The 72089-nt window shown below is 33.6% G+C and overlaps 4 protein-coding genes, 2 long non-coding RNA genes and 2 pseudogenes across 12 annotated transcripts; 5 read left to right on the top strand and 3 right to left on the bottom strand.

Annotated features, from left to right (window-relative positions):
* The first annotated feature begins 2640 nt into the window (after window positions 1–2640).
* On the top strand, window positions 2641–3882 carry LOC148193860 (uncharacterized; annotated as a pseudogene).
* A 4543-nt stretch (window positions 3883–8425) lies between these two features.
* On the bottom strand, window positions 8426–12919 carry LOC124837224 (vacuolar cation/proton exchanger 3-like). The gene is made up of 12 exons (XM_047312534.2): window positions 12554–12919; window positions 11490–11557; window positions 11327–11355; window positions 10836–11032; window positions 10086–10298; window positions 9865–9993; window positions 9512–9628; window positions 9294–9347; window positions 9092–9208; window positions 8921–9011; window positions 8767–8831; window positions 8426–8675 (listed from the first exon to the last, which is right to left on the bottom strand). Exons 1-11 carry the CDS (start codon window positions 12809–12811, stop codon window positions 8770–8772), a joined length of 1335 nt encoding a protein of 444 aa, XP_047168490.1. The 5' UTR covers window positions 12812–12919; the 3' UTR covers window positions 8426–8675; window positions 8767–8769.
* Window positions 12920–17411: 4492 nt separating this feature from the next.
* On the top strand, window positions 17412–17996 carry LOC148193859 (uncharacterized). Its single transcript, XM_088099522.1, has one exon. It carries the CDS (start codon window positions 17412–17414, stop codon window positions 17994–17996), a length of 585 nt encoding a protein of 194 aa, XP_087955648.1.
* A 14202-nt stretch (window positions 17997–32198) lies between these two features.
* On the bottom strand, window positions 32199–33056 carry LOC148193858 (uncharacterized; annotated as a pseudogene).
* A 7490-nt stretch (window positions 33057–40546) lies between these two features.
* On the top strand, window positions 40547–42653 carry LOC148193857 (uncharacterized). 2 transcript variants are annotated; one of them, XR_015782064.1, is made up of 3 exons: window positions 40547–41118; window positions 41685–41868; window positions 42218–42653. It is a non-coding gene; the product is annotated as an uncharacterized LOC148193857 (long non-coding RNA). The 2 variants fall into 2 exon arrangements; XR_015782063.1 differs by having other exon boundaries at window positions 40547–41868.
* Window positions 42654–46000: 3347 nt separating this feature from the next.
* LOC124837215 (uncharacterized) lies at window positions 46001–58470 on the bottom strand. 5 transcript variants are annotated; one of them, XR_015782161.1, is made up of 7 exons: window positions 58353–58470; window positions 58147–58213; window positions 57431–57503; window positions 57043–57346; window positions 46741–48400; window positions 46468–46580; window positions 46360–46385 (listed from the first exon to the last, which is right to left on the bottom strand). It is a non-coding gene; the product is annotated as an uncharacterized LOC124837215 (long non-coding RNA). The 5 variants fall into 5 exon arrangements; XR_015782163.1 differs by having other exon boundaries at window positions 58147–58259; window positions 58353–58464; XR_015782165.1 differs by having other exon boundaries at window positions 58147–58221; window positions 58353–58431.
* On the top strand, window positions 51955–53050 carry LOC148193856 (uncharacterized). Its single transcript, XM_088098763.1, has 3 exons — window positions 51955–52715; window positions 52789–52879; window positions 52945–53050. The coding sequence occupies exons 1-3, from the start codon at window positions 52054–52056 to the stop codon at window positions 53047–53049; spliced, it is 858 nt and encodes a 285-aa protein (XP_087954889.1). The 5' UTR covers window positions 51955–52053; the 3' UTR covers window position 53050.
* Window positions 58471–58795: 325 nt separating the features above from the next.
* Window positions 58796–65160, top strand: LOC124848519 (uncharacterized). Of its 2 annotated transcripts, none has more exons than XM_047326206.2 (7): window positions 58796–58926; window positions 59010–59146; window positions 59260–59345; window positions 61981–62148; window positions 63891–64001; window positions 64351–64417; window positions 64587–65160. In XM_047326206.2, the coding sequence occupies exons 2-7, from the start codon at window positions 59017–59019 to the stop codon at window positions 64865–64867; spliced, it is 843 nt and encodes a 280-aa protein (XP_047182162.1). In that variant the 5' UTR covers window positions 58796–58926; window positions 59010–59016; the 3' UTR covers window positions 64868–65160. The 2 variants fall into 2 exon arrangements, with proteins under 2 accessions (XP_047182162.1, XP_047182163.1); XM_047326207.2 differs by having other exon boundaries at window positions 58814–58915.
* The last annotated feature ends 6929 nt before the right edge of the window (window positions 65161–72089 follow it).

Here is a 72089-nt window from a genome sequence, read left to right as displayed (position 1 = left end):
AACAAAAACGTACCGAAACCTCCATCAGGAATTTGGAGATTCAAGTTGGCCAACTTATCAAGAATCTAGAAGAAAAGTCTGAGAAGAGTTTTGGAGCAAATACGGAGGCTAATCCAAAGGAGGAATGTAATGTAATATTCACTAGAAGTGGAGAAGAGGTTGGAAGAAAAGAAGAAGAAAAGGAAAAGCCAAAAGAAGAAGAGAAGGAAAATAATGAAGAGGAGGATCAAGAAGCAAAAGAAGTAGAAGAAGAGATTGTTGGAGGAGAAGAAGGAAATAAGAAGTAAGAAAAAGAGAAAAATCAAAAAGAAAAAGAGATTGTGAAACACCCTCCTTATCCCAAAATCCCCTCTAAAAAAGAGAAGGAGAAACAATTGGCTCGGTTCAAGCAAATTTTCAACCAACTTGAGACCACCATGCACTGCAGCAAATTCCCACTTATGCAAAATAAATTAAACAATTCCTCAGCAAGAAGAAGAAGTATTTAGATGAGGAAACAATTGAAGTGCAGGGAAATTGCAGTGTCATCATGCAGAAGACTTTTCCTAAAAAATTTAAAGATCCGGAAAGTTTCACCATTCCTTGCACCATTGGAAACCATGATATAGGGAAGACTCTTATTGATTTAGGGGCTAACATCAACCTGATGCCTCTCTCTATGCTTAAAAATATTGGTGGTCTTGAAGCCAAACCAACAAGAATGATGCTTCAGTTGGCGGATAGATCTATCAAATATCTATTTGGTGTAGTTGAAGATGTGATAATAAAAATTGATAAGCTCCAATTCCCGATGGACTTTGTAGTGATGAACATGAAGGAAGATGCGGAGATACCACTCATCCTTGGAAGACCTTTCATGAAGACAACTAAGGTTGTCATTCATATGGAGGAGGGAATACTGAAATTAAAAGACCAAGATAGAGAGGTAACATTTAACGTCTTCAAAGCTGAGCAACAAATTCGAGAAAAATAGGCTAGTCTTAAAGCCATAGATGAACTTTTATCAGTGACTAGTCTAACAGGGCAAGCTGCCAAGTTGGTCCAGAAGAGCCTTAAGTGTCTCTCCCCAAAAGTGAAGGAAGAGAAAGAAGATAATGAAGATGAATTAGTTCACCAAGGCTCTATTATGGAAAATGATGAACCCAAACTTGGCAAACCAGTTAAGCTCAAGAGCAGGGTCTGGGTTATCAAGGCTATCAAAGCAAATGAAGTTCTCGAAATCGAGGCTCCATATTCAAGAAGAGTCAAGTTGGTGACAAGAAAGCTGCTTAGAACATGTTGGCGTCATGAAAGGAAGAAGCACACCAACATCAAAAACCAAACTTAAACGCTTCATTTGTCAAGCTAATGACGTTAAACAAGCGCTTACTGGGAGGCAACCCAGCTTTCTAACCCTTCCTTTGTGTTATTTTGTTGTTTGAGTATGATTTGAGCATCTTGATTTTGCTTTCGAATGTGTTAGTAATTTGGTTATTTTGAAGCATGTTAGTGTGTTTTGTAGCCTATGTGAGTTTAATAGTGTGATAGTGTAATGTTGAGTGTTGTGGTAACTTGTTTTGGAGAACTGTGAAAGCTTTGGAAGTATGCACTTAAATTTTCATTTTTTGAATTAAAAGTCACTTATTGGGGATTTGAGCAAGTTTGTATAGTGAAAACAAAGTGTTTTGGGCTGGTTTGAGAGCTAAGAAGTGTCAAATTCAGAAAATCATAGAGTGAGTTGTCAAATTCTGCACTTTGCTCAAATCTGTAGAACTCAAGCCCATCCCCCTCCGACTAGGGGCGCCCAACGCGAGTTATGCTGATATTATGCTGGGTCGCGCCCGGCGCCCTCCACCAAGGGGCGCCCAGCGCTAACTCTACAAGCCCAAATCTGACTTAGGCCAAGTGCACAGTAGTGGTCCATTTTTTCTCCTTTTCTAACCCTAATCCAACGCCCCAGCGCGTCTCTCTCTCCCGTCGTCGTTCCTCTCGCCGCCACCGTGCCTCTCAATCTCAACTCCTCTCACCGTCGCTGCACACCCCACAACCTTTGCTATCTCGATCTCTATCTCACCCACTCTACCTCTTGGCACCGCCACTCAACCTAGCCACTAAACCCTAGTTTTCATCTCTCACGGTCACCCATTCTCACCCACTAAATCAACTCTCTCACGACACTCATCACTCACGGCCACACTCTCAAACCACAAAAGAACCCCCAATCGTGTAAACCAACTTTGCTTCTCCAAATCAAGTAGGTTTCAATTTCTGTTTTTATTGCATTTTAGTTCTGATTTGTTGTTTGAAATAGAGTTAGGATTGTTTAATTGAACTGTTCTTGAGTGATTGTGAAACCGTTGCAGCAAGGAAACAAGCCACTGCATCAAAATCTGTGTTCTGCAGAACTCGTGCCCGGCGCCCTCTGCTGAGGGGTGCCCGGGCGCGACCAGTTCGGCCAATGAGTGGCCTGCAACATTATTTTCATTCTGTTTTTTAATTTCTCTGATTCGTACATGCTTTTCTTGTTTTTCTTTTTGTTCCACTTTGTTGTGTGCCTTATTAAGCCCTAACTGACCACCCTTTTGCATAGGTGTTGCAATTCAATATCCATTGTTGTTTTCTTACACCTAACAACCTTTGTTAACTCTCTTTTGTGTAGAAATGGCCTCTGCTTCTGGATCCAAGAGGATTAAAACAACAGCTGCAAATACTACAAAGGGGCAGGCGAGAAAGCAAAAGCTGCCACCAGCCACTTTTCTTTCCAAGAAACACCAGAAGAATTTTGATGCGGCTCAAAACCGTAGGCTACTTATGAAAAGGGTGGTTGATCAATTACCTCTGGAGGCACCAGAGTTTGCAGAAGAGGTATGGCGTCGGCATTGGAGCATACTTACCACCTTTCCCGCTCCGGCTAACATTGTAGTAGTCAGGGAATTCTACGCCAATGCTCGAATTTATTCTGATGAGGAAGAGTCGTTCATGAGTTACGTTAGGGGGAGGCAGGTCCCTTTTGATGCAGATACTATCAACTCTTTCCTCAACACCCAGTGGCCAGGGGGCGATATATCATGTCAGTATTCTGAAGCCCTAAAGACTGAATTTGAGGGAATTGATTTCCAGGAGGTTGAGCGTACTTTATGTCTTCCAAGGGGCCAATTTCAGAGAAACAGACAAGGACAACCACTTCATATTAAGCGGTCTTTTCTCACCCCTCTCTCCAAATACTGGGTGGCATTCATACATGCCAACATATCTCCGTGCTCCCATGTTTCTAACCTCACCTTTAGCAGGGCCATCCTTCTTTTCTTTATCCTCTAAGGGCAGCCGATTAATGTAGGTCAGATCATCGGCCATGAAATCAACGATTGTGCTCAGTCTATAATTTCCAAAGCTCCTCTCGGGCACCCGTCATTGATTTCTCATCTTTGTGAGCTTGCTGGGGTTGACATTTCCAATCCACCATTTGAGAGGCTGCGGAAAACAATTGACAGGTTATATTACTTGCAATATTGCCTAATCGATGAGGAGGGTCAACCCATTCCTGCCCCCCAATAGCCGCGTAACCATTCTGACCATCCTATTCAACCTGATCAACCTGGCCCACATGACCCTTACCACATGTTTGATATGATGATGGCCTTGATTGATGCTAAGTTGGATGCTGTCAACCGGATTGGTCAAGCTCACGCTGACATGATGAGGCATGTATATGCCTCCTCCCACCCAGGCTTCATGACTCCAGAAGATTATGCTGCTAGAGTAGCTTAGCCTGGGGACCAAGCCCACTCCAGTGGAGGCGGTGGCACATCTTCCGGAGCACAGGCAATGGAGGAGGACCAATCTGATGATGGAGAAGAAGAGGAGGAATCTGATGATGAGGAGACAAAAGATAGTGATTCTTGAGGCTGAAGGATCAGACATTACAAACTGTGGAAACTATTTAAAATTCTGTTATGCTTTAATTTCAGTTTTTAATTTCTAGTTAACTCTGTTTTTTTAATTTTGAACTTGGCTGAATGAATAATCTGATGAAAATGTTTTGATATCGAGATTGCATGTGATGTTAGAAATCTTTTATGCTTGCTCTTTCTTTGTGATATATTGAGAGAATAGGATTGAGATGTGAATTTAGATTGTGGTTGCTCTCGATTAGGTGAAATTATGCTTGGCTTTTCTTGTGACCAATATGCATGGCATTGTGTTTATTTGAGCCATTTCACTCTTTTTGCTTGAGGACAAGCAAAGTTTCAAGTTTGAGGTTGTGATAACGATATTTTTTACCATTATTTGTGATTCAATTTTCTTACCAAATCGACTCTTTTGAAGCTTGAAACATGTTTAATCCTCTCTTTTAGCTAAGTTTGTGAATAAGTTTAGCTTAGGCTTCACATAGAAGTTTTTTATCACTAATTCCTCAATTTGTAGGCAATTTGCGTGCTTTGGAGGAGTATTTTAACTACCAAGAGTGGGAGCCGAGGAAACGCTAAAAAAGCAAGTGTTTTGAAGGAGCATGGAAAGTACCTCGCGCCTGGGCGCCCTAGAAAAGGGGGGGTTGGGCGCAACTTTCTACGAACACTTCACGCCCGGGCGCCCCACAAGGGGGGCTGGGCGCAACTTTCTGCAAAGACCTCGCGCCCGGGCGCCCCTCAAAGGGGGGCTGGGCGCCACTTTTTGCGCAGGTCTCGCGCCCGGGCGCCCAAGACAGGGCGCTGGGCGCCAGTCCCCAGCACAGACTTCGCGCCTAGGCGCCCTAGAGAAAGGGGGCTGGGCGCGACTTTTGCTGACTTGGAACCCTAGACCTATTTAAGGCTTCTGTGAACAGAGGGTGGTATCTTCTTGGCGGCTGAAGCTAGAACGACCATTCTTGGACCTCTGGGAGCTGGTTTTGGGCAGCGAGAACTCTCCATTCTTCCTCCTTGGGTCTCCATCTCTTCCATTTTGCTCCATTGTAATCTCAAGCTCTCCATGACTATGGAGAGCTAAATTCATTTTGTTGGGGAATGATGTAACTACGAAACTTTCATGTAAATGCACTTGTGTTCAATGAATTTAAGCTTCTTTCATTTATTGTGAGTGTTTATTTCCTTCTCTTAAAGCTTGCTATGACTTGATCAACCATAGCATGAATCTTAGGGTTGCTTGATATTGGGAAGTATTATGTGAACCTTGAATTGGATTAAACACCTAAAGGAAATTGTGTCTAGGGATAGAGCTTGGCCCTTTAGTTGTCTTAAACCACTATTCTTAATGTATATGAACTTTCTAGGTTACCAAGGAATTGGAACTTAACAAGTGAGTCTAGGCTCTCTCTACCAAGGGATTGGGTTTGAGTATTGTAGGCAGGTTGACATGAGCAATTAAATGAAGAAGTAGTAATGTGCATTTGCATGGGAGTGTAGTAATTACAATCATTCTCCAACATCTCCATTCCATATTGTATCATCCTTCATTAATCAACTTTCAAGTGTTTTGTCTCCAAGAAGTTCAATTTATCACGTATATATTAAGTTAAATTTCATTACACTAAAACCATAAAGGGAATAATATTCTTTAGTCTAAATTAGTTAGATAAGTATACGATTGTAGAGTGTCATACGAGTTCCTTGGGATACGATATCCGGTCTTACCAGTTTATTACTTAGAACGATTTGGTACACTTGCCAAAGAGTTAACACCCTCTCTACTTGAGAATGAGTGACCATTAGAATGTCAGGATGAACTCCAAGACCGAGCTTCCTATATTCATTCTTACAATACTCGAAACCACCACTAAGAAGTTCCTCCTTGGAACTATTTTCCATACCTTTGAAACCAATGAGACCACTTCACATTCACATTGAATCACAAGATATATCATCTTTAATCATACATAACTTTAAGAATACACCATCATTGAATACTATAGATATTTTTACACCATCCTCAAAGTCAAAACATAGCTTAAAGTTATCGAAAAACAAAGATATTCAAAACATGATTTTGACTAGTCGCTCAACAGACACCAGCTCACTGTGCGAAAACAAAAACAGTGGGTTCTGCTCACTCACATCGAGCTCAGCGGGGAGTTCACAAAGCTAGAAGTGTTCTGCTTGCTCAGTTGAGAGTTCACTCAGTAAGACTACACAATTCTACAGCATTAAATCTGCAGAATTTGCACCCCTCAACTCCTCATGACCTATCCTATGCATTTTTTTCCAACTTCTAACACCCCTATATTGTATTCCAGACTCAAATATACCTAAATAAATGTTTCTAAACCAACCTAAGCACATTTAAAACTCATTTAACACAAGATTTCAAACTACAATTTATCAAAACCTCACTTTTGAGACCCAAATTGAATTCAAACAATTATGGTTTATTTTCAAACAACTTAGGAACTGCAACAAGTCCCAAATGACTTACTAACACCCTCCAAAATGACCATTTAAACACAGAACCCACAATTCAAATTCTTACTACTCCAACCCTCAAAAGAAGTGACAAATCATCTCATAACAGACCTCAACTTCCTCAAACCACTTTATCATCCTTCTTTCACCATTTCACTACCTTAGACCTCCTTTTTCCTTCAAAACACTACTAAACTTCAACTATAAACTTCATTTTCACTATAGCTCAGATTTCAATCCCCAATATACATCCAACAATATAACCTAGACGAACCTACAAAACACCAAATTGAAAACGAACAGAGTCCTTAGAACTGTAGATGAATCACGTGTAAGAGAGGCATGATTACACATGCAACAATATTAAATTTCTCTAAAACAGATTTAGGAACGAAAGAGGAAAAAGAAGTCGAAACTTACTTGCTCTATTGAAGAAACTGATAGAGTAAACGTAGACCTCGTTGTTGTGGTCCATTAGGTACCTCTTGATCAAAGAGATGACTCAAGAGTTAGAACTCTTAGAGAGAATGTAGATAACTCTAGAAAAGTGGTTTCTAGACATATGGTACATTTTAAAATTCTCATTTATAACAAATTATTTATAATAAAACCGTTTAATATTAAAATAATCGAGTCCCACTATTTTTAGACTACCACCATTTCTAAAAATACCCTTTTTTGAGGTTTTATAATATAATAATATTAAATCTGATTTAATATATTTAAATATATTAAATTATATTAAAATATTAAATTAAATTAAATAATTATTAAAATTTTAGTAAAAAAATTTAAAAATATTTTATTAATCGGTCCGATCATCAATTTTTTTTTGAAATTTTGTTTTCTATTTAGAATTTAATAATAATTTAAATTAATTTAATATTTTAAAATAATTTAATATATTTATCTAATTTTAAATTTTTATTTTTATTTTTATTTTTTTTCACTTTTATTGTTATCACTCTTATTTTATTTATTTTAATTTTAATTTTTTAATAAAATTATTATAAAAATATAAATTATATTTTAGAAATTATTAATATATAAAATACTATAAATAATATTAAAATTTTAAATTAAATTAAATAATTATTAAATTTCAAATGGAAAACAAAATTTTAAAAATTTTGTTTATGAGATATCTGTTAACATATTTTTATATCCGATAATTAAATTTTTTTAATTAAATATAATTAAATCAAATTTTATTTTAATTATCTTATTTCTTTTAATATAACTCTTATTATAGTATGAATTATATTTTATTTATTATGAAAATATAAAAATATATTAAATAATATTAAAATTTGAATTAAACAAAATAAAAATGAAATTTGAAATAAAAAAATATTTTAAAAGGTTATTTATCGGATATCGCAATTCTTTAATATGTATTACCGATTTTGGATATGAGATAAACAAATTCTTTTAAAACTTTCTTTTTATTTAATATTTAATAATTATTTAATTTATTTTAATATATAATATAGTTTAATATATTTAAATATATTAAATCAGATTTTATAGGTTTATTTTTTATTTTCTATTTTCATTATTATTACTTTTATTTTAATTATTTTTAATATAACTATTATAATAATAGAAATTATATTTTAATAATTTTTAAGATATAAATTTATATTAAATAATAAAAAAAATTAAATTAAATTAGATTATCATTAAATTTTAAATCTAAAAATGAAATTTAAAAGAATTTATAAATTGAACTTCGAAATGCATATGTGTAAACTGATTTAAATAATTAAGAAAGAGAAAAAATTAAAAAAGTTATTAAGATTAAAAGTGAATTTTTTTAAAAGTTGGAGGTGCATTGAAATCTTGGAGGTGCAAGGTGAAACACCCATTGCATAAATGTAATATGAACCCAATCCAAATAAAAATTAACATGCATCACTTTTAATAGAAAACCTTCAGACATTACATTAATAAATATTTTTTCTTATATAACATTTAACTTTATTATTTCTACCTAATTTAAGATTTAAATTCACATTTAAATTATTTACAACACCTTCTTATGCGACCGCATATTCCAAATAACAATTCTCATTTTATTTCATTATGATGTCACAATTATGCAATGGAAATCTAGAAAAAGAAAATCCTTTGAAGAGAACTATATACAGAAACAACCAAAGAGATTGAAAGATACTGCATGCAGAACTTGTTCATCTCTTTGGTTTGGAATGACAAATGAACAAATAACAAATGCATTGAATCTTGTTGAAAGTTTGGATGCTCCAACTCTTTATCTCAGACACCAAAAACACCCACAAATGCCTGCAATCAAATGCTCATAGCTAATTTCATAGACTCTTTGAATGCACCCAAAAAGATTATATCTGGATGTATATAGACAACATGGATTTACCATTTAAACGCTGAAAACTGCTTCCCTTGTTGATTTGAGCATTATGCTGGAAGCATTATTTTTGTCTGGGAAAACGAGTGACAAAACTTTATACATGAATTATAATTTCAGACAGTACATAAATACATAGATTGAAAATATTTCTTAAGCTTACCGGAAGGTGTTCTTTGTACGAAAAAGCATGTCCCAATGATAATGTAGCACAGAAATAGCACAAGGCCTTTCATGTAGTGAGAAGTTCCATCCTTCAATGGAAGATATGTTTAATCAATGATTCTGCTGTACCAACATAAATGATGATACATAATTTATGTAATTAGTATACCTGTAATGTGAAGGCTGTGGTTATTATTGCCAAAGCAAGTGAACCTGTTTCTAAGAGGTTGAAGCTGAGGTCCATTTCAATTCCCAGAATCCAAGCAACAATCACACAAAGGGGAACCTACATTGTAGTAATAACATTTGTTTAGTGACATTTTTTATTTATCCAACTAAATATTCATTGTTTTCAAGGCGTATATGCTTACCACAAACATGCTAATTTGAGTTGCAGAACCCAGACAAACACCCAAAGAAATGTCCTGCAGTAAAATCATTATGTTAGTCTCAGGAAATTAAACTAGATTTTAAATTATAAAACAATATCCATTTAAACACATAAGAATGTGGACAAATGATTAGAATCATAGTTTCAAGCAATTTATGTAATAAATGAAAAGTATCAAAATTTCATAAAACTTTATACCAGTTTGTTCTTGAAAGCAAATATGATTGCTCCAGCATGTTCTGCTGCATTACCAACTATTGGAAGCAAGATTATGCTGAGGAAGCTAACAGACAAACCCCATGAATTAGATGCATCCTGTTCAATTTCACATATTTTTCATCACTACCAGCTGATATTATAACAGATTATGATACTCAGACACCAAAACAGTAATAAGAAAACACATTCACATTAATCGCAGGTTGAATTTGTTATATTAATTTTCATAACAAAATGTGTGAATTTACAATTTGTAAAATAAACTGATGTATTGTTATCAAAATATTATAACTTATTTTCATCTCTCAGAAAAGCAAAAAAAAGTCAATTACCTCAATTGTTTCCACCACATATTCAGAAAGCACTGCAATGATCACAGTGATCCCAACCAGCCAAACACACCCACTCCAGAATCCTATCACTGCTGCATCTGAATCAGTGTCACCCTCTTCTTCATTTTGCTGCAAGATGCATGATGACAATTACTATTTACATATTGGCATGAAGAAAAATCAACATTAGCTTCATCATTTCAAAATGAAAGAAAGCTTACATCGTGGTTTTGAAATAGTTGTCTGTGAGTCCAAAGCTGGAACACAAGGTAGGCAAAATAGGCTATCACCATAATAATGCTAGCAGCTCTTGACAACTGCAGAGATGATTCTGCAGTGACACCTTCTGAGACAGCAGCATAATGGAACAGCATTGGCAACAAGTGACAATGCAATGCCACAAACATCATAAGCAAGTTCATATCTGCTTGTCTCTGCAAGAAACATTGCAAAACAATCAACTCTCTCGTCATTGTTTAATCTCAAAAGAAGATAGGCAATTCATGTATACAAGTTTGGCTTAATTTCTGGTCCTTTTATTAAATATCATCCCTCAATTATTTTTATTCCTCAATTCAGTTTCCATTGTATTTAGGTTTCATTCATTAAATTGGTATGGACACTGTTTGGAATATGACAACTATAGACTTCTCCAAATCTTTATTCTCTTTGTTTCTGTTTACCCCATCCGGCTGTCTTTGAAAAGAATGTTAAGTAGTTTATTCTCTTTGTTTCTATTCACCTCATCAGACTGTCTTCCAACAGAGTAGAAACAGTTGTTGTAAATAGAAAATTAAACTTACTCATTCATATTTTAAACAGTATTAATATCAATTTAATGGAATGAATTCCACTAACTCTTATTAAATAAAATAAAAATTAAATTAAGAAAAAAAAATTGAGGAATCTTCAAATATTAGAAAAAAAAAACTATTAAACCTAAAATTTTTGAATAGATTGAAAAGTCTTACTCTATCATATTTCTGCTCCTCTCTAAGGTTTACAAGACCTCCACAGAATAGAGAGGTTCCAAGAACCAGAAGAAGATTAGAAATTACAGAACCCAGAAGAGAATATTTGACCAAAGCAATGTTATTATGGCTAAGGGCAAAAATTGCTATAATGAGCTCTGTACTATTCCCACATGTTGCATTCATAAGTCCTCCCACTGTACAAAAAAGAACATAAAAGTAAGACTTAAATATCATGACGATCAATTATATACTCTTACATTTTATAAAAGTTTTTTTTATTGAGAAAATATTGGCTAGAAAAGATCAATAATTTATGGAAAAAAAAAAAGAATGATAGACTATTGTAATTTTGTTTTTTTTATGATTATAAAGTGACATTCATATTTAGTCCAAATTAAAGAAAACATGATAGTACACTGACACTGAAAAACCTTAAAAGAAAGAACATGTTCTTGTAGAACATACAGTTATGGATATTCCCCACTTACCTGTGGGACCAGTGTAGCAAGCAATTTGTCTGCAAATTTTGAAGTACCCAATACCAAGGTAGTGAATGAAAGGAGTATCAGTAAACAAACGTTAAAAGGGTAAAGAAAAATTTACAGAATAATAAAAAAATATTAATGTAGAATCATGTTATGGTTTTCTTACTCTGTCAAGAAACTGAGTCTTTCAGCAAGTGGGGTAAGCCCCAATAAACTCAATGCAAAAACCCAAGGCTGTAGACAACAAAAGAAAGTGATTATTATTGATAATGCAATCTCTGAATAGGACACTTTTCTATAAAAGAAACAAAAATTATGCGTTTGTCTATATTATCACCACATAGATACTTCAATTATTTTTCTCCTTCAAACAAAAAAGTACTCTAAATCATGAACACATTGGGATCTTTGACGTACATACAAAACTAATTATTAAAAGTAGTAAAAAAAAACTTTTAATGAATATCTATCTATATATATATAAATAAATAAGTATTAAAGGATTACCTTCGTTAAAATCTTTCAAATAATAATATAAATTATTTTTAAAGTAGTATATAAGGAGAGCGGTCATTATCCTTACAAGGATGATTTGAGTGAATATAATCATAGGCTAAAAAAGTATATACGTAAAATAATTTTATTAAAAAGGACATGTAGCACAAGTGAAGGAAGATGAGTGATAAAAATACATTTGATTGAAATTAAAAAAAAAAATTGACTTTCAATCCATGTGTGGTTTTAAGCTTTGAACTCCTGTACCTTTCCTGTACCTTTCCTGTACCTTTTGTACCGACGAGACAAGAATTACATATCTGGAGAGTCAATTCATGAAACTTGAATTATCTTTAACCCTTTTAATTTATAAAAAGGAATAATTCATAAAACTTAACTAAATCTATTGAAATGTAATGATGTAATTAATAATTCAAGAATATACACTGATTTATTCACATTCTACATTAAAAAAATGGAGTTGAAATAATCAGTGTTCATGTCCATTCATGCATTGCTTTTGTTTCTTTTCAACCATACATGAGACAGAAGAAGCATTTGTTGTTCAAGAGAGATTAAGGAGTGTTGGAACATCATGCTAATTTCATAGGAAACATATGTTTAAATTTTATAATTTATAAAACATACAATGTTGTTCACTTACACAGATGATAATAATTCAGACTCATCAGGTGAAAAATGGTGTGTGTACAGAAAAACCAGAAGAGAACTCACTCTTCCAAATCCATAACTTTGAGCAACAATGGCAATTGGAACAGCTGGTAAGAGAATAGAGAGTTTGGTTCCCAAAACAACCTCTTGAATGTTCACCAACATGTCTTTTAGAGGACCAAAATTAACCTTAGACACAAGAGTTAGGTCAGATTTTTTGCGCAGTGAAGAAGACGACATGTTATGTGCTGTTCTTCCATGTCTCATCTCCTTGTTCAACAACCCCTTCATGTTTGCACCACCATTCTCCATCACCTCCATTTTCAATACCTGAAAACTTTGTACTTCTAAATAACAAGAAAATTAAAAGTTGAATGAATGAAAAATATTTTATGTGAAGACAAGGTGGCACCTAACCGAGTGAGTGAATGAGAGTATGTGATGATAGTTAGCCACAACAGAAGAGAAATATTATAAATAAGCATGTCGGGTTGTCAGCACAGCAGGTTGGTGCACTTTCCACGAAGCTTCCTAATTTTTTTTTATTATATTTATTTAAGGAAAGAAAAAAATGTAATAACTAAATTCTTAATCTTTTAATATTGGAATAAATATATCATTTACTATATGTGCTTATTAATTGGTTAACAAAGTTTCCCTATATTAATCCCTATTGGTTTTTAGACATTGGATTGAATTTGATGTTGTTAAATTTTAGCATGTAGTAAATAGTGAGACCTTTCTTATGACTTTAGTATTATTTTTATTCTATATGGATATATATTTTATTTTTATTTATCTTTAAAAGTAATTTTTAATATTTTTTATTTATTTTAGTTTATATATCTAAATTCATTTTTTTTAAATTTATAATTTTAATCTCTATCATTTCATTATAAAAATAAGTAATATATATATATATATATATATATATATATTATTTATATATAATTAATTCTCTTTTTACAAACATTAATGATTTAATCTATTGAAAACAAATGCCCTTAGGTACAAATAGTGCACTTTGCACGTTAGTCTATTTTAAAAAAATCTTATATATTATTATAAAAAGTACTGTGCACAAAATGCGTCAAAATTTTAGAAAAATATATCCTATTTGTTACGTAGACATCAAAATTTATGTAAAAATTTGCAATTATGATATGACCAATGTAATACATGGAAAAAGTGAACCATAATTGTAAAAAGGGCTTGATATAAAACTATTTAGGGCATATGTAAAAATAGATACATATGTAGCCTTTATTTCTTAAAAATAATAGCAGTATGCTTATGTATTGGAAAATAGATTTTTTTTTCTAATCAAGACATAAAATGATTGTTTGAATAGCCTAGTTGGCAACCACATGTTCACTTAAGGTATACATAGGAAATACGTAAAATACAACAGTAAAGTAAAATAATAAATGGATAAAACTAATTCAATAAATTATTATTTTTATAAAAAAAATTATTTGTATGTATGCGTAGTCTTTTCATATTATAGGCATCTTCTAACCTCAGTATCAATTACGCACACCTCTAACTGAAAGCACAAAAATGTAGTACTTCTGACTGGCAGGTTTAAGGTATACCCACATGTTTTATAATGAAAAAATCTAAATGAATATGTTAATGCATTATTGAATAAATAAAGAAAAAGTAAATAAGAAAAAAAGTATAAGAAAGACAGTAAAACTAAAAATTATTTAACTAAACTTTAAAATTTGTTTTTAATATTATTTTATTTAAATTATTATTATTATTAAATTTAAGATTTCAAAAGAAAAATAAATAATCAAAGCTTCACAATAAGAGTTACATGTTTAAAAATACAGAAAATTGTGTTTTAGAATTAATAGTATGTTTAAAAATGTTAGAAAAGTAGCTTTTAACAAATTATGTTATGTTATGCTTCTGTTTTTGTGTAATTTGTCATGTTTTTCTTTCTGTTTTAACAAATTATCTCATGTGTGTAATCGATTATTTGAACTCTTATGCCTATAATTGCTACTTCTAACAGTCTTAACAAATTAGGCTATTTGTGTAATGGATTAGATTATTCTTTTTGTTTTAATCGATTATTAAACTTATGTAATCGATTATATTAACATTTAGCCATATTATTCATCCATTAGTCATCCTTAATAGAATGTGCTATTTATATAACAAATTATGGCTTCCTCTCAGTTTTAATTGATTATGTAACTTATATAATCGACTATAAGAAAGTGATTTGTCCTTGTTTAGCTTTCTAAGTGTTCTAATAAAATCTAACAGATTATTACACTTATGTAATCAATTATGTTGATAGGGGGAGCAATGTGATAGCTGAACTCAATCTCTGTTATGTTGTTTTTTATGGTGACTGTTAAGACTCTAGCAAGTGTACCAAATCGTATCAAGTAATATAAAATGGTAAGACCAAGTACGTATCCCAAAGGACTCACGGCCTAAACAGTTATGTGATTTCTTGATTAAATAGAACTTGAAAACAAACTCTTTTAGGTTTAGAATGCAAATACCGAAAAGTAAATATGCATGCAATTTGATCAATTGGACAAAAGTGCAAAGATGAACGGGTTTGATATTATGGAATGAATATGTTGTTGGGGTTAGATTTCACCTTGTTTACTCTTATATATATGCGAATTCTACTTCTTTATTAATGTCAATGTCACTCTCTGAAATACTTAAAACCTGATTCCTCGGCGAAGAAAGTTTATCCTTAACTATTAGTTCATACGATTCTTAGCATTCCTAATAATTAATTATGAAGAACAGGAGCTTAAAACAACCAAAACTCATACCCCCATTCCTGAGCAATACTACTTCTGGGAATAATTCTCCATATCATGAATTGTAATCTACCTTCCGGTACTCATGCAAATCATACATCATGCTAAAGAATGAGTTAAATGAAGCAAGCATTACGCAAAGAAGAATTATCCTAACAATTAATTAAAGAAGCATATAATATCAAGAATCAATTCAATACATGAGAGTTCACAAAGGTTACATCATCCCCAACAACAAATAGAGTTTAGTTCACCATTGACATGGAAAACTAGATGAACAAAGGAAAAAGAATGAAAGATAGCTACAAATTGAAGATAAAAGCTTATGCATCCAAATCCTCCTTCAAGGGAGTGAAAAGTGTGTTTCTGAGCCTATTCCGTCCAAAGATACAAACCCTAGGACGTGCCAGTTCTTAAATAGAACATAAAAATAACAGAAAACGGGTCCAAGCCCACAAGACTGGCGCTCAACGCCCCCCTTATGGCGCTCAGCGGTGTGTGGGTCAAAAGTTGCGCTCAAGGTCAACTTAGAAGGGCGCCCAGGCGTGGTGCGGGAAGAAAACTGGCGCTCAGCGCCCTTTTTCTACGCTCAACGCCCTTTTTCTGCATTCTAGTTGACTTGTTTGCACTCTGGTTGACTTTTCTACACTATGGTTGAGTTTTCTGCATTCTTGTTGACGTTTCTGCATTCCAACTATTTGGTACTTTAACTCTTCTTTCAAATCATTCCAATAGCCTACAAAATCAAGGGAATTTAGTGATAAAATCATCAAGTATAACCTCAACTCTCTTATTCACAAAACTAAAGCAAAAACATGAGTTAAAACAAGTTTCTAAGTCAAAAAGGGTGCTTTTAGTATCAAAATTAAGTAGCAAATAACGGTAAATTCAACCGTTATCAGTGACAACACATTAATAGCAACAACACATGAACGTTATCATGTCACAACAGAAAATTGTTTCTATCTTGTGTTAAACAATGTGGAATATGTACATGCTTATTGTGATAAATGCATATATGTGGAATATGTGGACATATTGTGTTGGTTATGCATACTATTGTGATTATATCTGTATGCACATTGTATGTTTCTGTGTAATGAAAACCACAAGCACAAAAGTATATCTGCATGACATAATCGATTATAATGTTGTGGTAATCAATTAAGGTCATCAGAGAGTTTATGTTTTTAATTGTGGCAAAACAACTAGTTTGAATCGATTATATTAGTTGTTAAATCGATTAAAACTTGTGTGTTTGCATATATCTTTTTCAAATGTGCTGTGATGAGTTTTTGAGAAGAAATGTTTTCAAAATCTGTTTAAGTGTTAAGCTTAATCAATTACATATGTTGTGTATTCAATTAAGTCTGTTATGTTTTGAAAACTGATTTCATGCTAGTCATAACTACTTCAACGGTCATATTTTTAAATATGTTTTACTAACATTTATGGCAAATCAATTACATTAATTGAGCATTCTATTAAGAGTTGAGTTTTTTGTAATGTCGTTACATTTGTTTTAATGTAATCGATTACATAAGTAACGTAATCAATTGTTTTGCGTCTGAACTGATAAAAACTATATATTGACGCACTGCTGGCAATACTGTAACTTTTGATCAATTGTAAATTGTCATATATGATATTCTCGTGAGAAAAGTTTTTACAGGTTGCACATATGCTCCAAGAATCAAGAACGTGAAGAATTTAAAGAATTTTGAGGCATTTTCGTGGACTACATTGGCTGATCACATTAACACTACTATAGGTGTATCTGTTTTGATCATAAGAAGTCTCTGCAATCTTCATTTTGTGGTTGATTGGAAGGGTGGGTGGATGTAGGCATTGAGGCCGAATCAGGATAAAAACTGTGTTTGTTTTTCTCTCCTTATCTATTTACATTTTCATTGCATACATACATTGCATACCTCATAATTTCTAACAATTGGCACCAGATCTGGTTTTTAAAAGTTATTTGAAAAAGAAATTGATTACCCTTTTTGTATAATTGATTATTCGATCCTAAAATGGCTTTTGTTTCTCAAACTTTTGCTGAAGGTGCATCTACAAACCGACCACCTCTATTTGCGGGTGAAAATAACCCTTTTTGAAAAATTAGAATGAGGATCTTTCTTGAGTCAGTGGACAAAGGTGTATGGGATTTTGTTCTTAATAGTCCCTTTGAACCCACCAAATTGATTGATGGAAAACCTATTTTGAAAATTTTTTCTGAGTGGAGTCAAGAGGAAAATAGAAGAGCACAGTATGATATTAAGGCTAGAAATGTTATATCCTTTACTCTTACTATTGATGATTTTTTCAAGGTATCTACTTGCAAGAGTGTCAAAGAGATGTGGGAAGTACTTGAAGTAACACGTGAATGTACGGATGAAGTAAAGAGAGCAAGAAAGAATTCCTTAGTGCAAGAATACGGGATGTTCCGAATGAAAACAGGAGAGACAATCTACGATGTGCATAAGAGGTTCACACATATTGTAAATCACTTGATAGCTCTCGGTAAGGTCTTTGAGAAGGAGGAGATCAATATCAAGATTTTAAAGAGTCTCAATAGGAGTTGGCAACCAAAGGTAACAACCATTTCTAAGTCCAGAGATTTAACTACTATGAATATGGCTACACTTTTTGGTAAGCTTAGGGAACACGAGCTGGAGCTAGGGAGATTGAAGGAAGAAGAGGAGACTTAGAAGAAACAGTCTATTGCCCTCAAAGCTACTAGCAAGAAGACCTCTAGAAGGATTGAGTCAGATGAAGACTCTGAAGCAGACATTTCTAAAAAGGAAGTTATGAACATGATGGTAAAGAAATTTACTAAGCTTATGAAAAATAGAAATGCTGCAACTAACTTTGTAGGAAACTCAAAAGGAGGAAGAAGAAATGAAAAGATCACTACTGTCACTTGCTATGAGTGTGGGAAGGAAGGACACATCAAGCTGGATTGTCCAGACTTGAAGATCAACCAAAAGGCTGATGTAAAATACGTTCAAGATAAGAGGAGGAGCAAACAGAGAAAAGCTTATATTGTCTGTGAAAATAATGACAAGGACTCATGCATTGATGATGATCAGAGTCTAGAGGAAGAGACAAATTTGTGTCTCATGGCTGGTTTTGTATGTTCTGAAAGCAGCAACAATAATTTCGAGAATGAGTCAATCGAGGTCAAATATGATCTTCTGCTAGACGCATTTTAGGAGTTGCATGGAGAGGCAATGAAACTGCAGTACAAGGATAATCAATTAAACTCTGAAAGAAAAGACTTTGAATATCAAATCAATAACCTTGTGGATGATAATGATAAGCTTAAAAATGAACTTGATCTTGTTTTGCAATATGCTAATAATGTTAAAACTGAAATTAAGATTGTAGAAAAAGATTGTGAAAATTGCAATACTCATGCTGAAAAAATAGAATACCTGACCAACACATTAGCTAAATTTACTCTTGGTAGAGATAATTTAGAAGTTGTGTTGAGGTCAGAGGGTAGAGCTATAAATAGGCAAGGAAGTTTAAATTCCCCTCCAAAATTAAATTTGTTGTATTTTAAGCCCCAATCTAAGAAATTTGTCACTCTTACTTTCTCTACAACTCTGAAATCTTACTCTCTTAATACACTTTGCAACCCGTCTATACAAAGTACTAGAATATGGCATCCTGATCTTCACAAAAGAAAAGAGTCAGGACCTTGGCAAGAAGAACATGTTTCGATGTGCAAATCTTGATGGTTGGATTAGTGATGATAGTGCGCAAGTCAATTTTGTCGACAACTGGAAAATGAGGAAAATAATTCCTCAGAAATACACAAAGCTGAATTTCTTGAGAAGAGAAGGATTTAATTTTCAAAGCTCGCTTAGTAGGCAAGGGCTGAAAAAATTTGTAGAAAGGGTAGATCCTTGGTATCCAGAGTTTGTCAAAGTATTCTACTCAAATCTAAAGATTAGTGATGGAGCACTTTGTTCCAGAGTAAAAGGAATAGACATAAAGTTGACAAATATAGTTTGGACAGAAATTGTCGATTTTTGACTAAGAGGTGAGTAATGCCATTTGGGCATGGAAGGTTTCAACAAGTTCATTGTATATCAAGATTGTTTAAGGAATCCAGATGAGGTAAGGAATTACTCCTACTACAGAACAGGCGGAATGAAGAAAGATGATCGTCTGTGTGCCTTCATCATCTCTTGGATTCTGATGCTAAGGGGAAGCAATCATGCACAGGCAACAACTGAGGACTTGTTCCTTCTATATGCTCTCAAAGAAAATATCTAAACAGATTGGGCAGCTATTGTGTTTGAAAACATCTTAAAAGTCACAAAGCTTGAGTTTGCAAGCTTGCCTTAATGTGTATTCATCTCCAAAGTGCTGATACATTTTGGTGTGGAGTGTGTGAACAAATCATGTGAATCATACGGGAAAAGTAATATGATTGAAAAATCTGCACTACACCATATGGGACTCCAGCATGGTCTAGATGGGTGGCTGTTTAAGGACGAGCATGCTGGGGAAGAAGAAGAAGCTGCAAATGCATCATCAGCACCATATAGACCTCGCTCTGAATTCGAAAAGCACATGGTGAGGCAGATGCACTCTTTATCCGTCCTATGTCAAACCATTTGTCAAGATGTCAATGATATAAAAGAAAACTTGTAGATGAATGCATCGAATGATGAAGATGAAGAGGATGAAGAGTGTGAAGAAGAGAGTGAGGCAGATAAAAGTAATGATGACATGTTGATCTATAAGATGAAGAAAAAATAAACATAAGAAAAGAGTGTAGAAGTAGATAAATTTGAATTAAAATCTTTTGTGTTCTATTTTTGTTTGTTTTCTTTGTTTTCTATTTTATTTTGTAATCAGTGGCTCTTAAGTCATCTTTTGATTTCTGGTTATACCCATCTTTTGAATATTAATGAAATTATCTTTTGGTATGAAATATGTGAATGGTGATTGATTGAATGAATTGGCTGAGTTAATTAAATCTGATTATATCACTTGTATGATTGCAATTGAACATTTCAATGTTACATCATTACATTGCATATTCATACTTAATTTATGATAATGGTTATTTCACATTTATACTACATGAGGACTAATGCTCAGTTTAGTTGAGATGAAAAGATTATGTAGGAGTGCTGATTGATAACTACGATGAAAGGGATATTTCAAAATGCACTACGGAACCAAATCGATTAAGGGAGATTCATAATCGATTAAATTTCGTCAACTGGTTTGAAATTTCTAAACTGCTGAAACATTTACTTTAAACCATGACTTCTGATTTCATGTGTGTTTACTCATCATAAATCTCATTGTTTGAAATCCGTTGTGAATCTGGTATGAGTTTATGGATGATAACACCAAGATGTTTTGTATCAAGCTCTATCTAAAATGCTCTGATATTTGTAATATACTTTTGATACACTGATTGAAGATGTTTGAATGATACATACTCTATTATATCCCTATCATGCAACTCTGATACTGAAATTTGATATGCATATCGATAGGGGGAGTATTGTATTTTGTTACATGTTTTGATCACATGTTAAAAAGGGGAAGAAACTAAAATCATGTGAATATTGCTGACAGGGGGAGCATCATATTTTTCTGATAATATGTGTTGATGCATCTCTATGTAAATCAATATCTCTATGTTTCAATTACATTTTGCTATAAATCCTTTTTTTGTTAATGCCCAAAGGGGGAGAAATAATTGAATATTGAATGAGATAGTTGCATGTGTATGACATATATGTGTCAATATGTCTATGTTTGAAACCGTGTGAAACAATTTTTTGAATGTGTATTCTACCTCTTGGTTGTTTTATTATTCATAGTTGTGCATCATTAAAAAAAGGAGGAGATTGTTGATAGGGGGAGCAATGTGATAGCTGGACCAAATCCATGTTATGTTGTTTTTTATGATGACAACACATTAATAGCAACACATGAATGTTATCATGTCACAACAAAAAGTGTTTCTGTGTTGTGTTAAACATATGTGGAATATGTACATGCTTACTGTGATAAATGCATATAATGTGTCAATTGCATATGTTGGACATACTGTGTTGGTTATGCATATTATTGTGATTATGATGTGATTATATTTGTATGCACACTATATGATTCTGTGTAATGAAAACCATAAGCACAAAAGTATATCTACATGACATAATCGATTACAATGTTGTGGTAATCAATTAAGGTCATCAGACAACTTATGTTTTTAACCGTGGCAAATAGCTAGTTTGAATCGATTACATTAGTTGTTAAATCAATTAAAACTCGTGTGTTTGCATATATCTTTTTCAAATGTGTTGTGATGAGTTTTTGAGAAAAAAAGGTTTCAAAATCTGTTTAAAGTGTTAAGCTTAATAGATTACCTATGTTGTGTAATCAATTAAGTCTATTATGTTTTGAAAACTGATTTCATGATAGTCATAACTACTTTAACGGTCATATTTTTAAATATGTTTGACTAACATTTATTGCAAATCGATTACATTAATTGAACATTCAATTAAGAGTTGAGTTTGTTGGAATGTTGTTACATCTATTTTAATGTAACCGATTGCATAAGTAACATAATCGATTGTTTTGCGTCTTAACTGATAAAAACTATGTATTGACGCACTGTTGGCAATACTGTAACTTTTGATCAATTGTAAACTTTCATATATGATATTCTCGTGAGAAGAGATTTTACAGGTTGCACATACGCTCCAAGAATCAAGAACTTGAAGAATTTGAAGAATCTTGAGGCATTCTTGAGAGGCATTTTTGTGGACTACATTGGCTGATCACATTAGCACTACTACAGGTGTATCTGTTTTGATCAGAAGAAGTATCTGCAATCTTTGATTTTTTGTTTCCCTGGACGTGCGCGTAAGGAAGAAGAGTGAGAAGCTCTTGGACTTTGAGAGGGGATTCTCAAAGGGTTTCATCAACAAGGACAAGCGGTTCTCTGTGTGTAGGTGTATTTTGTTTCTATATCTGATTGAGAGTTTGGAAGGTCTTTGCATTTGAGAGAGCTTTGAAAAACCTTTGTTGTAATACTCTGATCAATATAGTGAAATACTCTTCAATCCGTGGTTGATTGGAAGGGTAACTAGATGTAGGCATTGAGGCCGAACCAGCATAAAAACGGTGTTTGTTGTTCTCTCCTTATCTCTTTACATTTTCATTGCATACATACTTTGCTTACCGCGCAAGAAAGATTTCAAGATCATTCTATTTCTGCAAAAAGATTTTGGAAGTGAACGATTTTATAAAGATGTAAAGAAGTTAAGCTCCCATATGAACAATCTCCCCCTTTTTTTATGATGACCAACAAAAAACTATGTTTTTCATTTACTCTCCCCCTTTGGACATTACCAAAAAATGACAGAACAATCAATTATAATGGAATTCACATGTGTTAAACATCCAAATAACTTACAAACCAATGAAGTATGTGATGCTCCCCTTATCGAAAGGAGTTAAAGCACTATAGAATAGTGTGAGCAATTTTATGAAGTATGCCAGGATAAGGAATAACTCAAAATTATTATTCCAACTTGATGTATCAGAGTAATTTTACATGTATCAAATTAGAATTTTCTTAAGACACATGATATAGCAATGTTATCAAATACATTTTTCAATACTCGTATCTAGTATAAAATGTAGATTTATGCATGGAGTATATAATAGCATAAAAATCATCTGTTATGCACTAGAAAATATGATCCATGGCAGCAGATATATGTAGCAAAATGTATATGCTTAAGTTGGATCAATATGATGCGTATAACTTCTATATATGATGGATTTCAATGTTAATGTGTACTAGATCCAACATATAATGTGTATTGAATTCAAAACAGATATTTAATGACAACTTAAATTTGTGCAGCAGACCAAAAATATAGTTAGATGCTCATAAAAACAGAATTTGTCACCTAACCGATTACATTATGGGTTTAATAGATTAAAATATGTAGAAATGGTCTTTTAACCGATTATACCATCTGTTTAATTTGTTAAAAATGTGCATTTTGGTCTGAACAAAGCATAATGATGTCTGAGTCTATTTCACTCAAGTTTTGACCTGCAGAAACATCTTTCATTATATTAAACAATGTTAGTAGCTCAAGAACAAGTATGTACAGGAGTTTATGCTACTATGCATGAACATTAAATAACAGTGAACATTGAGTCATATCACTAAGTGCTAAATAACAGATTTACCATTCTATAACAGAACAAACTTAATAGTTGAATATATTTAAGCAAGCACCAATAAGTTCATTCAATCATACATGATAGTCAGTATCAATAGAACTTTTAAGCATTAAACATATATCCATATTATTCACCAATAGAATTAAAAATTTAAGACATTGTTCAAAACAGAGTATTTCTGATAAAAGACATATCCTAAACAAAAGTGTTTAAGCTGAAAGCCTTATGGCTTGAGTTACAAAAATAGCAAACAAAACAAATTATTAAAGAGACTATATAGTTAGATTAGTTGTCATTTTCTTCGTCTTCATCTCCTTCTTCACCATCTTCTTCTCCATCATCTTCTTCCATTTCCTATCCTTCTTGATCCTTATTTTCATTCTCTTCTTCTTCATCTTCACTCTCATTATCCTCATTATGAGCCTCATCACCTTCATCATAATCATTATTGTCCAGATTTTTCATACCCAATTTTCATTGTATAACTCCAATCTCCTTATCAATCTTGTCAAACCTTGATTGATATATTGCATGATGGTTTGTTAAAGAGTGAATCTGCCTAACCATATATTTTCAAATTCATTCTTGGGTCTAAATGGATCAACAGCAGGGGTTGCAATGTTAACATCTTTTGCTTCTTTTTGGCTTTCATCTTTAAACACCTAACCATTTTCACTATTTCTTAAACCCATATAATGGAGTGTTGTCTTGTTAACCATGTTCTTTTTGTCATAGCACAGGGATGCTTCATCAGTTAAGTCAACATTGAAGTGCACAGGGACATTGGAAATGAATATTGCATACGATAAACTAGAAACATCTAGCCTAGTTACCTTTATCATGTTATCTGAAATTAAAGTTGTCCAATCAGTTTGCATATTCTTTTTCAACGCGTGAATGAGACATATGTCTTCAGTGGTTAAATGCACACAGTCTATCATCACGTTTCATGCCCCCAGTCCTATACAGTGAATAATCTCTAGGTTGTCTAGGATTTCTTAGACAGGCTTGATAGATAGAAAATTTATGTAAACCTTCAATTCCTAGGTGTGTCTTTTCACCCCCTAGGCAAACTCCTGCTATGGAGGTCCAGACATCTTCACTTAGTTTTATATTCACCCCCTTTAACCCTAGAACAAAGGGTACCTTCACTTATTTTTCAGATTTGCATAGAAAACTCTTACCAGATTAGGGTACCAGGTTCTTGTAAGCTCAACAAAGGGTACCGGTCTTGAAAAATAAACCTTTATCTACATAAGAAGTTGAGGTTGAGATATTTGTGAGGAATGATCTTCCTTAATCTCCAGTAATTGATGAAATTTGTTTATGCCTCTTCATTGTTAATCCATCCATCTAGAGATGCAGGGCGAGTCTTGCGAGCAACCCTTTTTATTCTCTTAGGCTTAGAAGAAGAAGCCATGGGTGTTTACAAAATAAGGGATGAATTGATATATGTAGAAGAGAGTGGAGGATTGAAAAGGAAATGACTGGACAGATAGAGAGAATCACGAGTTTGAGCAATAGAGAAAGAGAAGAAAATTTTAACAGATTAAGGTTTCTTCCTAATTGATTAAGAGAATAAGGAAGCCAATTTCAAATTAAAAAATAAACAACTCTCTGAAGCTGATTTAACCGATTATTTTTTAACGTAATTGATTGTATCAGTTCTAGAGCACAATTACAGCAAAATAGAGAAAATAGCCTAATCGAATAGACTACTTATATGACTGATTAAAATGCGCATAAACTATTATTTTGCATATTTTCATTCAATCTTTTCATGTCAAGCAACAAACACCCATCACACACATCAAAATGTCTATGCAAAATGGGAATTATGCATGTTTTACCAATACCAAGGCTTGTTACCAAGTTTGATGGCCTCAAGGTGTTATAAGCACTTGAATTGTGTGTTATATTTCAGCTTTGTGCTTTTCCTTGAGCAAATCCATTTCCAAATCATCTGAGTTACCTACAAAATAGTTAAATAATTTGGGTGCAGGTACCCAAATGAATTTTGGGCCTTTAATGTTAGTTGGTTGTGGTGATTCCTTAGGAATCCACCTCAATTTTCCATTAGGCACTCCAACATTCTTGTAATAGCAAGATTTTGATGTATGACCAATATGATTGCAATAGAAACAAGCAATAGACGAAGGTTTACTAATGTTAGTGAATTTTCTAGCATTCATTTTACTGATCTTACCTGTATAACCTATTCTTTGCTTATTAAGTACACTCCTTTATGATCCTAACAAGGCTTCAAGATTAGAAATACCTAAAGTGAATTTTGACAGTGTGTTCATTATGTACTTAATTCTTTCTAACTCTATTGGACAGTTCTCACACTGTTGAACACTTACTTTACTTTCTTTTGTGCTCTACCTAGATGCATTTTTCAAGCTTTTTAGTTCAGATTTTAGGCTTTCATTTTCTTTGTGCAGATTTTCTATTCTATCTTCTAGGCATCTCTTTTCACTCTTAAACCTATTAATTTCGTATTGTATTTTCATAGCCTCTTCATGTAATTCCTGAAAGGCAACAAGTAATTGATAATACTTGTCCTTTATGCTCTCATCTTCAAAACTACTAGCACTTCTTTTTTAACATATTAAGCCTACCATCAAGCACATATTGGTTTCCTTTTCAATGCTCTCATCTAAATCACTTGAGGAGAAACTCGAAGCACTGCTTTCCCAAGCTATATAGGGCTTTTTCTTCCCGTTATTTCTTCCATCTTGACTGCTTTTATCTTCCAGCTTTTGTTTCATTTTGGTTACTGGATATTCAGGCTTGATGCATCCAACTTTACCACATTCATAATAAGTTGGTGCAGCAGTTGATTTTCCTTTCCTTTTATTGGTCATTATATTTCCTGCAAGGTCAAAATTAGTTTTGTTTTTGAACTTCCTGAATTTAGAGAACCTTTTTACCATAAGATTCATTGCTTTAAAATCAGAATTTTTAGCTTCAAAATCATGTTCTGCATCATGTCTCCTTAAGCTTGCCTTGCTCGCTGTTTTTGCAACTGTCTCGAAAGAAATTGTGTTCTTTTGCTCTCCTTCTTCTTCTTCTTCTTTCAATCTTCATAATTCAAGCTCATGTTCTCTTAATTTTCTAAATAAGGTGGCCATATTCATGGTGATCAAATCTCTGGATTCAGATATTGCATAGAGCTTTGGTTGCCAACTCCTATTCAAACTATTTAGAATCTTGAAGTTTAGTTCTTCCTTATCAAAGGTTTTTTCCAGAGCAAGAAGATAGTTTACAATGTGAGTGAATCTCTTTTGTACATCATATATTGTCTCACCACTCTTCATCGTAAACATTTCATATTCTTCGATTAAAGAATTCTTCCTAACTTTCTTCACCTCATATGTACCTTCATGTGTTACCTCTAACACATCTCATATCTCTTTTGCAGTTGTACACATAGATATTCTTTAAACCTCATCAATAGTAAGTGCATAAGAGATAATGTTTTTGGCTCTAACATCATAAGGAGCTATTCTATTTTAATCAGGAGTCTATTCAAAAAAAATCCTTAATCATGGTTTTTCCATTCTAGACTTTGATTGGTTCAAAGGGTCTATTTATCATGGCATCCCATACTCCTTTGTCTACTGATTCCAAGAAGATTTTCATTCTGATTTTCTAAAAGGGATAATTCTCTCTCGCAAATAAAGGTGGCCTATTTGTGGAAGCCCCTTCTCTGAAAGTTTGAGATATAGTGTTTACCAGGATCTGTTTAATCGATTAAAATTCGATAACCTTGCTCTAGTGCAAATTGTTAGAAATGAGAGGCCTAATATCTCAATCTAAGAGGGGGGTGAATTCAATTTTACCCTTTTTAAAATCTTTTTCAAATCTTTATGAGTTCTTGGATCTTCAAATCAATAATCAAATAATTATGACTTGACTAAGTAAAGAAGGAAAAGAGAAAGATCAAGACACAACAATCTATACTGGTTCAGCTATCACAAGTCTACATCCAGTCCTCCTTCAACAACCTTAGTAGAAGGGAATCTACTATACTGATTAAGTTTACAAGAATACAATGACAACCCTCAAATGCACTCCTGACACCACTCAAACCAAAATAGTAAACACAAGAGATGAACAGACTCAATCTCTTGCAAATCACAAGAGCAATCCCAACTCTCAAATTTGGCTATCCTCACACAGGTATTCAATACACATATTGATGATGAAGCTGATCTTCAACACACTCTTCAAACTGCAGATGGAATCAAATTCAATGAAGTCCAATGTCTTGAAGTAAACCTTAATCTGTTAACATGCACCTTCATATATTAATTAGATGGATATCAACCATCTTTCGGTGAGCAGTTTGTCAAGTGTTCTTTTTAGAAATCTTCCTTAACTATTTGCTTGTGAGATGATAGGGTTCAGTAAAGCTCTTCCTTAATTGTTTATGTCCATCGAGGGGGTTCGGGTAGAAGTCTTTCTTGACTGATGCAATAAAGGGTACAGTAAGGGATTCGTTTAACTATCTTTTGATAAGCGGTTTGACAAGGGTTCTTTTTAGTTTTTTTCTTAATCCTTCGCTTATGAGACAATAAGGGTTTGCTAGAACTCTTTTTTAACTGTTAGTGTCCATTGACAATGGTTTGGGTACAACTCTACCTTGACCGATGGGGAAAAGGACACACTAGCGATTCACTTAGGTGAACTTTTCCTTAAATTGTGTGTTTAGTGCGATAGGGGTTCATTTGGGCGAACTCTTCCTTAATTGACGTTAGGATCTTCACAAGATAAGAAAAGGATACAAAGTTGACTTTAAATTCCTCATTTTATTCATAATCAATATGTTTGAAAATTACATTCGCCTCGACTAAAATAAAACTTAAGGTTGGATATGTTCTAAGTGTTTAGTACAACTTTGATGCTCAGATATTCGAGCTGATAGGCATCATTCTTCTTATCTTTAGTAATCTTGAACAGTCTATCCTAGTTTAGTGCAAGTTCCCCTGTGAATAATTCTTCACTGCATCATTTTTCTTTCTGCATACCAAGTGTCCCTTATCGAAGCTCATCGGATTGACCTATGCATGACCATCCGTTTGCAAGCTTCATTTCACATAAATGCCTTCTCCCTTTGCTCAGATACAGTGTCTAGTTCGATTCTAATGTGGTTGGAATTAACGTCCAAGCCCTAAAACTACCTCCTTAGAAAGGGCTCTCCTACTTCGACCGACAACATGGCCTTTGTACCGTACGTTAGCTTGAACGGGTCTCACTCATGGATCCATGCGGTGTGCACCGATAGACCCATAAGACTTGTATAAGCTCTTCCACCCAAGCTCCCTTAGCTTCCCCTACTCTATAAGACTCAAGAAAAATAATTCTCTAGAAAGGTGGTGGGCGTGAGTATCGTGAAGTAAAATAATAAAAGATAAGTATTAATGAAGTGAAATATAGCATAGATGATTAGAGCTTCTTGTTATGTGGTCGATGGTCATTAGATTGATTCTTGTTGTGTGTAGAATATATGTTTATTTTTTTATGGGTTAAATATGTTTTTAGTCCCTAAACTATTGGTCGTTTCTGGTTTTCGTCCCTCTTTCAAAGTAAGGTACAATTTGGTCCTCATTCTTTTCGAAACGTTCGTTTTAGTCCTCGGAATTTTGGTTTTAGTCCTCATTTGTTGCTAAATGAGGACCAAAATTTTAAACAGTGTTTAGTTTTCGAGGACTAAAACGAACGTTTCGAAAAGAACGAGGACCAAATTGTACCTTACTTTGAAACAGGGACGAAAACCAGAAACGACCAATAGTTTAGGGACTAAAAACATATTTAACCCTTTTTTTATTATTTGTTTTATGTGCAAGTGTGGTGTGTATTAATATTTATAATTATTATTATCAATGTGTTTGGTAAAAATTAATTAAATTTAGGAGAGTGAAATTAACATGTTAATTAAAGTAATTTAGGAAAAATTAAAATAAAGTATATTATGTAGCGACTTATGAGAATCAATTAGAATAAAGATATTAAAATATAATACATTATTTAGGAACTTATAAGAATCAATTAAGATAAAGATAATTTTATTTTAGTTTTCTAAAAGATAATGGTTATTTTACAAATTACTCTATTTTTAACCGATGAAAACCTCTTTCTGAAATTTTTTTATTATAACACAATATATAGCATTTTAAAAAAAACGTTATCTATTCATTTATTTCAAACTATAAATTAAAAATTAATATTAATTATTTATAGATAAGGTTTCTTTAAAAAAGAACTATCTATTATAGTATAGATAGGATTTTTTTAGATTAGCGTTATCTATTGTTGTGCACATTTATAAATATTACTTATTTAAAAAAGAGCTATCTATAAAGCATATCTATAGCCAATTATGTAGTAGTGATTAATTAAAAAAATTTATTAACATTAGAGTTAATTCTTACCAATATTAATTAAAGCAACTTTAAAAAAAACTTTAATATAATTGGATCTAACAAGTTTCATTAATTTCACTCAAAGTTTCATTAATCCAAGCATAATCCAAATTTAATAGTTCAAAATTCAATTCAATCATTTAATTTATCTGATTATTTGAATATAGATAATTCCAATTACGATTAAATACGGGTAGGTTATTCAGATAATTTGTATTAGATCAATTAATAAAAAATTAATGATTAAATTTAAATGTGTATAATGACTAAATTTGTAAAATTTAATGATATCAACTACCATATAAAAGCATTGACGTTCAACTGACTTGGTCAATCGCACAAGGAATTAAATAAGTGAGGAAATGAACTGGGAAATGATGGAATATGGCCTCCATAGAGAAAAGAAAAGCAAACATGCAGTCATCACCATGTAAAAAATTCAAAACATTAACTACTATTAAATTAAATGAATTATAACAAGAAAAAGCAAACTTACAAAAGCATTATACAAAAAGAAGAATATACATAGTTTCATCATTTGAAGGAAATGCAAACAATCATCATTTGAAGGAGTCAGGTGTCTTAGGTGTCATCATAAAGAAAAGGAAATCAATGTTACATTACAAAGGTTTTGTACCTCAATTGTCCACAACGATTGTTAGAAAAGGAAGAGAACAAGCGTGTGGAGAACGAGTATTTGGATTGAGTGTGCCTAACCGAACGGTTTGTGATGCCTTGTGCGTCTGACCGAACGATAATGCTTCTGCACCGAACGCTACGAACACACACCAACAGAGCAATGCAACACTGACGCTAGAGGATGACCCAGCAGGACACGAGCACCACCGAATGGCTAAGCACTTTGTATCAAATGGTCAAGAGGTGTGCAGAGAAAGAAAATAGCAAACTTCAAACGCAATGAAAATCATATTATTCACTGATCTCAAAATCAACTATTTACAAGGTATAGAGGCTCGGTATTTATAATAGGAAAAGCAACTGCCAAGGACAGTTAAACACCAGCTGTCAAGGCTAACTAACAAACTAACTTAGCTTACACACCAGCATTCCCCCTAAGCCAAGTACCTATGGAGGTAGCACCCATCCTCTTCTTAGAACAACCGAGCGGTGTGATGGCAAGACCGAGCGGTGTATGGCCGAACGATGTGTTCGGTGACACACAGAACTTGCACTTGCCAGTCCGTTGAGCAATTGTCCCTTCCAATCACGTGGCGAAGGCGAATGCCAATTTGCGTGAGTTGTGTGACCAAGACCGAACGGTGCGAAAGAGCGACTGAGTGACGTGACCGAACGGTGTGAGTGTGGCGTGACTGAACGGTGTGAGTGTGGCGTGACCGAACGGTGTGAGTGCGGTTGCCAGTTTGACACTCTTGAGCGACATCCAGCTCGGTCGAATGAATGTTGTGGTCGGGTGTTTTGGTGTTCGCCATGTCTCGGTTCATCTGTGACACCTCATGCTTCTTTGGCAGCATTCCCTTCAACGCTTTTCTTCTTCCCAACTGAAATGGCAGCTGAATTCCAGATTCCATTCTTCTCAACGGAGTCAACTTCTTCTTTCATTGCCTTCCTCCACACGAATTTCTTCAAGGCTTCTATTAGGCCGACCGGTTCTACATCTGCCAAGGCATCCTTTTGACCGATCGATTCTGCACCTACAAACATAGCTACATGCACCAAACCTTCCTCATTACCAGTCTGTGTATCAGTATTCATCTCACATTCTGTAATGCCAGATTCTTCACACATTGTGGACTTCACTTGGCTTATCTGAAATGTATTATCCTTCGAGATCTTGCTCCTCAAAATCAGGATTTTGCTTTTATCAAACACCTCAACCTTATTGAAGCCTCCCATTACTATTGTAAAGCCCTTTTGAATTAACTGTCCAATACTCAGAAGATTGTACCTTATTGCAGGCACAAACAACACACCAATTAGAATGGCACGCGAGCCATTCTTCCTTCTGATAACAACATCACCAACTCCCTCTACCTTTGAAGTGTTGTCATCAGCAAATTTCACCATACTCTTCTTGGTTTTATCAAAATTTACCAACCATTCTCTATGGCAAGTCATATGATTCGAACATCCCAAATCCAAATACCACAGTTTATTTTGAGAATGTGAACTTACTTTAGATGTAGTTGTCATCAATATGATAGGTTCTAAATCAGACTCCACTTGAGCTGCGTAGGCCTCCTTTCCTTGACCCTTCTTCTACTCTTCCTTTTCAGCATAACACTCATTAGTGTATTGCCCATACCTATGACAATTGAAACATTCAATATTTCTCTTGTCCTTCTTGCGGGAATTCTTCTATGGTTTTCCTTCCTCCTATGTTGAAGACCCATTTTGCTCATCTTTGTTGCTATCATTTCTCCACTTTTCTTTACCATGTTTCCCTTTCCATTTCTTGAATGTCTTCTTCTCTACATTTTTTACATGCTAAACCTTCAACGTCTGCTCCTCGAGTTTGATGGGATTTCTTTCCCACATTCTCATCTCATATGCCTCCAGAGAGCTTTGAAGTTCTTATATCTTTAGTTTTTCAAGATCTCTCAACTCCTCAATTGCTACCACAATATGATCAAACATCGGAGGCAGTGACTGCATAATTTTCTCAATCACCATGAGATCAGTAACAGTGTCACCACAACCTTTCATCTGGTTAGCAATGGACAATATTTTGTTGAAAAAATCACTCACCTTATCACCATCCTCCATTAGTAAATGTTCGTATTGTCTCCTCAACGACTGAAGCTACACCTTCTTAACTTTTTCCCCTCCGGCATGGCAGCCCACCAAGATGTTCCATGCTTCTCTTGCTGAAGCCGCATTTTGTATCTTCTCAAAATGCATATCATCCACACATTGATGGATAATCAGTAAATCTTTATCATTTTTCCTCTTAAACTCCTCTTTCTCTGTGTCTTCCAAATCAAACACAGAAACCACTCCCTCCATCACATTGCTGACATCTTGAACATGAAATAAGACTCGCATCTGTGTGCTCCACCTGCTCTAGTTCTTGTCTATGAGAACAGGTAGATTAACGGACATATCAACGCTAGCCATTCTTTACACCCTCGATCTTTCACCAAGAAACACAATCTTGATCTTCTTCACACTTCAATCACCTTTCCGCCAAGCCTCCGCCAAGCCCTTGATGATTTCTGAAGCTCCCAAGTCACGAACCTGAAGCTCTGGATACCACTGTTAGAAAAGGAAGAGAACAAGTGTTTGCAGAATGAGCGTTTGGAGAACGAGCATTTGGATCGAGTGCGCCAAACCGAACGGTTTATGATGCCTTGTGCGTCTGACTGAACGGTAATGCTTCTGCATCGAACGCTACGAACACACACCAACAGAGCACTACAGCACTAATGCCAGAGCACTACAACACTAATGCCAGAGGACGACCTAGCAGGACACGAGCAACACTGAACGGCTAAGCACTTTGTACCGAAAGGTCAAGAGGTGAGCAAAGAAAGAAAAGAGAAAACTTCAAACGCAATGAAAATCATATTATTCACTGATCTCAATATCAAATATTTACAAGGTATAGAGGCTCAGTATTTATAATAGGAAAAGCAACTGCGAAGGACAATTAAACACCAGTTGTCAAGGCTAACTAACAAACTAACTTGGCTTACACGCCAACAACGACATCGTTCAAAACCTCATTCCCAAGGATGCCTGCTTTGCTGGTTCCCCCTCCGCGCCATATGAGGCCACCTAGGACGTTTTCCTCCGCATCCCTGGCGTGATCCTCAACCTCATCGAAAAGGACTATAGAGTGAAGCTTGTGTGCGGTGACTTTTCAGTTATCCGCTTTTCATAGGGAGACAATGTGTGCACGCGTTGTCGAACAAATCCAATGGCCACTAGAGAAGGATGAGACCGTTGTGACCCAAACGATTTACACTACTTTTCGTTTCACATCCCTAAGGGCTCCGATCCCGAGGAGAAGGAGATTGATGCGGTTTTGGAGAGCTGCAGCTGCTTCTCCATGTAGAGGGTTTCAAAGAATGAGCAGAAGGGGGAGGCATTGAATGGGAGCATGGCGAAGGATTTGAAGTCGAAAAAGAAGAATGAAAAAGAGAGTTTGTTCCAAAAGAGGGTTTCCACTCTTAAAAAATTAGAAAATGTTTTTTTAACAATTTTTTTTACAACGTTTATGTGGTAGTTCGTGATTGGTCTATTTCAAATATATGGACCAATAAAATAATGACACATAATTTATTTTCAAAAAGTTGTTAAGAAAAATTGTTAACATATCATAATCCTAAAAAAATTATAACAATAAAATATTACTGACGGGTCAGGTTGAGTATTTTCAAATATTTTTTTCATAATTCGTATTCCACCACTTATTCTCATTTTATCAATATTATTTATCCGAATTCGTGCAAAACCAACTCACCACCTATTTTTTTCATTGAAAACGTTTGTTTGACAATTTTATTTTGTTAACTTTTTTATAATGTGGCGGATGTCAATTGGACCATTTGAAATTAAAAATATTTAATGTGTAATGTAACATTGGGGTATTTTAGGAAGGCAGAAAGAGAAAGACCAAAGTCTTTTTCGCGATTTCACTTCTACTCTTCCATTTGTGGTTTCTCTTCTCCTTTTCCCTTCTCCTCTTCCTTGTCATCTTCCTCTCTCTAGCGAACCACCATTGATTTCTCTTCCTCTCTCGCTTTATCTCTCTCAGACGGTTTCCACCGAAGCACATCCACCATTTTTCTTCCTCTATCGCGTGAACAACTAGCCTCTCCACCGGTCATCCTCTCTCACACTCTCTTACACTCTTTCCATCGAACTAGTCATCCTCTTTGCCGCTCTCCATCAACGATTGAAGGTTTCTCCTTTATCTAAGGTTGGGGCTTTTTATAGTGTCAAGGTTGGTAGAATTTTTTTTGGCTTATGCTTTTTATTAGTGATATTGTTAGTGTTGATGTGGATTAAATTGTTAACTCCTAAAGAAATCATTAAGGAATTATTGTATTGTCATTTATTTTGTGTTTTTGTATCTTTGCTTAATGTGTATTGTATATTTAATAATTGTTGCTTAATGTGTTTTTCCTTTACTGCAATATTGTTATTTTTGTGATTCATCAACAAAATAGAAATGTATGTATAATTGTATTTTTTTGATTTTTATTGATAACGAAGATGTAAAGAAGTAGAAGCAGATCTCCTGCTCTCACCTTGTGAGGAACTCTCTCCACAGTGTGAAGATGAACCTCCTCGAGTACGAACCATATATATTTTCTTTTATTAACATTACAAACAAAATAACCAATTCAAATAATTATGAAATTCAAAATAAATAAAATTAATTACAATATTTATATAAATAAATAATTAATCAAAATATACCAATTAAAAAAAATCAAAACTGTAAAACAAAATTTAACATAAAATAATTAAAAACAACATAACTTAATCAATATTCAAATATTTATTTCATTACAAAAATATATATATGTATAAAATAATTAAATATTATTAACCATAATAATAATTAACAGAAAATTTAAATTTTGTAAAAAAACATTTAGAATGTCAAAAATAAAAGCACACATTAAATCATTAAAAAAAATTAAAACGCTATAAATCTGTGGTATGACGAATTTAGAGACGTAATTGGGACTGTATCGGATCTAAAAAACCTATTCAGCCTCAATCGCGTCTCTAAATCCGACACAACACAAAACTCCAACGAAACATCTTCAAATCATCTAAAAAAAATGTCTCTCTACAGATCTATATCTACAACACATTATTTAGTTGAAAAAAAATTGGCAGAGACCAACCTTTGAGCAGCCGGGATGAAGGGAACAACACAAAGATGTGGTGTGGTGTGTGCCTCGGCTGTGCCTGGAAAGCATGGGAAGAACACGAAGCTGGTGTGTGTTTGTGAGGCTGGAGCAACAATCTGGTGTCAGTGAGGCTGGAGTGCTGCGTGCAAAAAAAGGAGAGGGAGGAACGAAAGAGGAGCGTATGCGTGCACAAGGAGAGGAGGAACATAAGAGAGCAAGAGAGAAAGTGAGATGCTATAGAAAGTGAGATGCCATTTTCAAGATGCACAGATATAAAAATAATAACTGAGAGAAACTTTGACCATTATTAAATATTAATACAGTTTTAAGTAGAGATAATTTGGTTTATGATAATATTTGGAAGTGCATAATAAAATGCTTAGAAATGGGATGAAACATCTTTTTAAGAATGAATTAGGAATGAATTAGGACTGACTCATGAATCATAGGTTAAGTTGACACCTCTAACCATAACCAAGTGTCATCCATTAACAAAATTTGAAAAAAACACTTAAAAGAATATATACAAATTTTAGTGCCTCTATAAAATTTGAAGTCCATCTATTCATTAAATTATTTTCGTTAACAAAATAATATATATATATATATATATATATATATATATATATATATATATATATATATATATATATATATATATTAATAATAACGTGACAAACATATATTAGAAAAAAAAATACGATATTTCTAACCTGATTTCCATTTTTTAATGTGTAATTTTGGTCATGTCAATTAAAATATGAAAAAATACTTTTTAATTTTGAAAAAGTCAGTAACTTAGTTCAATCAATCATATAAATTTAGAAAATATCAATTAAAAAGAAAAACAAACTTTGAAAATATTAATACTAACATGGATGTAACGTCCTAATAAGTCTATTATTTTTTATTTATTTTAAGATGATTAAGATTATTTTAACGTACATATTAAATTAAATATATTGTTTAAATTTCTTTTGACTTAATCATGTAATTTCTTTTTCTTTTAACAAGGACTAATATTACGATAGAAAAATAATGCACCAAAATTGTATTTTAGAAAAGAATAAAAAAGAAAGGTGAAAAATAAAGATGAAAGAAAGACCCTGATCATAAAATGTCTTTGGATATGTTATCAATATAGAATCTTGTCTAATTTAAATAAAATAATAAAAATACTATATTGCTTATTTGTTCAGAGCTTAGTATGATAGGTTGAAAGTCTGGTCACTATGCTTAAGTGTTGAGAAAATTAATTGGATTAAGTTAAATAACGAAATAGGCAAAGGAAGATACGTTAAATAGATATTAAATGATTATAAAATTAGCAAATTAAGTTTGATATAGTGGTAATATGCTGTGTTTGTTTCTGTAACTAGTTTGTTTGTTTTAAGAGAGCTGCACTAGGAAGAACACCAAATGTTCAATCCTGACGAGCGAGATCGGTGACGAATGAGAGGCACTGAGAGAACAAGGTATGGGGGAGTTATCTTTGTCTAATTTGAAAAGTCTGGGTTGTTTGACAAATTTCATTGTCCTATTGACAAATTTGATTGTCCTATATTCTAAGTATTTTTTCATGTATGAGTCCATGAAATATATTATACTATATTGAGTTGTTCTCTCATCTAGCTGATAAATTGTAGTCTAGTATGTTTAGAACGGTAATAAGAAATGATATGTTAAATGGGATTAAAGCATTGAATGAATTCATAGAAAGTTTGTTAATGATATGCTAATTTGTGCTTTGTCTTGGGTGACTGATGTTTGAAGATGGCATATTGTTAAGTAAACCGATTAGCTTAAATTTGACATTTTACTGGATAATATTGATAGATATTGTGGTTTGTACTGGTTGAGTTTGGTGGAATCCAGTTGCTATGGGGTATTGGGGAGATGTTAATGCTTAGGACTTGTCTGGATAAATGTTGTATACCTTGCTGTGAGTAATGTGAATATAGTTAGAACTATAAGAGGACATAAGTTTGCATGATTGATAACAATGAACATCACCATTACTGTGTTGGTCTGTTAAGTATAAAATAATTATACACAAACTAAACTTGAGTAAGCACGCCGAATGTTTGAGTGGTTTTAAGCTGAAATAAGTCTCTTACAGTGTGATAGGCTACTATAATATAATTAAAAGTAGAATTGATATAATCCCTGTTCATGTGAAAAAGCATCATCATTATATGGTGTTAGAGTAGGTGAATGAAGGTGTTACGAATTTTGAATGGTTGTTTCATTTATGAAGCATATGAAATAAACTGTACTGTTTGGACTAAGGTAGTATATTTTATTATATTTGGTTCTGACTAGAGATACGAATTGCATATGTTCTGATTGAATTATGGTGCATTGGTAATATTTGAATGGGTAAAAAGGAAATGTATGAGTTACTTAAGTGGAGGTGAACACGCTAATTTATGCTTGCATATGGTACAGAAAAAGGATCATCATGTATGTTTACCTCAGTTTAGAATTTTAAAATCAAATTTGAATGGAAGATAATATTCAATTTGAAACTTATATCCATATTAGGATGATAAAGATTAGTGAATTAAATGTTGGTGGTTGCTAATAACTAATACCTTGCCACGTTACTTTAGGAAATTTTGGCAGAAACGTGATGTTTGATTGCACTAGACCTAGGTGGTTACTATATTTAATACATTGGCACGTTAATCTAAGAATTTTTGGCAGGTACGTGATGTTCCAATAGGATATGTTATATTACTTTAGATTGTTATATTACTTTAAATCTTGATAGTTATGGTAGTAATATGGATGTAATTTTTAGTGTATAAAATTAAGGGAGTGAGATTTACGTTGTTAGATTAATGTATTAGTTTTCACTGGGTTAGTAGAGTTTAACTATAAAGTTAAAATATGAATAAATAGGCATTGTATTTATAAGAAGATTTTTAAGAAAATATTCTTTAAATGTGAATGTATAAAAGATATAACATGTCGTGTTAAGGGTATATTATTAGGAGGATTATTCAAGATAATGGGGGGTAGGCGTAGGCGTAGGTGTCTTTAGTGGGTGTTAGTGTTTTAATTTGTGGATTGGAAATTGGAAGTATATATACTATGTTGTTTCAATTGATTTTGGTTACATGTGTATGTGGATAGTTTGTATGGCCATCTGAATTTAATAATATTGTCATGCTAGATTTACGCTGCTTTCATAAAGTAGGAATAATTTAAATAAGTTTTAGAAATTATTGATTGCTCTAAGTGTACTAATTTTTGAGAATGAAGACTTGTTGAAGGTGTATAAGATTTTACTTAGTTTTGGTTAAAAGAGAAACCTTATTTTATTACTAAACTCTGATCTATAATGATTAATAAAGATAAAGTAAAGGTCTTAATCAGTTAAGGTTTGATATGTCTCTGTTACTTTAAATAGATATGTTGTAAAAATTGTTGGTTTCAGAAACATTCTTATATGAAAGAATATTATTATGAGTGTTAGTACTACACACTTGTATGTTTGAGGATATTTTTTTATTGGGTAATTATTGGTCTTAGAGACTGAGTTACGGTGGTGGGAGTGACTGTTGCTATAGGTCATTGTGGGAATAATGGTGCATGTCATTAAATGAGATTGTATGATTGGATGCTATGTATAATTGTTTACATTGTTTAATTGAGGATGGAAATTTAATGGTAAGATTACAAGTAAGATGACACTCTGAAATGAGGTTTTGCTGTATGAGAAATTGATAAATGAATAGTTAAGATTGGTTATTGGGAATATGACCTTATTAATGGCAAGGTTAAATTACTTTTGGTCTAAATGGTGATGTCGTGACGTGTGAATGCTTTGGATAATTGTTCTAGTCTATAGTTAGATATTATATTAATATTACTAGTGCATATGGCTTAAATATCTTAAACTAGTTATTGTGTGGAGTCTTTGCATTAAATATAATGAAATAGACGCAAAATCACTCTGTTTTGCATAATAGAAATTTAAATCATAGATTGAAATATTGTGATGCAAGGTATGATATAACTGAAGTGATTGATGGTACCCAATGCGTTTGTGAACGTGAGTATAAATTGGTTCAACCTTGTATGTGAATGGTTATTTAAAAAGGGCTTATTAAATGATTGCAATAATTTAAATGAATCAAGGTTGTGTGAATGCATTACAAGTTGTGAAATTGTTTGATATTTAGTTAACTGTTTAATTTGTTAATTTTACTATGTGATCATAAGTTAGCAGATTTGAATTACATATTAATTGAATTTCTTAGCTCACCTATACTTATATGTTTACTAGTTTGTGTATGTAGTTGTACAATGATCGTATTATACAGGAGTCCACTGAAGAACATAAGCATTGCGGAGTAATATCTATTCATGTAAAGGATTGTATTAATATTTCTTTTGGGTTGGATTTGGATAATTCCTAATTTCAATTCATAAACATTTTTATTTATGATATGATTTTAAACGAACATATTTATTGGATTATAAAAGTGATAAATTTCACTTGTTGAGGAATGTGAGAGAATTTTAATATAGATTTCTAAAATTTTAAAATCAAATGATTATATTAAAATAGAATGATTCTATTTACCGAAAATTTTAAATTCTACACGTGTCCAAAAGGATAATGATACTTTGACACCAATTTTTGACAATATTTTGACACAGCCACGCGATGTTAATGGTCCATGGGTACAAGAAATTAGAAAACGTAAATGACGTGGAAATGAAAGGCATAGGGATTTCAAGTGGCGGACTTCATTTTAGGATTGGAGAGAACCTAGAGAGAAGAAGCACCCAGCTTGGCGGGCTTCATTTTGGGATTTCAAAAATTGGAAGCTCATTTGTGCGAGAGAAGTCGAAAGAGAACGTTGTCCCACCCGTAGACCCCCTTTCGCAAAATCTATCGTTCACCCACTTTGCACCGTTCACCGGACTTTCGTCGTTCACCAGAGTCTTGTCCGCCCCCATTTCGCCATTTCAAAGCACCAAAGTCGTTCCACTATTCGATTGCGCATTTAGGGTGTTCTGTAGAGCTTATTTTGTTGTTGTCGTTGGTGGTTTTTGTTGTGTGGGTTTATGAGAGAGTGGGGTTGACATGGGAAGGGTTTTTCTTGTTGATTAGGATGGCAAATCTTAAGGATGCACATTCTTTCCAAACATTCCACCATTTCGAAGCACCCTTGAAGGTCGAAACCACCATTAACATGGGTTTTGAAGTTTTCCATCGTTCGTTTCTCTGCAACCACCATTTGGAAGCACCGTTATATCCGAAAATCACAATTGAAGACGAAAAAACACAGATGGTAAGTTTTCGTTATTCATTTTGGTTTTCCTTTATTGTGTTATTAAGTTATTTTCATTTAGAAAAAGAAATTAGGGGTTGATGTTTTAATTCTATTAAGTGTATTAATTGGTATGGGTAGTTAATCCTATGTTTCTGATAAATGACTTAGTGTGTTTATAATTGGGTTTGTCTTGTGAATAAATTTGTTTTCACAATTTTTCTCAATTAATTATTGGTTTGAAGGTCGAAGGGCTACTTGTTTGTAGTTCACTCTAGGATTATAAAAGAGCAATGAGTTTTTACCTAATTGTTGCTCCTTTGAATCCTAAAGATTAATCTCTTTGGAAAAGGATGTTTACCTGATCCATGTGAGGTGGCTTCTTAGTTTTGTTGTCTCTGTTATTTGTGTGAAGTTGTTTTTTTGAAATAATTTGGCTACATGAATCTATACGCCTACCTCAATTGTTATGATGGTTAAAATTTCATCTAGGCCTTGAAATATTATGCATATATTACTTTTAAACAATGTTGAAATAAATATTATGATTATTGAGTTGTGAAACTTTCCCAAATGTGGAGAACAAGGTTATATTGATCAGGCACGATAGTGTGGTTTAGAAGCAAATACAGCAGATCCCAAAGATGTTACTCTTAGAGGTCTTCTTGCAAGGCTTTATGTTGAACTTGGAGATTATCAAAAGTTGTTACATATGAGCAACTACATCAACTCTGATATGAGAATGTTGATCCATTGAAAGTTGTAGCTAAGGTTAGTCTTTGCTTTGAGATACCATAGACATGGATTCAATTTTTTCAATAATCCTTTGCCATTTGTTTCTTTGTTAACGATTATTTCCTATGGAAATCACAGTTTGCCTTGTGATGTTTTATTAACGCACTTATTGTATCTTCTTGTATTTCATATAGCCTGTATCTATATATTGTAACTAACATCTTTGAAATGGTAAGCAAATGTGTATAAAATGTAATGTACGGTGTCTTATAACCTCACATTGCAACCATATGCACAAAAATCAGAATTTGTACTAGTTTTTTAAGACACCGTAAGATATTATGAATAATGTATGCATTGGTCTTGTCAATATTTGTATGTGCAGGATTATGACACAATAGTAGGGGAAATAAGGATTCAACTATCTAGATAGCAGAAACAACGGGTGACAATTGCACGAGAATAGTGAAGAATACAAAAAATATTACTATTAGATGAGGCCACTGGTGCATTTGATGCATCTGAAAAATTGGTTCAAGATGTACTGTAGCGCTTTATGGTGAATCAAACCACAATAGTAGTGGCTCACAGGCTATCCACTACAAAGGGTGCTAGTTTAATTGTAGTAATAAAAAATGGTATGATAGCATAAAAGGGAACACATGAAGCATTACTGAGCAAGGAAGGTGATTATGCTTCCTTAGTAGCATTGCACACAAGTGCTTCTACATTTTAGTTTGTTTTCACCTCCTTTTGATTTTATCCGAGAAATACTACTCTGGAATATTTCCATATCAATAATTTTGCAACTTTAAATGTCACTCTTTGTCTTCGTTCTGCATGGATGTTTACAATAAATACATACATACATATATATATATATATATATATATATATATATATATATATATATATATATATATATATTGATTGAGTTTTCAATTTTGTTATTAAATTGACGACATCATTGTTAACATATATCATTAATGATTTTATTAAATTTTTTTTATTTCATTGACTATCCAAAATTTGTATTATTGTCTCAATTTGTAGTTTGAAGCTAACTTGGATAATAATATAAAATTGGTTTAATGGCACGCTGAGCTTCGTTTTAAAATGACATGGAATTCAATATATTCTGACATATCTTTTTTATTTATTTTTTTTATAAAATAAAATTGGCAACCATCATAGCATTGTCGTTATCTCCTCTACGTTGCCACAGCCATTGCGACTATCATCTTCCTCTGCGAAATTCTCACCATTTGCGACCACCATTAATCAAATCACACACACAGAAATCACGAAGCAAAGAAACCCTTGCGGGCATCTCCATTACACCACTTCTTATTCTGCAGATTGGGGAAGATGTTTTTAGAATCAGGGTTTCGCCCCTTCATTCACGGTGGCCAATAGTGAATGCGAAGGGTCTCTCATTTTGTTATTTGAAGGCTCGAAGATGGCTCTCTGGTGGCTTTGTGGTTTTTTTATTTGCAGGGTTTCCATGGAGGCTTCAATGGTGTTTGGGTGGCGTCATGGTTATTGTTGTGGCATGGTGGCCATGGAGGCTTGCGGCTGAAAATGAGGTTGATGGTGGCGTTTCACAAGCTAGGGTTTATCGCGATTAGGGTTTAGGATGAGCTCTTTCTGATTTTGTGGTTTGTAGGTTTGGGCTTGGCGAAGGTGACGGAGTTGTGTCGCGGCGACGCGTTGAAGAAGACGAAAATGGTCTTCTGCGATGGAGGTTGAAGCTTCGTGCATCAATGGAGTTTTGCGAATCCTGGGTTCTTCTGTAGGTTTCTGATGCGGTTGATGATGGTGAAACGTTGAGGGTTGCGCATGACCTTCGCGAGGTTGATGGTGGCACTGAAGCGCTTCTGCGTCGTGGCGGGAAATGCAGCAGCTTGCAGCGGATTAGAGTTAGGCGACGGTGGCAAGGTGGCTTGATGCTTTTGAATGAAGACGCCATCGTTGATGTGGTGAAGCACGAGTGTGGTGGCCTCTCGCGGAGGAGATAGTAGTCGCGACGACTTAGGGTCTGGCGGAGGCGATGCGACATGGTGATTTTGGACGATCTCTAAGGTGGCGCGATTCATGGCTATCTCGCAGTGGTCCGACGATGAGTTATTGATGGTGGAGAATATGAGTGTCGTGGTCCGACGATGTTATCTGTGGTGGAGGTGATGAAGGATCCCCATGGCGATTTGCGGCATCTTTGCTACTAGTGGTCCGACGATGGATGGTAGGGAAAAGGTTAGGCTTTTTGGGGGTAGAAGATGATGATGTGTCAAGGGTGATAAATTGACCCAGTTCAATGTTTAATAAAAAAAAATTCCACATCAGCGTGCCATGTCAACCATACGTTAACTCCGTCTGGTTCAATTTAAAGGCAGGAATCTAATTGTTGCAATTTTCACAAAATAAATACTCAATTGAGACGCCGAAAAAGAAGATGATCAATTTGAGATTCTGAACTAAAATAAGGACCTACCGAAACATTAAACCTATAAAATTCTTTTCTAGCCTTGTTCACATTTTTATTATTCACGTCATTTTATTTTCTACCCTAGAATTTTATTTTACTGTAATTCACTTTAATTATTCTGTTTTTGTTTGATAAATAAATAAATAAATTTTTATTTATAAAAAATATAAAAAAAACATTTAAAATCATAAAAAATTATATTTAGAAAATAGAAAATTAAAAATATAACAAAATCTCAAATTTTTAATTGAAATTTATAAGAGTTTTAAAATAGAAACCTATTAAAATTTATTAAATATTTATAAAAATTTAAAAGTAGAAAATTAAAAAAATAGTAAAAATATAGAATTTTTAATTGAAATTCATAAAATTTTAAAAATAAAAAAATATAACCATTTAAGATATTTGAAATAAATTTGACTATTTTTATTTTATTAATTCTCCACTTCAAAATCAATGTCATTTTCATAGTTGAATTTCTTGTACATAACATTTGCTTAAAGTCCCTAATTATTTAGCTTTTGGTACCAATTTTGTCGCATGAGTTTTACTAAATATAGTACGTTGGCCATGAACTTCTATATAAATGGCATAAAAATTGGTTTCACATCACTTTTAAGTTGAAGAAATGATGAGAAATAAAATAGGCAGTCCAAAATGAGTGTCATATTTGTAATTGACCTGCCAGTGCAAAACTTTTGCATGAAGTACCCACTTATTTTGTCTTTGCTACCACTGTTGTTTATGTATCATGAGTTTTACTAAATATGGTTCCTTTGCCATGAAATTCTATATAAATAGCATAATAATTGGTTTCACATCACTTTTAAGTTGAAGAAATGATGAAAAATTAATCAAGGAGTCCAAAATAAGTGTCATCTACGTAGGTTACATGTATGTGCAAAACATTTGCCTGAAGTACCCACTTATTTTGTCTTTGCTACCACAGTTGTTTCTGCATCATAAGTTTTACTAAATATGGTTCCTTGGCCATGGACTTCTATATAAATGGTATAATAAAAGAAAATTTAAGCATTCTAAATTAATGGACATAGAAGTCGTCTTAACACAATGATAACAAGATTTATATCCAATTCCATCACCAAGCAACTAAATTTTGTATAACTTTTGTTGCAAAATTGATACCAAAAGCTAAATAATTGGTACATAGGCAATGATGACCCATTTATAATCAACTTCATCCTTAACAATCAAAATTTTGTATAAGTCTTACTGCAAAATTGGATGGAAACAAAAGCAAAAGAAGCCAGAACCTACAACTAACTTTTTTTTTTCATGCTTTATAATAAAAAAGCATTTTAATTATTCTTTTATCTTCTGTTTAACTTTTTATTCCTTAAAAATATCATTAATGAAGTTCATGTTGTTTTCTATTTTAATGATTAAATATTATCTATGGAAACAATCATACAAATATTTTTAATTTATTTAATTTGCAACTGTTAATTTAATAAATTTTTATATTTAAAATAAAAATGTATATTTTAATAAATTTAAAATTGTTTGATTATTAACTAAAATAGTGGTATAAGTAATTAAATTTCTTTTACGATTTACATAAAAAAAAGAGACAAACTTCTGAATTTTTAACAACTTATTTATAAGAGTTTTAATTAAACACTTTTTATTTATCTTTTGAGAATCAATTTAAATATTTATACATATTTCTGTCAAAATATTTAAGATCCAGATGATTATGTAATCAATAAAAGTTTCAAGAATTAAATGTTTGAACCAGTGAATATAATATTGAGTGTGAAAGAATTGTTTCAATAACAATTCCCATCAAATATTGCATTATCAAAAGCTGCAACAATATCAACAGAGCTGCATCGCCCAGTAGACCAACAAATTTTGTACACAGCTAACCAAGTTGATGGAGCACCACTTCTTGCCAACCTTTAGCTAGTCCCATAAAGCTTGCATTTTCCACTACAACACCCGTTGCACTAGATGATGTGTGAGTGCCATGGCCTGATGCACTACAAAATCTTTCATTTTGCATGGAACTTGCTGCTAACCGATTCATAACTTGGGACATTCATAACTGCAAGACAAGCAGATTGCAACAGCATTATCAGAAACTAAACCAAATGCTTGAATTAGATTATTAATTAATTGAAGATTACCATCCCCATAGGATGCCATAGTGAGAGGCGAGGTGATAATCTTCTGAGAAAATTTAGAGATATCATTCAAAGTGATTGCATCTACTTCCTTTAAGAACTGCTCTAGTGGCTTTCTGAAAAAAGGTAATCACACAAATTCTCATTACAAAGTATGCCCATGATTTAAGTGATACTTCTCAGTTTAAAGTAGCAGCAGCTGGAGGATTTAAATAAATGGAAAAAAAAATGTTGATAAATAAATAAAATAATAGGCCTCTGATTGAATTTTTTTACCTTTCCCCGTAAGTTAATATCTGCCTTCCTATATCCTCTGATGCAATAATGACAAGTAAAAGCAACACAATTCTCCTTTCTATTTGTGACAAAACATGATTTTCTCTCGCGTAATCGTTTACCAGGACTGTGTAAACGATTACAACAAGGGTTTTTGACCAGTCTGATTCATCCCTTTCACAACTTGGTCCCTCCACTCAAAATGGGTTCTTTCCCACTACTTGGGGTCACATCACATCACTAAGCACCATCTACAAACAGTCAAACACCAACATCTTCCAAAGACAAGTGCAGATGTGACTAAAACATACTGGTTTTGACAATGGTCACCCGTGTTACCCTGACTGACTATTTCAGGTGAAGTTTCTGTACAAAACATGATTTTCTCTCGCGTAATCGTTTACCAGGACTGTGTAAACGATTACAGTAGGGTTTTTGGACCACTCTGATTCATCCCTTGCACAACTTGGTCCCCCCACTCAAAATGGGTCACTCCCCACTCCTTGGTGTCACATCACATCCCTAAGCACCATCTATAAACAGTCAAAGACTAACAACTTCCAAACACAAGTGCACGTTTGAGTCAAACATAATGTTTTGACTATGGTCACTTATGTTGCCTTGACTGTCTACTTCAGTTGGGGTTTCTATACAAAGTCTGGATTTCGATCATGTAATCGTTTACAAACACACTGTAAACGATTACAACAGGGTGTTTTGAGCAGACTCACTCAGCCCTTCCACAACTTGGTCCCCCCACTCACATTGTCTCATTCCCCACTCCTTCGGGTCACATCACATCACCAACCACCATCTACCAACAGTTTATGACTAACATCTTCCAAATACAAGTCCACATGTGACTCCAACAAACTGTTTTTGACAATGGTCACCCATGTTACTCTGAATGACTACTGTAGTTGAAGTTTCTGTACAATACCTGGAATATTCTCACGTAATCGTTTACGAGGACTGTGTAAATGATTACGAATGTGTGTTTTTCAGCAGACTAGCTCAGGCCTTGCCCAAGTTGTTTCCCCCACTGAAAATGGGTTCTTCCCCACTACTTGGGGTCACCTCGCATCCCCTACTACCCTCTAAGACCACTAAAACACCAACATCTTCCAAACACAAGTGCAACTCTGAGTCAAAATAACAGTTTTTGCCAATGGTCACCAAAGTCACCCTGCTTCACTATTTCAATTCAAATTTCTGTACAAAACGCACATTATTGTCGCGTAATCGTTTACTAACCCATTGTAAACGATTACCATTTAGTTTGTTCACCAACCCAACTCAGAACTTGTTCAACTCCCTCGCAGTAATGACCCTTAATTTCACTTATGAAACCCTCCCTTACTTTTGAAATACTTATAATAATGGTGCGTTATTTTTTCAATAAAAGATTTATTTATTATAACAAACACAACGTCAAAACAATTAAATTGAAAATTCAACCAATAATCTTATTACAAAAACAATGTCTACATTGTCAACTAACATTATGTACATATATAAACATGTGTTACAAGACAAATTTGTTCATGTGTAACCAATCCTAAAGAATGCCATATAGCTCTAGGGCTTCCATTCGTCTTATGTTCTCGTTGTCCAGGATCCATTGACATACATATTTCTTTCTAATCCCAAGCAGCTCTTCCTGAAACCAACATTTTCCCCATTAGAAACCAACACATAAAATAATTTTAACAAACACACAATTGCTACTAACAGTTGTATATTGAGGCATGCTTTTTCCGTTGTATTTGTCGTCTCCATCCCAAATTTCCATTGCTTTCAACATTATGACTCCACAATCATGTATGAAATAATATACCCACCACATAAAATTACTTTTCACCATATATTCATCACAACACAATATAATACAACAGTACAATTCAAAAAACTTACAAGTTTGGTTGGGATGAGATATTTGCTTGTTTAACAGTCAAAGGACCAATAATACCTTCCGGTCTATTCATCACGAGGCAAAAAAATCGTGCCATATTTTCAACCTACTAGTTAACAAATACAAAAAAAATGTTAAACAATACAGGGTTATCTAACAATCACAGGGTCATCAACAATGAAATATGTGGAATCTTACAACAGCTGTGTCTATCCTTTTTCGGTCTTTGATCCCCTTACCCAAAGAGTCAATCACAAATATCTCTAATGAACTCAATTTCACTGAATAACACCACCAATGATCATCGTGGACAAATGGCATAAACAACTACAAACAATAAAAACAATATCAATAAAACATTTCCGACCAAAACTGGACAAATATTGCACATTAAAGGTTACTCACAAAGTCAGCTGTGGCAATGTCTCCAAGTCCAAACTGATCGCAACGCAGATAACTGTTATAGTTATCAAGCGTCCAAACATGACGATTCTGTGGACGTTTCCTATAATCTGTAAGGATATGGTGCTGTGGACAATTTCAAAATCATCAATCAAAAATCATTTCTTCAATGAAATATATGATACAATATTCAATTTTATTTACCGAGTATAAAGGACTAAAATGAATCCTCTTAACAACACTGCACAACCTTTTCTCAAAGTACATAAACATCGTACAAGCAAATAACACCACCTACATAATCAAAAATTTTCAATTACAAACATAAACTACAACATGATACACAAAGAAAACTCACCATGCTAACCATGTTATCAACGTATTTTATCGGGGTCAAAGTGTAAAATGAAGTCGTGCTCAACGTTTGCCCAATTATCTTGCATACAACCCTAAACGTATAAATATTAGTCCATCACAAACAATAGAGATTCGCCAACCACAACTACAATTCAAAGCAAATATCTGTATACAGTGATCTCTCTGACGCTGACTGCTCTGTACAATTGGTCTACATCAACAATGGTGCTTGGATCCCCAACAAAATACGCAATGGGGGGATAACCAATGGTACGACCTCCCGTTCTTCTTCATCACCATCATCATGGATTTCAATACAAACAATGTTATCATGACTTCTTAAAACTATCTCATCTTCATATGAGATTTTATCCTCCCCTCTTACTTCCGTATATGCACCTAGGGGGTCATCAACTGCATTACCATCACCTTGTTGTTCAAATCCACAATCACGACCAACTTCAGCCTCTTCGTCACCTCCAACTTCAGTGCTTCATCAACTCCACCAGCAACTTCTTCATCAGTACCACATGCATCTTCTTCAGTAAGAACTCCAATCTTGGCATTCAATGCTCTGAGATCTTCATTGTTTTTCCTCAATCTCTCCTCGGCACCTACTTCCCATGTGCCCTCATCAGAGCTTTTGTCATAATCTTTCTCAACCTTGGATCCTTCAGCCAAGGATCCTTCACTCATCCCTCCGTTATCCATGTGGAAAGCTGCACAGATTTCCGGGCGATGACGACGATCTTCCTTTCTTACATACCACTCCAGATTTAACTGCACCATTATCACACAACAAATTTTGACAAATAAGACAATCAATTTTTACATCAAAAATAACGAATATCAAGACACTTACATCTCCGGTCTTAAATATATGTTCAATTTTTTCGGTCCTTGATTTATACGGGAACCATCGCATTATGCGCGGGAAAAACCTGTGTGAAGCATGACCATGCAAAGAAAGTCTTTCAACCGCCCAAGCCTACAATATCATAATATTATTTCATCAAACCTAATTGACAATTTTCTGCGATACATCAAAATAATAAACTATATATCATGTTACCTGCAACACTGACACATTGCCACCAAGAGTGAGTAACTGTGCGATACCTCCTCTCATAATTTTCTTCTTACATTTATTTAAATTATGTACAATATGTTTATGTACACTGGTGCACCAATCGTATAGACACAAACTGTCTAAGTCATCTAACACTGCAAAAGGCATGTTACAAACATGCCTTGATTTCCTAGGAAAATAAAAAACAACCAAACAAACTAATATATATAACCTACATACTACATCAACATCAATGCTATTATCATGCACAATGACATTAAACATGTCTGTCAACTCCTTCAAAGTGATAGTTTTTGATTTGAACATTTCACCAACCAATCCAACAACTACTTCATCAAACGAAATCTCTAAACCACCTATTTCTAAACCTATGCTCATGAACACATCAATAACTGAAAAGGGTACCAACTGTTGACTTACTCTAAAACTATTATCATGCCCGGCCCACCTGCAAATCATAACCTTCAATAATTTCAAATTCACCTCCACAGGACTATGAATATTCAAACACCACATAAATGGAGTCATCCTAATGCGCTCCACATGACACTTTCCTAGTAAACGAGTCATTTCAATAATGACCGATGAGTCCATCGAGATAAGAAGTCGCCACTACACAAAAAGATCATTTTTGTGTAGTGGCGACTTCTTATCTCGATGGACTCATCGATCATTATTGAAATGAATCGTTTACTAGGAAAGTGTCATGTGGAGCGCATTAGGATGACTCCATTTATGTGGTGTTTGAATATTCATAGCCCTGTGGAGGTGAATTTGAAATTATTGAAGGTTATGGTTTGTAGGTGGGCCGGGCATGATAATAGTTTTAGAGTAAGTCAACAGTTGGTGCCCTTTTCAGTTATTGATGTGTTCATGAGCATAGGTTTAGAAATAGGTGGTTTAGAGATTTCGTTTGATGAAGTAGTTGTTGGATTGATTGGTGAAATGTTCAAATCAAAAACTATCACTTTGAAGGAGTTGACAGACATGTTTAATGTCATTGTGCATGATAATAACATTGATGTTGATGTAGTATGTAGGTTATATATATTAGTTTGTTTGGTTGTTTTTTATTTTCCTAGGAAATCAAGGCATGTTTGTAACATGCCTTTTGCAGTGTTAGATGACTTAGACAGTTTGTGTCTATACGATTGGTGCACCGGTGCACATAAACATATTGTACAGAATTTAAATAAATGTAAGAAGAAAATTATGAGAGGAGGTATCGCACAGTCATTCACTCTTAGTGGCAATGTGACAGTGTTGCAGGTAACATGATATATAGTTTATTATTTTGATGTACCGCAGAAAATTGTCAATTAGGTTTGATGAAATAATATTATGATATTGTAGGCTTGGGCGGTTGAAAGACTTTCTTTGCATGGTCATGCTTCACACAGGTTTTTCCCGCGCATAATGCGATGGTTCCCGTATAAATCAAGGACCGAAAAAATTGAACATATATTTAAGACCGGAGATGTAAGTGTCTTGATATTCGTTATTTTTGATGTAAAAATTGATTGTCTTATTTGTCAAAATTTGTTGTGTGATAATGGTGCAGTTAAATCTGGAGTGGTATGTAAGAAAGGAAGATCGTCATCGCCCGAAAATCCGTGCACCTTTCCACATGAATGACGGAGGGATGAGTGAAGGATCCTTGACTAAAGGATCCAAGGTTGAGAAAGATGATGACGAAAGCTCTGATGACGACACATGGGAAGTAGGTGCCGAGGAGAGATTGAGGAAAAACAATGAAGATCTCAGAGCATTGAATGCCAAGATTGGAGTTCTTACTAGGGAGTTATTTGAAATTTGTCAAACTCCAATCTTTACTGAAGAAGATGCATGTGGTACTGATGAAGAAGTTGCTGGTGGAGTTGATGAAGCACCTGAAGTTGGAGGTGACGAAGAGGCTGAAGTTGGTCGTGATTGTGGATTTGAACAACAAGGTGATGGTAATGCAGTTGATGACCCCCTAGGTGCATATACGGAAGTAAGAGGGGAGGATAAAACTGCATATGAAGATGAGATAGTTTCAAGAAGTCATGATAACATTGTTTGTATTGAAATCCATGATGATGGTGATGAAGAAGAACGGGAGACCGTACCATTGGTTATCCCCCCATTGCACAGTTTTGTTGGGGATCCAAGCACCACTGTTGATGTAGACGAATTGTACAGAGCAGCCAGCGTCAGAGAGATCACTGTATACAGGTATTTGCTTTGAATTGTAGTTGTGGTTGGTGAATCTCTATTGTTTGTGATGGACTAATATTTATATGTTTAGGGTTGTATGCGAGATAATTAGGCAAACGTTGAGCACGACTTCATTTTACACTTTGACCCCGATAAAATATGTTGATAACATGCTTAGTATTGTGAGTTTTCTTTGTGTTTCATGTTGTAGTTTATGTTACTAATGTGAAAATTTTTGATTGTGTAGGTGGTGTTATTTGCTTGTACGATGTTTATGTACTTTGAGAAAAGGTTGTGCAGTGATGTTAAGAGGATTCATTTTAGTCCATTATACTCGGTAAATAAAATTTGATATTGTATCATATATTTCATTGAAGAAATGATTTTTGATTGATGATTTTGAAATTGTCCACAACATCATATTCTTACAGATTATAGGAAAAACGTCCACAGAATCGTCATGTTTGGACGCTTCATAACTATAACAGTTATCTGCGTTGCGATCAGTTTGGACTTGGAGACATTGTCACAGCTGACTTTGTGAGTAACCTTTAATGTGCAATATTTGTCCAGTTTTGGTCGGAAATGTTTTATTGATATTGTTTTTATTGTTTGTAGTTGTTTATGTCATTTGTCCACGATGATCATTGGTGGTGTTATTCAGTGAAATTGAGTTCATTAGAGATATTTGTGATTGACTCTTTGGGTAAGGGGATCAGAGACCGAAAAAGGATAGACACAAATGTTGTAAGATTCCACATATTTCATTGTTGATGACCCTGTGATTGTAAGATAACCCTGTATTGTTTAACATTTTTTTTGTATTTGTTAACTGGTAGGCTGAAACTATGACACGGTTTTTTTGCCTCTTGATGAATAGACCGGAAGGTAGTATTGGTCCTTTGACTGTTAAACAAGCAAATATCCCATCCCAACCAAACTTGTAAGTTTTTTGAATTGTACTGCTGTATTATATTGTGTTGTGATGAATATATGGTGAAAAGTAATTTTATGTGGTGGGTATATTATTTCAGACATGATTGTGAAGTCATAATGTTGAAAGCAATGGAAATTTGGGATGGAGACGACAAATACAACGGAAAAAGCATGCCTCAATATACAACTGTAAGTAGCAATTGTGTGTTTGTTAAAATTATTTTATGTTTTGGTTTCTAATGGGGAAAATGTTGGTTTCAGGAGGAGCTGCTTGGGATTAGAAAGAAATATGTATGTCAATGGATCCTGGACAGTGAGAACATAAGGCGAATGGAAGCCCTAGAGCTATATGGCATTCTTTAGGATTGGTTACACATGAACAAATTTGTCTTGTAACACAGCATGTTTATATGTGTACATAATGTTAGTTGACAATGTAGACATTGTTTTTGTAATAAGATTATTGGTTGGATTTTTCAATTTAATTGTTTTGACGTTGTGATTGTTATAATGAATAAATCTTTTATTGAAAAAATAACGCACCATTATAATAAGTATTTCAAAAGTAAGGGAGGGTTTCATAAGTGAAATTAAGGGTCATTACTGCGAGGGAGTTGAACAAGTTCTGAGTTGGGCTGGTGAACAAACTAAATAGTAATCGTTTACAGTGGGTTAGTAAACGATTACGCGACAATAATGTGTGTTTTGTACAGAAATTTGAATTGAAATAGTGAAGCAGGGTGACTTTGGTGACCATTGGCAAAAACTGTTATTTTGACTCAGAGTTGCACTTGTGTTTGGAAGATGTTGGTGTTTTAGTGGTCTTAGAGGGTAGTAGGGGATGTGAGGTGACCCCAAGTAGTGGGGAAGAACCCATTTTCAGTGGGAGAAACAACTTGGGCAAGGCCTGAGCTAGTCTGCTGAAAAACACACATTCGTAATCATTTACACAGTCCTCGTAAACGATTACGTGAGAATATTCCAGGTATTGTACAAAAACTTCAACTGTAGTGGTCAGTTAGGGTAACATGGGTGACCATTGTCAAACACAGTTTGTTGGAGTCACATGTGGACTTGTATTTGGAAGATGTTAGTCATAAATTGTTGGTAGATGATGGTTGGTGATGTGATGTGACCCGAAGCCGTGGGGAATGAGGCAATGTGAGTGGGGGGACCAAGTTGTGGAAGGGCTGAGTGAGTCTGCTCAAAACACCCTGTTCTAATCATTTACAGTGTGTTTGTAAATGATTACGCGATCGAAATCCAGACTTTGTATAGAACCCCAACTGAAGTAGTCAATCAGGGCAACATAAGTAACCATTGTCAAAACATTATGTTTGACTCAGACGTGCACTTGTGTTTGGAAGTTGTTAGTCTTTGACTGTTTGTAGATGGTGCTTGGCGATGTGACACCAAGGAGTGGGGAGTGACCCATTTTGAGTGGGGGGACCAAGTTATGCAAGGGATGAATCAGAGTGGTCCAAAAACCCTGCTGTAATCGTTTACACAGTCTTGATAAACGATTACGCGAGAGAAAATCATGTTTTGTACAGAAACTTCACCTGAAGTAGTCAATCAGGGTAACACGGGTGACCATTGTCAAAACCAGTATGTTTCAGTCACATCTACACTTGTCTTTGGAACATGTTGGTGTTTGACTGCTTGTAGATGGTGCTTGGTGATGTGATGTGATCCCAAGTAGTGGGGAATGACCCATTTTGAGTGGGGGGACCAAGTTGTGCAAGGGATGAATCAAAGTGGTCCAAAAACCCTACTGTAATCGTTTACACAGTCCTGGTAAACGATTACGCGAGAGAAAATAAGGTTTTGTACAGAAACTTCAACTGAAGTAGTCAGTCAGGGTAACACGGGTGACCATTGTCAAAACCAGTATGTTTTAGTCACATCTGCACTTGTCTTTGGAAGATGTATGTGTTTGACTGTTTGTAGATGGTGCTTGGTGATGTGATGTGACCCCAAGTAGTGGGGAAGAACCCATTTTGAGGGGGGACCAAGTTTTGGAAGGGATGAATCAGACTGGTCAAAAAACCCTGCTGTAATCGTTTACACAGTCCTGGTAAACGATTAAGCGAGAGAAAATCACGTTTTGTACAGAAACTTCACCTGAAGTGGCCAGTCAGGGTAACACGGGTGAGCATTGTCAAAACGAGTATGTTTCAGTCACATCTGCACTTGTCTTTGGAAGATGTTGGTGTTTAACTGTTTGTAGATGGTGCTTGGTGATGTGATGTGACCCCAAGTAGTGAGGAAGAACCCATTTTGAGTGGGGGGACCCAGTTGTGGAAGGGATGAATCAGACTGGTCAAAAAACCCTACTGTAATCGTTTACACAGTCCTGGTAAACGATTACGCGAGAAAAAATCATGTTTTGTACAGAAACTTCACCTGAAGTAGTCCGTCAGGGTAACACGGGTGACCATTGTCAAAACCAGTATGTTTCAGTCACATCTGCACTTGTCTTTGGAAGATGTTGGTGTTTAATTGTTTGTAGATGGTGCTTGGTGATGTGATGTGACCCCAAGTAGTGGGGAATGACCCATTTTGAGTGGGGGGACCAAGTTGTGCAAGGGATGAATCAAAGTGGTCCAAAAACCCTGCTGTAATCGTTTACACAGTCCTGGTAAACGGTTTCGCGAGAGAAAATAAAGTTTTGTACAGAAACTTCAACTGAAGTAGTCAGTCAGGGTAACACGGGTGACCATTGTCAAAACCAGTATGTTTGACTCACATTTGCACTTGTCTTTGGAACATGTTGGTGTTTGACTGTTGGTAGCTTGTGCTTGGTGATGTCATGTGACCCCAAGGAGTTGGGAATGACCCATTTTGAGTAGGGGACCAAGTTGTGGAAGGGATGAATCAGACTAGTCAAAAAACCCTGCTGTAATCGTTTACACAGTCCTGGTAAACGATTACGCGAGAGAAAATCATGTTTTGTACAGAAACTTCAACTGAAGTAGTCAGTCATGTATTGGTAGGTCACATGTGGACAAAACAATTTAATTTTAGCCACAATTCCAGTGCTATGGGGTTCATGTTGGTATTACAATTGTGATAGAGGGTGGGAATTGATAACAAAGCATGCCAACAATTAACTTCAAAACATTTGTATAACACAATCAAATTCATCATAACACAACATTAATAAAAATTAAAGTACACACAACAATAATACATTGTAGGTTTGAAAGTGATTGCATCTACTTCCTTTAAGAACTGCTCTAGTGGCTTTCTGAAGAAAGGTAATCACACAAATTCTCATTACAAATTATGCCCATGATTTAAGTGATACTTCTCAGTTTAAAGTAGCAGCAGCTGGAGGATTTAAATAAATGGAAAAAAAATGTTGATAAATAAATAAAATAATAGGCCTCTGATTGAATTTTTTTACCTTTCCCCGTAAGTTAATATCTGCCTTCCTATATCCTCTGATGCAATCATCTGCAAAAACAGTTAGTCTTGGGCAAATGGCAAGTAAAAGCACACAATTCTCCTTTCTATTTGTGACAAAGCGTGTAGAGAAATCCATGATAGATAATAGAGAAGGAAGCAATGATGCTAGAGTCACAGTATTCTTAATTCCAGTGGGGCGGGAGGATTAAATGAAAGAAATTCCACATCATTCAAACTACCAGTTCAAGCAGAGAGTGCAGACTTCGTGGATTCCTTGGCACGGTCAAGCTGTATCTGTGAAACTGCCATTGTGGGAAGACCGTATTTAATTTGATAGATATCAAAGTTAACAAAAGGAAACAAAAAGCAAGGCAACCAGATTAAACCTTGTCCTTATGATGCGAGTGCTATTAATTCTCTGACTGCTAGGTCCATAGCTTTTTCCACAGAATCAGAACTCTAAATTGACACATGAAAAAGAGCTCAAAATTCATACTTTTAAAAATACTCTGTCGAAAATTCAAAAGAGCTTAAAAGAAGGAGGAAAATGAATAGGAAACCTAGTCTGTGCAACTTCAACTTGCGGAATCTACAATTTATTTTATTTTCGGATCAACGTTCAAGACAACTTCAACTTAGAAGTACATTTTAAATATCTTGTGCTGTGTTAATAAATTATAAAAGGGAACTTATTTTTCTAGACGAACTAACCCAACCATTCAATGAATAAAAAATTCAGAGAAAATTAAATAGAGACATCACATCTGTGTTTTAAGAAAAGATTTTGCCTTAATGTGGTTGCATATAAGCCAAATAACCCTGTATTGTTGAAGAGACTGTTGAATGCAGAAAAACATTGAATCTGCTGGTATTCATTCAAGACACGAAGATCTGGATTCCATTATATAAAAGCACAAGTTAAGAGATGATCTACTGATATATGAACAGAAAATAGTGAAATTGACTTCATATAGCAATTAAAAAAAGTGAAAACTATACTCAAACGGAAAAACTTGAAAAGTTCAAGATCATAGTGGCAAAGGTAAATCAAATCACTTATGAAAGTCAGCTGTAAACTAGAAGATACATAGTGAAAGCTTACAAAGCCTTGAGTGCATTCCCTTTCCAGGTCCCCCAGCGGAGAATGACCCACTTCCTCCCATAAGCATCTGCGGTACTAAGAAATGTTACTTCCATTCAATTCCTTCTTTCCTCCTTTTCTTGTGCATGAATGCCGACAAAAGAAAATATACAAATACATAAACATGAGATCTCTTGAAATCATAATGACTCGCACAAAAGGAGTACCTGTACAACGGTCAAAATAATAGCTTCTTTCTCTTTTTTCCAGCCACCAGGCACTTCAAAGGCAATAGCAACAGTTTTTTCAGAAAATAAGTAATAATATACAGCATTTGAGTTAAAACCGAACAAAAACAAAAGATTACCAAAAGGAACGGCGAGGAGCTTCAAAAACGACGTGGTTTCGGCGTTCGTAGGTGTTTCGAAATTATTTTAACAACATTTTTTTTATTTCGTCAAAATTATTCTACAAATAAAAATAATAATAATAATAATAATTATAAACACGAAAATAATAATAATAATAATAATTATAAATACGAAAAATGGATGTTAAAAAAATTGTTATCAAAGGTATAGTTATCTTACTTCAAATCCTCCAATTTCGACTTCATTTTCAATTTTTCAAAACATTTTTCATATGGACTAACAATAAGAGAACAACACGTGGCCGTGTCAAAATGATATCGATTAGTTGTAAAAAATGTTCTCAAATTATCATAATTCATATTTTGGAGTGTTACCGGTAGCCCCAGCTCTGAACAAGTAACACAACAACACAGTGGAAGGTATTGCCTTGGTATGTTCCATACACTTTTGTTCATCTTTCTCGCTTTTTCTAGATTGAGTATCTAACTACATTATCTCTGTTCCATTCCACAGACCAAAGATGGTGAAGTGGCAGAGACTCATTTTTCCCTTTCTTCGCCACATTCACAAGCGAGTTGTGGATCATCACCATGCCAATCCTTCAGCTCCAAGCCTTGCCATTTCTCGCTTAGCCTCTTCTCTTTCACAAGGTTAAGACTTTTCTCTATTGCCCTTTTTCGTGTTTTCGCTTTTGGGGTCTTAGTTCTGTTAAATTTGTGACTTTTAAGGATTCGTTAGAGTAAAACTTGCTTTGGTATTGTAGGTCAGATAGGGAGGAGAGCGTGGACAATAACAATGCCAACTTTGCCCTGTTTCTCAAGACCCATTTTCCTGGGTTTCCAACATCAGGTAAAATTATGTTTTGATGGCATGATCACTGGTATAGTAAAACTAAGGCTTTTTGTTACCTGTTAGGTCGTTTTTGGCACTAAAGTTTATGGTTTTGAAAAAGTTTTGTGGACATCTAGTTGCGGTGTTTATACCCTGAGAGAGAGAGAACTGGGACATGTGATGGTGATGTTATAAAAAGAGAGAGAGAGATGAAGGGAAATAATAGTGGCATTGGGTGTGAGAGGTGTTAAAAAATTAGAGTTCTTTGGACCACATTCAAATCACAAGTGCCAGTTTAAGATTTTTTTTGTCAAAATTAATTCTGCCAAACTTTAAAATTAATGGATGCTAAGGCATTTTCTTAACCTCTCTACTCTAATAGTATGAACTGGGAAGGTATTTTCATGTACTATAGTGAATTTGATAGGGTATGGAGGGTTTATGAGAGGAGAAAGAAGAGTTAGGAGGAAAAGCGGGAAGTGTTTTAGAAGCTTAACTGTAATAACAGTTAAGAGGGCGGGAATAAACTCATATAAATAGGGTTGATGTACTTTTGTATGAGTTAGTTTTGGATTCTTTTGTAAAGATAGGAACCATTATCCTGTGGAGGGGAAATTAGGCTCCCTTGGAGGTGATAGAGTTGTACATTGGTTGAGATAATAATACAGATACATTCTATTTTCTGTCTAGACTCTTGTTTGTGTGTGTGTGTTGAATTAGATAGGTTTCGTAATCCAGAAACCTATCAGAATTTTATTTTTCCAGCAAGGATGTATGTAGTAATAAAAGTAACCCAGTTAAAGTTAACTAGTGTATATTAAATAATTGCAATGGTTGTCTCTTGCAATGGAATATGGATTCTCATGTTTGCTCCTCTAGAGAGGTTATATGTCCTTTGCTGTCATTAGTGGAGGGGAAACCATGTTTTTGGTAGCAAATATTCTGGGTATGTCCTGATTGGCACAGTGAGTGCAGTGAAGAGAGGGAGAAGATGAGTTAGCAACATTATTTTTGGCAATAGCAACAACAAAATTTTACCCATTAGTTGATGTTCTTGCTGTTGCACAACATAAGAGAAAATCTTAGAAATAGGAGAACAGAAAAGAAAACCTGTTACAGAGAGAGAAAAAGAAAATAACCTGAAAAGATGCCATAAAAAACAGAAAAGATCCATGCAATGCAGCCACTCATAAGTTACCCACAGCAACACAACACAATCATGCGTGGTCGTGCAAATCGAAAACATTAGTTAAGAAAAGCAATTTGACTGGCATTTACATGTTAAATGATGAATGCAAACCCTTTGCTTCTATGGTTGCTAATCGAAACTCTCAATGGAGTTTGATTTAATTTGGGTATTCTTTTAAGAGAAAACCCAAAGGCTTTTCATTTTTGGATAACGTATAATCTTTAGGTGGTTGAATTTCATTTTTCAGTTTAAATTCTTGAACAGTCCCCTCTATGTTAAATTGTTCACTAGCCATTACCTAATAGTATATAGCCTTGAGATCATTTGTCATTGACATGATATCATATTGACTATGACCAAGTGAAAAGTTCAATCCTGTCTGGCAGTTCACTAGGTTTAAGTTAAATTAAGTACAAGGTTGGATGGGGATTTGTGCATTATCAACACTTCAAACTTCCATCGGGCTTGCATGAGGAGGTGCTTTACTTATAAACCATTTTTGAGTTTTCACATAGTAGCTTAAAGTTTTTGGATTAGTTGGTCTCAAGTCATCAACAAAAAAATATAAGATGGAAAGCAAAGACGGATGGTTTTGGGTTAGTACAGGAGTCTGCAACCACGAGACACAAAAAGCCTTATTCTTTCCCAAAACATTTGGGCAAGGGTTGTGTTGGTGGCTCCTATGTCATTGAGGTCTTTCCATGCCTCTATAATATTCCCTCTTAACAGAATCACTCTATCTTTTTTATTTTCTTCAGGATGATTATATAAACAGGGAATTTAACTTTTGGTAATCTTAATCATAGCAAAACCCTAGACATACAATCTCTCCTTATGTTAGTCTTTCATCTATTACAGTTCAGAGAATGTGATTCTCGACCCTTCTATAGTTACAGAAGTCTGTAACCACATAGCAGCCGCAATAATGGATGAAGTTGTAATAGAAGGATTTGGAAAAAATAATGTTTTTGAGGTTGGCCACTGAAATGTTTTGCGAAAGAATAAGGTTTTTGGCTTCTCTTTGGTACTAGAAACTTGGTCTTTTAAGTGGGTTGTACGCTGTTAGTCTTGACTTCTATTTTGTTGGTTCTTTATAATCTTTTCTTTAATTAGTTGTCTTTTCAGGGATATCTTATCCTCCTATATTTGTATATCACTTCTTTCTTTATGGATTTTTTTTTTATTTGAAAACAAAATTACTTTCACAACAATTCTTGTTGCTGCGCCCTAAATTGTGCAAACACTTTCTTAGACTTTGTGATCATACTCAGTTATGTTTGGAGATTATAATAAACAGGTTTGCTCATATTTAATATTTTGCAAAGCATCAAACTAAAACCTCTGGGTTTACTAAGCTAGTGTTATAAGTTTCATAATTTTATGTCTATGCATGGATTATTGTTGCTTTGCTACTCTCTTACCTTCATCTTTTTTTCTTTCATTACTTGATTATTTCCGTTTCAGGGAATTTCAACTACTGCTCCATTGCTGGCAAATTCATCTGAGGAAGCACCTGTTTTGTCACCTTTAGTCCCAGTTTCATCTTTGGGTGGTTCAAAAGGTGAAGACCAGAAGCAGAAAGCTGTTACTAAGCCAGAAACGGTTCAAGCAATATTAAAGGGAATAAAGCAGGTTTGAGATCCATATCACTATTCATGATTGTTTGCTTTTGGTTTTCTTATTTGCGGCAGTTGGTTTCCCTTCATTAAGGGCATGTTTGGCAGACCTGACCAAAGCATATGTTGAGTGAATTTTGTTTGAAATGATTTTAAAGTGCTTAAAAGTACAATATGAAAACTTATAACATTTAATACACCCAAAATGGCAACATCAAAGGAAAATAGTCTTTTAATTGCTTAAATAGTTTAACAGATTCTACTTTATTCATTCAGTATAATGCATGTGCTGATTGTATTTAGAAATTGTGGCCTTCTCTAGCCGCTCTATAATGCTGTTCTGTGATTACACCATTTTATGAGGTGCTATTGACAAGCCAAAAAATATTTAAAGAAAAAAAAAACAACCTTTTTTTTTATGAAGTTAACTAATTCAAGAGCATGCTATTATCGAAACTGTTTTTCTCCTTCAAAACAGTTTTGAGAGTGGATAAAGTAAAAGAATTTGCTGTACTCTATTGGAATGGACTAGTTTCATCTTTCCAAGTGCAACTAACTGCCACTGCCGAACGCAAGAATTGACAAAATACCAGTGGAACATCTTTATATCTCTGATATCATTTCAGGACATCTTTATATCTCCGATATCATTTCAGAACTGCTAGATATGATATAATAATGATGACAACGACGTGAATATGTAATCCAAATGACATACTTTTAAACAATGCTTGTACTTCTACAACCAAGCTAGTAAAGGGCACTTATTGCTTTTGATTGAATAATCAACTGTTGAGTGTCGTGACAAAATCAAGTACATATCTAACTCTTAAACTTTGAGTATAAGTCTAACTCAACCTCAGTCTTATAAATCAAGGTTTGCACCCCACTTGTATACCCTAGCTATATCACCAAACAATGTGAGACTGAAACATCATCGTTTAGGTACCAATTGAGGGTTCTCTACTTTATATACACTATAGGTTGGATATACCCTTGTCCATGTGGGACTAAAGTATCTGCTTTGAGGTTACAATTTAGGCAATCCCCAATGGCAAGGTGGGGGTGATTCCAACAGTAACAAACTTTGAAGTTAATTACAATCTCAACTTTCAATATTTTAATCAGCAATTGTTAGTGCTGAAGTGCATTCCTCTCACTTTAGAGGAGCTAAATTTATAGACATTTTCCCCCGTGACTGTCCAAATGATCCTAATCCGTTAGATAAATAACAATAATAAGGTTGAACGTACCTCTTTGTAGCATTCAAATGATTATATTCCATTTTTCCCTGTAGTTTCATAGTCCCCCCATCCCTGCTCTCCTTACCAATCTATCTTTAACTGTATCTACTATATTATTTTATCTCACCTTTTCTAACATTCGATGTTTCCACCAATTTGTGCGTTTGGTTTTCTCGTAAGCACTAGTGCAGGCTAAAAGAAAACCATTGATTTGACAATATGAATAAGTATCTCAGTGTATCTTCACAAGTATGTTCAGCATAGCTATAATAGGAATATTAAAAAATTATAAGTCTTTATTTCATTTATGTGTTGTCCTTGCATAGCTTTTATTAAAGAAACTTCTGTGATATTTTAATCAGCATGTCAATTTTTTCTGACATGTTAGAACATATTTTTTAAGCTATTGAAATATACCTTCCTTGATTTGATGTGTAAACTATCGTAATTCATTGTTTAGTTCATATCTGATTGAAGCTGATTTTGTAATACCCTGTCTTCAATGGTATTTAAGAGTCCGAAGAAGGTCAACCTAGTTGCTGCTCTGGTTCGTGGCATGCTTGTTAAAGATGCATTGATGCAACTGGAATTGACAATAAAAAGAGCAGCAAAAACTGTTTATCAGGTAGTAATACTAGGCGTTTTTTATTGTCACCACATTGGCCAAGATTGCAAAAACTATAATTTTTAATTGCTTTCAAAGTTCCTCTTTGATTGCATCAAATTTTAATAATTTTTTTTTCTCAATATTTTTTCCTCATGCCCTAGCCATTTTACATTTTCTCACTTATAATACCAAGAAGAAATTCTAAAGTAATCTTACTCTTCATTGCTTTTTGCCTGCGTTTAACACAACTTGTGACTGTTTAGATTCCGGTTATGTTCAATTTCACTGGAGAGAAAGGTTATTCTATTACTTTCTATGTGGTAAAGCAGAGGTTCCAGCATTTGTTTTAATATCCTACACATTGCAGGTTATTCATTCAGCCCGAGCAAATGCCTCTCACAATCATGGTTTAGATCCAGAACGTCTCATCGTAGGTAATATCTTGAATTTCAAAATTGTTAGAACTTAGAAGTGAAGTTGTTCTGTTACATTATTTAGAACATTGCAAGATTGTTTAGTCCATGTAGCTGACCTCATCTAATGATAAAAGGCTTAATTGTTGTTCTATCTCTGATGATCCTGGTTCCTTGTTTCTTCTTGCAGCGGAAGCATTTGTAGGAAAGGGGTATTTCAAAAAGAGAATTGCCTTCCATGCCAAAGGAAAATCAGGGCTCATAATGAGACCAGAATGCAGGCTAACAGTTGTAGTGAGAGAGATAACTCCGAAAGAAGAGGCTGATATTGCTAGGTTGAGAGTTCACAACTTTAAGAAACTAACTAAGCGGGAGAGACGACTTGTGCCTCATCAACTTATTGAGACCACTCCTGTTTGGGGCCGCAAAAACAAATCTAGTGGTCAAAACTTGAGTGCTGCACCTGCATGAGCCTCACTTTGTTTCCAAGTTTTCATGCTTCATGGCATTTTTGTGTAATAGATTATTCTTCTTGGACATTACATAATATGGAAACTATTGAGAAATTTGTCTGGCCCTTGTTTCAAATCATAGAAAGTCTGTGCTGGATCATGTCAAGTATTATTCTCATTCACTAGCTTATTTTTCTTCCTGCTAGGTACTAAAAAGGATATGCCCTGTTCAATTAGCAGCAAAAGAATCTCCTCTCGTTTTGAGTGGAAGTATAACCCTGTGATTTTCAAGATAAGGGTACTCTTGCATCATTTCATTAAATGTGGTTTTATTATTTATTGAACTTGTTAGCAACATATATATCAATCGGTAAATGAGTTTACTATCAGTTTTAACTTTAATTTGATATGTCAAATCTTGGTCAGTGAAATAAAAAATTGGTAATTTGAAATTGCCAAGAAATAGTTTATGTCTTACTTGTGCGTTAATCTAACTGATATTTTCACTAAGTTTGTTCTTGGCAACAGCAAGTTCATGTAGTGTTTACCAGTAGCAATTGCTCATCAGCACTGATATGAAAGAATAAGGTGGGGAATTGTTGAGTTTATTTTATCTCTTTCATCAGTTGTATCATTTAATGGGTAGCATGTAGCTGTGGCATTTGATGGAGGTCCTCTCTTGGATGTTGTCTATCTTATATAGAATCAACACATTTGCTTAGTTAGACTTTATGTTACTCTGTTATATTTCACTATGCGTAAAGAAGTTTCTCTTTCTTGTTCTCTAAGAAACGTGCATCAATTTTATGTTTGGCTAGAAACTGCTCATGGTCACACATAATTTCTTTTCTCCTTCATCAGGTAATTAACATAAATATATTTTACTATCACAAATTTTCCATATAACTATGCAGCAAACATATTTTTCAATTCCAATTCCGGTATTTATTGGTTTCTTCTTTTGTTTTTGTATTTCTTTTACTGATCAAAATACATAACCACTATTATTGCACAAATCATTATAATGACTTCTGGTGTTGTGTTTCTAACTTTCTCTCTAGAGATGGTGTTGTTGATTTTGTCTGTAAGAAAGTGGCAAAATGTTTTGAGTAATGAGATGGACTTTGCATGTATGTAAGTAAGAGCTACACTTAAAACTTCTTTGTTCCATGTTGCACTAACATGAGAATTCTAGCCAAGTTAATTTATGAAAAACTAATAATAATTAAAATAGTTTCAGCGTAAAACTAAATACCTTATGATAAAACCAATATAGATTATGTGAATATCAAGTATTCCTTGTCTAAGACACTGCATATAATTTTTATATTAAATCTCAAATTGAAAATTAAAATTTACGAAATATGATATACGTCACAAAACAACTATAAATTTAACAATACAGCATTTTAAAATTATCCAAACTAGACCAAATAAAATTTCCGTGATTTAGTATAATTTTTTTTATATTTATATTGAATCACGTGTTATGTTCGATTTAAATGTATTTTTAATAAAAAAAGTTATTCAAGTCTTACGCTCGATTTATGAATATTGAAAGAATTTTTCATTATTGAATAGCATACATTATTAAATTTCTTATATATAATACAAAAGTCTTCCACAATGACAGTTGCAAATACAGAATTATATGAATAAAATCACTCAACTATATAACAAAATGGACTACATATCATAATTGATAAATGTTTAAGATTAAAGATAATTTAGAAAAATATGTTTTAAGATATTTTATTTGATATTATTAAATAATTACCTTATTCAACCATATCAATAAATATCAAAAGATAACATTTACCAAATTTTTTTTAATCTAGCATATATCTTCTCAAATATTTTTAGATCTCCACAACAATCAAATATATTTTGAAGATATTGGATTATTCAAAAGATAATTGGAGGAGATAAATTATTAGAAAGAAGATTACACCAACAGAAAAGCCTGAAACAAAGCTCAATCCAATTTCTATATAAAGAGACTTAAGGAAACACATTAGCGGAGCTTAGGAACCCTTCAAGGGTTCAAATTTCGTCCACCCTCTCTTTTCTCATGTTTGCCACCCTCTCTTCTTCTACTTCATGTTATTTCTACATTTCATGGAGTGTTAAGTCTCTAGGGTTGATTCTAATTTTAATTGAATGAGTGTTAAATCTACATAACATATCAATCGTATGAGTGGATTTTAATTTTAATTGAGAATTTACTTTGATTAAATTTAGAAACTTTCATATGATTGAATGATTTTTTCTACCAACTGAGAATGTACTTTGATTAGTGGTAAAAACTTTAACAAGAATTAATCAAGAATGTAATTTGGTTAATTAGCTTTTTAATTGATATAAAAGGTAAAAGAATAGACGTGATTTAGCATAGTAATATTTAATTGAGAATGCACTTTGGTTAAATTTACTATGACTAATTTATAAAGTTCTTGCTTTTATTTGAGAATGTATTATGGTTAATAGTGAGAACACCAACAAATTAATTGAGAATTTACATTGATTAATTTGAAAATATAAGATAATAATTAATTGAACAATAATCTTTAGATAACTAAACGATGAGTCCTATTTTGAAAACGTAGTGAAATTAACCTATTTTCTTTATCATTATTTTTATCTTTTGAAATCTCTTTATAAATTTCTTTCTTTCTATCTTTTGTTACATAGTTCTTTGATCTTTTATTTATCCTTATCTTCTTTACTATTTTACTAACCCTTATGTATAGCTTTTATACAAACTAAATTATTAAAAATCAATTTCATATTCATTGGGAGACGACTTAGGGTTGAATTTACTCTTTCTTTTTTGTTGGCTACTGTCTTAACAATATTAAAGTTGCTATAGTTTAGTAGTATTAATTTGATCGCGTCAATGATAGCGTTATCAAGTCTATTGAGAATGTTAGAAAAGTAGCCCTTATATATCAAGCCAAGAGGGGGTGAATTGAATCAACCAAGTAAAGAAAGATGAAAGAAAGATCAAAACACACAAATTTATACTAGTTCAGCTTTTCACAAGCCTACATCCCGTCTTCCTTCAACAACCTTAGTTGGGGGGCAATCCACTAATCAAAATTTGAGTACAAGAATACAATGATGCTCTCAATTGCTATCCTTACACCACTCAAATCTGAAAACAATAACACTAAAAAGGATACACTCACTCCCAATCAATACAAGAGATGATTCACTCAACCTCTAACAATACAAGAGAGGAAACACTCACTCTCTAACCTGGCCTACCCAGCACAAGTGCTAAATCAAATACAAGATATAAGAACCTGATGAAATCACACTCCTATAGTGCAGAAAAATCAGAACATATGAAGTCCAATGTATCTTGAATGAATTCTTGATTTCTTAATCACCAATGAATCTTCAAATCCTCCAAGAATACTTCTTGAGAAAATCTATACTCAAAACTCAAAGAGAATGTTAGTATTTGCCAATGAAAACGTTAAAGAGTCAAGTCACAAGTCTGGTTTATATAAAAAACTAAATCCTATTGTAGTTTAATAAATTATGTTATAGCATAATCGATTAGGCTTTAGCTTCTAGTTTAATCGATTATATCACTTATATAATCAATTATATTGACATTTATGCTTACAAATGCTTCTTTCAACTAACCTAACAGATTAGGTTATTTGTATAATGGATTAAATCTTTCTCTTTATTTTAATCGATTATGTAACTTATATAATCGATTATTTTACTATTGTGCCTTGTTTATCATCTATTTGTCTTTCTTAACAGATTATGTTATCTATATAACAAATTATGTCTTTCTCTCTATTTTAATCGATTAGGTAACTAATGTAATTGACTATAACAGGATATTTTGCCCTGTTTTGCATTCTAAGTGTTTTGGCTTAATTTAATAGATTATATTACTAATGTAATCGATTAATACTATCAGAAAACTAGATTCTTAATCTATTTAGGCTTGTTTCATTTATCCTATCAAGATTGATACATCTAGCACAAACATGTTAATGAAATTTCTATGTCATTTTGTTATGCTATGAGGATTAAAACCTTTTCTAATCATTATTAACCATTCATCATCAAAAACCAATAAATGTGGAGTCTCATACTCCCCCTATCAACAGAGAGATTTCAAATGAGAGACACTTGTTCTTAGACGTTGTTTATGATTTTCTAATTCGTTTAGTGTAGAAAGCATTACTTCATTTGGCTTTAGATGTTATAAGATGCTTCTTTGCTACTTGTTTCAAACAACTTTTCCTACATAGTAATATTTTCTTTTGATGTTATTTGTTAAACTTCAAAACTTGGGTTGCTAATATAGTCTACTCTCTAGAAGTTTTTTGTCTTAACACGTAGATTATACCTTAATACCTTAGGAAAAGAAAATGACTAATGAGAGACAAAGGTAGAAAGTGAATGAAGTGTCATGGGCGTCAACCTCTTTCCCTCAAAATTTCAAAGAAAACAAGTTTGCTTGTGTTTTGGGTTGGATTATTAAGTTAAGAATGATAAAGTTTTTTTTCTTTATGTTCGGGTTGGTGAGCCAACCTAGCTCACCACGGTTTTATCCCGGATGAGTCAGGTTCTTAGAGTGTTAGGTCCATTTTGGCCTATACTAAATTTAAAAAAAAAAATTAACCCAACCCAATTCGAACCCGTGGTGAGTCGGGTTGGTTCACAAGTTTTAACCCATTTTGAAAACTCTAAGTATAACAAAAAAAAATATATTATATAAATCATTCACACATGATTAGACAATAGGAATATCCATTTGATGAATCTATCCATACACTAATTAAATAAGTCTAGCACCAAATACTAGACAAATTTGTCTATACACTGATAAGATGAGTCTAACAATATAGATTGCACAATTCTATCCATACACAAATTATACGAATCTATTAATATACATTAGACGAATATATCCATTCACTTATAGACGAGTCTTGTAATACACATTAAACGTGAACATACACTGATTAGATTACTCTCTTCATGCACTAATTAAACGAGTCTAGCAATAAAGACTATATGAGTATGTCTATACACTGATTAGATAAGTATAGTAATAGATATTAAACGAGTCTATCTACACACAAATTAGACAAGTCTATTAATACATATTAGACGAGTTTGTCCACTTACTGATTAGACGATTCTTAAAATAAATATTACACGAGTTTGAATATAAATTGACTAAATGAGCCTAACAATACATATTAGACAAATTTGTTGATGTAATGATTAGATGAGTCTAGCAATACACATCAGACGAGTATTTTCATACACTGATTAGACAAATGTAACATAAAAATTACGTAAGTCTAACAATACACATTAGACGACATTGTCTATACATTAATTGGACGAGTATAACAAAAAATATTTGACAAGTCATTTCATAAGTTGATTAGATAACTATAACAAAAACTAGTAGACAAGTCTAGGAACAAATTGATTAAATGAGCAAATCAAAAAGCCATTAGACCAGTTTGTCAATGTATTAGACGAGTCTAGCAATACACATTAGGTTAGTCATTCATATATTTATTACAAGACTCTAGCAATATACATCAGAGAAGTTATTCCACACATAAATTAAACGAATCTATTAATAAATATTAGACAAGTATGTGAATTCACTTATTAGAAGAATCTTGTAATACACATTATGTGCTAATTAAATATGTATAATGAAAAACATTAGACGGGTCTAGCAATATACATTAGATGAGTTCATTCATAAACTGATTAGATGAGTATAACAAAAATCATTAGAGGATTCATTCCATACATTGATTAGATAAGTCAAAGAATATACATTAGACGAATATGTCCATAACTTATCATACGAGTCTTGCAACACACATTAAACAAGTTTGTTTATACACTTATTAACGTTGTCTGACAATATACATTAGACGAGTCTCTTCATGAATATATTAGATAAGTCTATTAATACACAATATATAACTCTATCCATTTTTTTATCAGATGGGAGTTGCAAAATACATTAGACAAGTATGTTCATATATTGATGAAAACACATTAAACAAGTATATTTATATATTTATTAGATAAGTCTAACTACACATGTGTTGCGACAACATATTAGATGAGTTTGTCAATACAATGATTACATGAATCTAGTTATACACATTAGATCCGTCTATTCATACACTGATTTGTTTTTCTAACAAATCTACTCTACATATTTTCTACATATATTTATATAAAGTTTGCTTTATATTTTTTTATATGTTTTCTTTTTATGTATTTTTCTAAAATATACTTTTATATATATATATTAGCTTTCTAAACTTATAAATCATTTTTCACATTGTATTTAAAACTTAATTATAAAACTTAAATTTCTTTTATTATTTCTTTCTTCAACATCCAAATTTATTTTAGTAAACATACAAATAAACATCAATCTAATCTAATATGTGGGTCTAGTTTTAGAACTAGTTGCAATTAAAATCAATAACGTTATTTAATATTATTACTTTAAGAGAGGTAAAAATTTTTTGATGATAATATATGAGAATTCGGTGCAATCAGACTAACAATTCAGACACCCTAAACTGCTATCTCAATGGAATTTTTCACCAAATAGCACACTTGAATTTAAAATTTAAAATTTATCTGGATATACTCTGTCAATTATTTGCGCATATAACAATTTTTTCTAAATCAAAATTCGATCAATGAGAAACCGAATTCTATATTAAATTTTGCAATAATTTTTTCCAAAAAATTCTTCCTCCTTTTTTCTAAATGAAAAAGAAAAGAAAACTCAATTTAATCCAATTCTAACTTATTTTTCAACCAGTTACCTACAAATCATGGTTCAAAATTCGATTATCTAGAAATTAAATTGACTTGTTTTTCAACCCTTTCAATCCCAGTACTGAAATTATCTGTAAATATAATTTTTTAGTTCACATATTATATTTGGGTAAAATAGTCCTAGAGTGTTTCTATTCGGAAATTTATTTAATGAAGAAAGTTTAGACAGATAGCACAAGAACATTCTGATTTTGGAAAGCAAATTGGAGTACTTGTTGTAGATTTCTAGTACACAAAGGCAAGTCTTTTTCAAAAGGAAAAGAAAAGCAAGCTCAAACATTCAAAATCAAACTTTATAAAGATAATAATAAGATAACCACCAATGTTGCTAATCTTATATCAGCTTTGTCGTCTTCATCAAAAACAAGGTC

The sequence above is a fragment of the Vigna umbellata genome, chromosome 9 (genome assembly GCF_029865625.1).
Source record: "Vigna umbellata cultivar VRB3 chromosome 9, Vumbellata_1.0, whole genome shotgun sequence".
Lineage (NCBI taxonomy): Eukaryota > Viridiplantae > Streptophyta > Magnoliopsida > Fabales > Fabaceae > Vigna > Vigna umbellata.
Note: the sequence above shows the minus strand (reverse complement) of the source record. Positions and strands in the feature narration are given on the sequence as shown.

Bases quoted from the DNA above. Each gene is read 5' to 3' on its own strand.
- LOC124837224 (XM_047312534.2), bottom strand. From the start codon at position 12,811: ATGGAGGTGATGGAGAATGGTGGTGCAAACATGAAGGGGTTGTTGAAC. The intron at 10,299-10,835 runs GTAAGACTTTTC...TGTTTCTTGCAG, and splicing joins AGGAGCAGAAATATGATAGA to AGACAAGCAGATATGAACTT. The intron at 9,012-9,091 runs GTATACTAATTA...CTTCCATTGAAG, and splicing joins CCACAGCCTTCACATTACAG to GATGGAACTTCTCACTACAT.
- LOC148193859 (XM_088099522.1), top strand. From the start codon at position 17,412: ATGAGGATCTTTCTTGAGTCAGTGGACAAAGGTGTATGGGATTTTGTT.
- LOC148193856 (XM_088098763.1), top strand. From the start codon at position 52,054: ATGGTGCAGTTAAATCTGGAGTGGTATGTAAGAAAGGAAGATCGTCAT. The intron at 52,716-52,788 runs GTATTTGCTTTG...TTATATGTTTAG, and splicing joins AGAGAGATCACTGTATACAG to GGTTGTATGCGAGATAATTA. The intron at 52,880-52,944 runs GTGAGTTTTCTT...TTGATTGTGTAG, and splicing joins TTGATAACATGCTTAGTATT to GTGGTGTTATTTGCTTGTAC.
- LOC124848519 (XM_047326206.2), top strand. From the start codon at position 59,017: ATGGTGAAGTGGCAGAGACTCATTTTTCCCTTTCTTCGCCACATTCAC. The intron at 59,346-61,980 runs GTAAAATTATGT...TTTCCGTTTCAG, and splicing joins TCCTGGGTTTCCAACATCAG to GGAATTTCAACTACTGCTCC. The intron at 64,418-64,586 runs GTAATATCTTGA...TTCTTCTTGCAG, and splicing joins TCCAGAACGTCTCATCGTAG to CGGAAGCATTTGTAGGAAAG.